This window comes from Lagenorhynchus albirostris, chromosome 13 (genome assembly GCF_949774975.1).
Source record: "Lagenorhynchus albirostris chromosome 13, mLagAlb1.1, whole genome shotgun sequence".
NCBI lineage: Eukaryota > Metazoa > Chordata > Mammalia > Artiodactyla > Delphinidae > Lagenorhynchus > Lagenorhynchus albirostris.
In genome coordinates, this window is record NC_083107.1 from 13045481 (window position 1) to 13106428 (window position 60948).

The following is a 60948-nucleotide window of genomic DNA, read 5'->3' on the forward strand; positions in this document are numbered from 1 at the left end:
GACTCCTTGATTCAGTATTTCAGACTCTAGGTAATGCTCCCTGTCAAGAGCTGGAGGGCACTTGAAATTTTTTTCTTATACCAATGGTTTCTGAATGTTCTGAAGAGGTAAAACTTCGAGTTTGTTTCATATTAGAAGGGAGGTTAAAAGCAAAACGCAGAGGCTAAAAGCATAGACCCCAGAATCAAACAAACTAGCATTTGGTTCTAAAATCCTCCAGCTGTGTGACTTTGGTGAGTTCAGTTAATTGTGGCTCTTATTGTTTTGTTTTGTTTTAATCAATTTACTTATTCATTTTTGGCTGTGTTGGGTCTTCATGGCTGCACACGGGCTTTCTCTGGTTGCATTCGTTGCGGTGCGTGGGCCTCTCATTGCTCTGGCTTCTCTCGTTGCGGAGCACGGGCCCTAGGCGCACGGGCTTCAGTAGTTGAGGTGCACGGGCTTCAGTAGTTGCGGCACGTGAGCTCTAGAGCACAGGCTCAGTAGTTGTGGTGCCTAGGCTTCGTTGCTCCGTGGCATGTGGGATCTTCCTGGACCAGGGATCAAACCCGTGTCCCCTGAGTTGGCAGGCGGATTCTTAACCATTGCACCAGCAGGGAAGCCCCGCTATTGTTGTTATGGTTATTACTATTACTGTCTGGGGAGACTATTTGAGGAGGCAGGATTGGAGAGATGGAGGAGACAGGCTGACTCCAAGAACTGGGCCTGAGCTCCTGGCTGAGCAGAGGCAGACAGTGGAAGAAGGATTAAGCTTGCTCAGCGTAGCCCTGAGGGCAGAGGACCAACCAATGGTGGAAGCTCGAAGGTGACATGTTTGGCCTCAACATAAGACTTTCTAATAATAGTCTGAAAATCTGCCAGGGTCCTTGAGTGGATAGCAAATCTCCAGTATAGGAGGTGTTTAAGCCAAAGGTGGAGAAATACTTGGTGAGCTATTGGAGAGAGGATTTAATTGGACATTAGATTCGATCGAAAGTTTAAACAAATGAAACTTCCCTTTTAGAGGAAACGTACTGTGAAACCCCAGTCAATGCTGTGATTCCCCAAAAGGCATTCTAAGCATATGCTCAGAACACCGGTGAAGTGGGAGGAGGGAGAGAGAAAAGTTCCACTTGAATAAACGCAGCTAGAATGTTTCCATCAGCAAAACTAGAAATGAGCTACTTTAATGTCAGTGATTAAAATCCAGTTGTATGTAGGCATGGAGGCATCACAATCTTCTCAGTATTCGGGGCCTTTAAAGTCTTAATCTGGTCCTGAGCTCATTATAACAAACAGATCAAAGCAGAGCTGCTTCAGAGACAGCAGAAGTAAGAGCCAGGAGCCCCTCCCCACAGACCTCCCACTGAGGCCCCTGCAGGGACTCTGAGGACCCCTAGAGAGTCATGGAGCCCAGCCTGAAAAATCCTAGAGCATCCTTCTAGTCCTGGGATTAGGGAGAGGTCCTCCCTTCTTGACACACGGGCTCAAGTCAAGCTCCACTTACAGTTTCATCTGTGATATTATTTCATTTTAATTTGCTGAGTAATTTTAACTTTTCAATCTTTTTCCCATATCTATTATCTTAGTTTACTCTCATAACATTTCTTGAGGGAGGTTGAAGGATTCCTCTTTTTGTATTATAGGTAAGGTAACACGTCTCAATCACACAACATTTTTTTTAAGTGGAGAATTTCTAACACATAGAAAGTCTGGGACTTCCCTGGTGGTCCAGTGGTTAAGACTCCCTGCTTCCACTGCAGGGGGGTTTGATCCCTGCTCATGGAACTAAGATCCTGCATGCCGTGTGGTGTTGCCAAAACAAAATAAAACAAACCAAGAACAAAAAGTGAACAGAAAGGTATGATGAACCCCCAAATATCCATTATCCAACCCCAATAACCATCAAGCCCTGGCCAGTTTGACCTTATCTATGTCCTCTTTCTGGGTTTTTTTTTTTTTTTTTTTTGCGGTACGCGGGCCTCTCACTGGTTGCGGAGCACAGGCTCCGGACATGCAGGCTCAGCGGTCATGGCTCACGGGCCCAGCCGCTCTGCGGCATGTGGGATCTTCCCAGACTGGGGCACGAACCCGTGTCCCCTGCATCGGCAGGCAGACTCTCAACCACTGCGCCACCAGGGAAGCCCAATGTCCTCTTTCTGGTTTTACTTGAAGCAAACCCCAGCCATCATACCATTTCATCCACAAATATTTCAGTGTATATCTTTATTTTTTTAAATAACTTTATTTATTTATTTATTTTTGGCTGTGTTGGGTCTTCATTGCTGCGCACGGGCTTTCTCTGGTTGCGGTGAGCAGGGGCTCCTCTTCACTGTGGTGCACGGGCTTCTCATTGCAGTGGCTTCTCGTTGTAGAGGATGGGTTCTACCTGCACAGGCTTCAGTAGTTGTGGCACATGGGCTCAATAGTTGTGGCGCACGGGAGCTTAGTTGCTCCGAGGCATGTGGAATCTTCCCGTACCAGGGTTCGAACCCGTGTCGCCTGCATTGTCAGGCAGATTCCTAACCACTGTGCCACCAGGGAAGTCCCTCAGTGTATATCTTTAAAAGCTTAGGATTCTTTTCTCTCTCTCTTTAACACATAACCACAATACCATTATAATATTTTAAAAATTAAATATAATTCTTTAGAATCATCAAAGAGCTATCAGGTTTTCACATTTCCAATTATTTGGTAAATGTCAGAATTATTTCCATTAAAAAAAATCATAACCCAAGTAAGGACCTCACTTTACAGTTTGTTAAGTTTTAAAATAATCTTTTAATCTATGCTCTCTCTCATCTTGCAATTTATTTGTTGAAGAAATTCAGGTGTTTTTTTCCTAAGGCGTTCCCCGTAGTTTGGGTTTCTTGATTACATCTCTCAGGCGTGATTTAAAGTGTTTTTCTTTCCTCCCTCTTCTGTATTCCCTGTAATCTAGTATTTGGATCTAGAGGCTGGATCGGATGTAGATCACAAAGCTATTTATGGAAAGTAGGGAGCAACAAGGTGTGCTGGAGTCCATGCTGTTGGGCTCGTGCATGACTCCCTCTCTGCCACCAGGGTCACTCTGCTCATGAGCCAGTGTGCAAACACGGGGGTGGCTGAGAACAGAAGTGGGCTGACAGCTATTGGCTGAAGTCCTAATCACACAGTTGTTTATTCCCCTCTTCCGCAGGGGATGGTGTCTGATGGGCATTAACCGGTCAATGCAAAGATTCTCACACTTGGCACACAGCCCCCAAGGTCTATCCACAGACCTCTTCTCGAAACTTTCTTGTCCTTCATCTTCCAATTTTGCTCCTTCCAGGGCCCTGACAAATCAGCCAGCCGTTGACCACAGCCCAGGAGTCTGCGTTGACTCTTTCCTCTGTCTGACAGAGGATGATCGAGAGTCCATTGGAGGTCTCCTTACCAATACCTTTCAGGGCCACCCTTGAGAGAGGTCATAGTGTATCAGCAGTCCTCTCTGGGCTCATAGCTACCACTGAGCTGACCCATCTATGATCCATACGGGGCTCTTTTTCTACTTTGTCAGCCGGTCATAGGGAGCACCTCCTCCCTGTATAAGACCACAGGTGTGAGCCGAGGGAGGTATGTTTGGAGCAGTAGTGGTAAGTGGCGTGTGTGTCCGAGCCGTCCACTTTCAGCTCACTTGCCCCCCTGGACCCGCCCAATCCCCAATGTATCACTTTCATAGATTTCTGCTGCCTCCCCCCTCAGCCTATGACTTGCTGGCTCTCACAGTATCCAGCTCATGGCCTTGCGGCCTCTTGGCCTCCCATGGTCAGAGGCTAAATTTCTACAAGATCCCAGTAACATGTCAGGAGCTGTTTTTGCAATAATGGTGCATAGTTCTCTGCCGTAAATACCTCTACCCTGTTTCTGAACCTTAAGAGCTGTGTTGTTGCTCTCTTATTGGGGTGTGCAGCAGTTCTACCTGGCACCTTTCTCTACCCTGTGTGATCTCCCAGGTCATACAAGCCAAGAAGCAGGGCTGCTTGTACTATAGTCTGGAGCTGCTGTAGAACCTGCTTTTGCCCTGGACCCCACTCAAAACTAGCAGCCTTCTGCATCACCTGATAAATGGATCATAACAGGATTCCCAAGTATGGAATATATGACATTCAAAACCCCAAGAAGTCTGCCAAGCACTGTGTTTCTTTCTCAGTAGTGGGAGTTTAAGATGCAGTAAGTTGTCCTCTGCTTTGGAGAGTTAGCCTGACCATGGCTCAAATCACTGGACCCTTAATAACTTTATCAATAGAGCAGTTCCCTGAATCTTTTATGTTTTTTCTCTAGAATGCATTTCTAGGGGGCGTGTCTTTTACCAAGTATTTGCTACTTTTTTGCACACTGGACCAAATTAGCATGATTTTACCAATTTCTTATGGGGGCTAAGGTTCAGCCTGTGTGCTGTGGGATGTCAATAGGTGTTTCACCAAAAAAAAAAGCTCAAAGCTCTAGTAGCCATATTTTTGCTCTAAAAAATGTTTAAAATATCTGCTTAAGGGCTTCCCTGGTGGCGCAGTGGTTGAGAGTCCGCCTGCCGATGCAGGGGACACGGGTTCGCGCCCCGGTCCGGGAAGATCCCACATGCCGCGGAGCAGCGCGCACGTGAGCCACGGCCGCTGAGCCTGCGCGTCCGGAGCCTGTGCTCCGCAACGGGAGAGGCCACAGCAGTGAGAGGCCCGCGTACCGCAAAATAAATAAATAAATAAAAACAAAATTAAAAAAATTAAAAAAATTAAAAATCTGCTTAAGAAAAATACTGGACACATTTATAGAGGTGCCATTGATATTATTACGTGATAATCTGCTTTTCAGAACTGATGAGCCTTATTGAAGAATGGAGGAAAGCATTACCTAATCATACACACGCGACATCCAGAACAGCCTCCATTGATGTATGGTGTCTAACAATTGACCCTTATGCTGTGCGACAGCATAACTCTTAGGGTTCAGGAACAGGGTAGAGGCATTTGCAGCAGAAAACGATGCGCCCTTATTGCAAAAACAACTCCTGACATGTGACCAGCATCAGCCTATATTGTATGTTCAGACTTAGAAGATCCAAAGGTATTCATGATGTGTTTCAATGTTTCCTGTATCCTAAACATATCTGCTGTCCCGTATCAATCCGCATGGATCTAGAAGAAGGAAGTCTTAAATAAAAAGAACTGTGCGCTTCCAAGCTGGGTTTGAATCATACAATCACAAAACTAAGCAGCCTCCAAATGAAGAGAGTTTCTAAAAAGTTGGGAGAAGAGCTCTTGAAAAGGAAGTAATTAATTGCCAGTACTACTACTAATAACTACGATAAAACACAACACAAATAGGGCAAATTGGGTTCTTGACGTTTTAGCCTTTGCTACACTGTAGTGGTAACAGAAATGGACTTGATGTTAAAACTCATAACAAAGATCCAAACCCACATCCTTGCTCCTAAGTGAAAAGGTAGCTTTTAAATAATTCAAGGGAATGCCCTGGCGGTCCAGTGGTTAAGACGCCGCGCTCTCACTGCCGGACCCAAGTTCGATCCCTGGTTGGGGAATTAGGATCCCACAAGCCGCATGGTACAGCCAAATAAATAAATAAGGATTATTTCGATTAAAAAATGTTTGTGGGGGTCATACATTATAATAAAAGTATAAAAATACATATTTAAAGGTGTGTTCTATTTAATTATTAAGAAAATTAAGTTGGTTTAATTTACAGAATTTGGAACTTCTCTTCTAAATGAAAAATACAAAACTCCTTTTCATAATTTCTTGCTACAATTAGTTAATCTGCGAGACCACGTTCTGCCTGGTGTGATCCAAGCACATTACTGCCTTTTAATCATCTTGGTGTCTCCTCAGTCCATTACGCTTTTAAAAAGTATTTCATGATGATATAAGTGGGAGAAACATGGTCACAAGGGCTGGTGGATGTGTGTAGGGCCTTGGAGTCAGAGAGACCTGAGTTTGAACCTCTTTCCCTGCCATTTCCTACCTGGGAGCCCAGGGCAATTTCCTCATCTTCTCTTAGTCTTTGTTTTCTGGCTTTAGTACAAGGGCAGAACCCCAGTATCTTGGGGGATGAGACAGCCATGTTAAATTAGTGGTAGCCATTAATATTTGCCACATATCTGCAGAGTCTGTGAGAAGAAGATTCCACCCACAAGTGCTGAGGAAGGCGCTGCAGGGCCAGCAGAGTTGGCTTCCTCAGGAAGAGCTTGTTTTGTTACCACTCTGCGTTTTCCCTTCATGTCTCCTAAAACTGCCTGCCCTGCTCCCGCAAACTGCCGGATTGTCCCATGGCTTTGCTCCTATCTGGGTGAGCTTCCGGACAGCCCAGCTGGTGTCTCTTGTGTTTGTCTTCACAGAGGCCACTGGTAAAGTTTGTCCAGGGGCAGCTGCCTTCTAACTGGTTTTAGATTTGGGCCTTGGTGAGCTCCAGCAATCCTGTCTGTCTCTTAGGACCGAAGGGCGTACAAGGGAATACGCCCCACACCCCAGCTGCTGGGAGCACTGCTACAGACAGCCCTGAGTCCTAACCCTATGTGGAAATTGTCTCAGTGGAGGGGAGTCACCTCACCAAGGGCCCCCTTCCTGGTGCCAGCCTGCTACCAATGACTAGTTGATTTGGGAGATAAACACTGTCCATGCCTGCTTCTCTCCCTTCCCTTCCTCTGAAAGGGCCACCCTAGAATAATCCTTCTCTGTTACCCACCCAGCTGCACCCCTCCCCCAGCCAAGATGGCCGCCTCTGGGCCCCTTCCTTGAGGCTGCTCCGCCAGCCAGCATCACTTTTGGAAAGGTTCTTGGACCATAATCTCCCTTCCTGACCTTCGTATGTCAAGGCTCCTGTTTTTTTGTTTTTCGTGGGGAAGAAAAAGGAGGGAGACTTCCAGAAAAGAAGAGGGAAAGAAAAATAAGAGAGAGGTAAGGATAATAGACCTGCCTGTTGTGAAGCCCAGTCCAGTTGGCCAAAGGATTTTTCATCCACATTGTCTTAGAGAAGAGGAAAAGGTACTGTTACTACCTCCAAGCAGTGACATTTCAGGTGATCTTTGCTTTTTTTTTTCACTTTTGTATATTTTCAGGATTTTTTTTTTTGCAATGAGTGAATAATCAGGGGAAAAAAACAAACAAAAAACACCCAAGAAAGCTATTTTGAAGGAGGACTGGAGGACTTAATTCTTCTCCCTCTCTATTCCCTGCTTTCTTTCCCCGAGAGCAGCGCGGTCCAGCGTGGCTTGTGGGCAGAGGAAATAAGGCCACAAAGCTCCGAGGGAGCTCAAAGCCGGGATTTCTGGCCCAGCAGATTCCCCCATTCTTTGCTTCCAGCCCCAAATCCCACGCTTACTCACTTCACAGCACCTACTTTTAACCTGCCAAATGCCACTAAATCTGCAAATTAAACCTCTGGTTACAGAATTCCTTTTGATGTAAAAAAAAAAAATGTTGGGATTTAAAAAATGTAATTATTCATACACTAAGATTTTAATTGTGCTGCTTTTCTCCCTCTCTCGCCTGTTTTTTTTTTTATTTTCGGGGCAGTGTTATTCCCCCGTGCAGGCCTGCCCAGGCAGCACCAGGGGCCGGCGCAGGAAGGAGGCTGCAGGAATTGTCTGATGCCGGCCGCTCAGGCTGCTGCATTCCGGGGAGGCTGCAAGGGGTCAGGGCGGCAGCTGGTGGCACAGGCCCCCACCTCACAACCTCCCACCTCAGCAGCAGTGTGACACCAAAGGCAAGGTCACGGTGTGCTTCCTACGTGGGGAGCCTCGGACCAAGGCTCAACATCCATGGCCCTGGGACCTGGGAAAGTCCTTGGGTGGAAATCCTAGAGCCAGCCTTACAGGGTGCAGAGCAATGGGGAAGTGGCCTGGGCTGCCCCCTTTCTTCCGGCCTCTCCCTCCCTCTGCTCTTGAGCTGCAACCAGACTGAGTTTTTTACATTTGTTTCAAAATACACAGAACAGAAAATGTGCCACTTTAACCATTGTAAAGTGTCCAGTTTAGTAGCATTAAGTACGTTTACAGTATCGGGCAACTGTCACCACCATCTACCTCCAGAGCATTTTCATATCCCAAAGTGAAACTCTGTACCCGTTAAACACTAACTTCCCATTCGCTCTCCGCCGCAACCACTGTCTCTCTGTTTCTATGAAAATGCCTATTCTAGGTACCTCATCTCTTTTCTTTCTTTTTTTTTTTTTTTTTTTTTTGCGGTACGCGGGCCTCTCACTGTTGTGGCCTCTCCCGTTGTGGAGCACAGGCTCCGGATGCGCAGGCTCAGCGGCCATGGCTCACGGGCCCAGCCGCTCCGCGGCACGTGGGATCTTCCCAGACCGGGGTACGAACCTGCGTCCCCTGCATTGGCAGGCAGACTCTCAACCACTGTGCCACCAGGGAAGCCCCCTCATCTCAGTAGAATCATATGGTACTTGTCCTTTGGTGTCTGGTTCTTTCACTCAGCATAATATCCTCAAGGTTCGTCCATGCTGTAGCAGGTGTCAAAATTTCTTTCCTTTTTAAGGCCGGATAATACTCCACTGTAGGGATATACCACTTGTTTACCCATTCATCTCTTGATGGACACTTGGGTTGTTCCCTTGTCTTGGCTACTGTGAATAATGCTGCTATGAACATGGGTGTACAAATACTTGATCAAGTCCCTGCTTTCAGTTCTTTGGGTTATATACCCAGAATTAGAATTGCTGAATCATATGGTACAGACTTTTAATTATGCAAGTTAAACCATTTTGTCCTAAGCCTCTCTTGGGCCTGAAAAGGTCTGCATGATGGGCTCCCTGCCGGGCTCAGGAGCTCATTTCATCCCATTTTCCCCTTATGGACCCTGCCACAAACACACTTACCTTCTTGGGGATTCTCAGACACCCAAGCATGCACCACCCTTAAGCCCCTGCTCTGGCTGTGACTTCCCCCTGGAATGTTCTTATGCTAGGCTACCCAGTCCCCACAGTTGGGGTGTCAACTCCTAGAGATCGTCTCCTGACCACCCACCAAAAGCTGGTCCTACCCCTCTGATGTCCATCACATCTTCACCCCTCTGTTTATTTTCCTTCACACCTTTAACACAGTCTGGAATTATCTTGCTTATTTATTTATTCCTCTATTGCCTGTCCCCCTCCCTCCCCAGAATGAAGGCTCCAGAGGAGGAGGTACTTTATCTGTTATATCCCTGCACCTAAAACCATGTCTAGCTTATAGCCGGCACGCCTTAAAAAATTATTGGATGAATGAATGAATGAATGAATGCAAGCCCATGACTTTCCAAGTGGGTAGAGTTAGGCCACAGACTAAGCATGGGTATCTTACAGGAACATAAGGACCATACATTTTATTTGAAGATGGGGGGATGCTATTTTATTTATTTTAAAAAGGTATTTTAAGGTATATATTAGTTTCCTGGGGCTGCCATAACTAAGGACCACAAACTGCGTGGCTTAAACAAGAGAAATTGATGGTCTCATAATTCTGGAGGCTAGGAGTCTGAGATCAAGGTGTTGGCAGGGTTGGTTCCTTCTGAGGGCCATAAGGGGAGGATCTGTCTCTTTGACTTGAAGATGGTTTTTCCCTGTGTCTTCCCTCTGTACGTGCTGTGTCCTAATCTCCTCTTTTTATAAAGACACCAATCATGTTGGATTAGGGCCCACTCTAGTGACCTCACTTTACCTTAATTACCTCTTTAAAAACCCCATCTTCAGATACAGTTACATTCTCAGGCACTGAGGTTTAGGACTTCAACGTATGAGCATCTGGGGGGTACAATTCAGTCCACAACAGCTGATAAGAATTCCCTTAGCCCAAACCCGAAACACACTTGACTCACTCCCTCTAGAAGCTTTTACTAACTGCCCGACACTGCACCAGTGATTTCCTCCATTCTCAGAACCACCACAGGAAATTACCCAGGGCTCCCAGCACTTCACATTTGTGTGTGTGCATGTGTATGTGTGTGTGTGTGGGTGTGGGTGGGTGTGTACAGGTCTTCTGGCAACTACTGCAGAACAGGAGCTTCCTTCTTCTTCAAGATGCTTCCTCATGCCTTGCATGGTACTGAGCACATAGTAGGGGTTTTATAAATGCTGAATGTTCAGCTGGCCACTGATACCAACATTTTATTTGACACTGAGAACAGCGGTTTAATTAGAAACATTGGAAACACATCCCCTCCCTCTGAAGGACCAAAGCAAGCAAACGATGCAGCCCAACGGAAGGTTGTCAGAGTCCAGGGCCACTGGGACAGGGAAGAGCACAGAGAATGTGGAGCCAACCCCACCATTCACAGCGCTGAGAGTGGACGAGGCACATCTGAGACCACAGCCGGACAGTGGCAGAAGCAGAAGCAGGAACCGGTTCTCCTGACTCCCAAGCCACTACCCTGTCCACCACAAGCACCACCTCTGTCCCCAAGACAGGTCTAGATGACTCTGTCCCAGCCCCTTGAGCTGATTACACACAGATCAACACACCCAAACATAGCAAGCTTTCTTTTACCTAGAAAAAAAGGCAGGGCAGGGGAGTACTCTGGCTCATTGAGAGTAACCACTTAAATCATAGAAAGATTATCAACTTTCAAAGAATTGTATAGACTAGAAGGGAAGATTCCTGGTACTAAATGGCACTGGGCAGACCTACCCTTTCTATTATTTTTTGGCCATGAGGTGCAGCTTGTGGGATCTTAGTTCCTCGACTAGGGATTGAACATGGGCCACGGCAGTGAAAGCGTGGAGCTCTTACCACTGGACCTCCAGGGAATTCCCAGACTGACCCTTTATTTGATGATGGCCCTGGTGCTGGCAGGATCTCAGGTCACCATTCTGAGCAACCTCTCAGCAGCCTGTCCTCTCTGCCATCTGTGAGATTGGATCTACTCCATGGTGGGTCCCCTGGAAGCTGAGTTCTACAGTAAATTTCAAATTTCAACATGTTTACTTTATTTCTTTTTTCCCTCAAGCTGAGAGCAGAACAAGGTCCCACCCCAGTTTGCTTGTTTACCATCTTTGCACTATTCTACCATTTTATTAACCATTTTGCACAATCCCATCCTCCACACCACCTCCAAAATATGCTTTCTAGAGCATAAATCACACCATTTCAGTCTCTCCCTCCAATCATGTAATCCTTCACCCCACCCACCCCCATCATCACCTCTGAGGATAAACCACAAACTTCTTAGAAGAGCAGGGAAGTCTTTCCTGATATGGCCCCACCTCTCTCTTCATACACATCCTTTCACTAGGATGCCTTTAGCCACAAAGTACAGAAAACTCAACTAAAATGGATTTAAATATAACCAGCCTTGTTATCTCCTCTAACTAGAAGTCCAGAGGTGGGAGGCTGCAGAGCTGCTCAGCTCAGAGGTTCGCAGCCTCCCTGAGGGCTGAGGGCCTTGCCCTGATCTCTGTTCTGTCATCCTCATGGGGGCTACATGATGTCTTCTCATCTAGTCACTCAACAAATATCTACTGAGCAACTTAGAAGCACCAGGCATGGAGGATACAGTAGTGAACAAAACCAGACACTGTTACTCTCATTTTGTCCCTATTTCTATTACAGTACTGGACATATTTATTATGTTTTGTGGAGTGTGATATTAGGATATTAGGATATTTGTGGAGTGATATTAGGCACCTCTCTGAGCCTCAGTTTCCTCATGTATAAAAGGGGATGATAATGTCCAGCTCAGTGTTATAAGATTTAGCGATAATGTACCATATAGAACCCAGGATGTGCCCAATTTATAATTGATGAACAAGAAATGGTAACTTTACAGATTTGTTTTCCCCAAATGAAGAGTACTTTTCTTGTGTGTTCCTCAGTAGCCTGGAGGAATATTTTCAAATGCACAAAATAAAATACATGGAATAAGAAAGGAAACTAATTATACTGAAAGACAGTTACCAAAATACTTTTAAATATATGTAATATAGAAATATACACTCTTTAATAATAATTAAATAACATAATATAGTGTCAGATCTAATATTATTTTAAAGTAGTGATGAGTGTTAATGCTATTTCAAGACACCTACAACTGCTACTATAACGCCATGTGAAAATGTCTGTGATTTTTATCTTCCAAAAAGTCCCAGGTGCTATTAGTGTTAATTGGTTTGTTGCCAACATTTATATTTTAAAGAGGTGCTAAATTTCAGGTATAGGCCAGGGAAAATAAAGATGCAGTTTTTTCCCATCTGGTTCTCAAACCTCCAGAATTCTATCCATGGACCTTTGGGAGTTAAAAGACCTCAAATTAAAAACCTGCCCCTGGAGTTGGGGAAGAGATAGTCTATTTTCCCCAAGCCGTAAAAGTAGTATCCAATAAGGCCTCAATATCTTAAAGGCTTAATAAGTATATATTTTGTTCTCTCCATAAACTTTCATATATATATATATATATATATATATATATATATATATACACACACACATACATATATACATGTATATATATCAGAAAATGGAGTCTGGTAGGGCTTTAGAAAAGTTCTTCCTATCTGTGGCAGTGGCTGTGTATATCTAATTTCTTTCCTGTTCCAAGCTTGGAAAGATGGCTGCTTGAAATGTGCCGGAAATTACCCAGACTGCAATGGTTAATTCCTAAGAGAATCCCTAAAACTCCTTTCCTTGGGTCAAGCCTGTAATGGGAAGTATTACTGTGTAAAATGAGAGAGTCTCAGAGTCCTCAAGCTGCCCCATCTGATTAGCTGTGTGACCTTGGCTAAGTCAACTCTCCTCTCTGAGCCTGTTCATTCATCTGTAAAAAGCAAGGGTTGGGGGAGATAATGTTTGTCAAACAGGGATCCAGACATGTATTCTTTTTCTAATTTTATTTATTTTTTTAATTGACATATAGTTGATTTACCAATATTATATTAGTTTCAGGTACACAGCATAGTGATTCAGTATTTTTACAGATTATACTCCATTAAAAATTATTATAAGATATTGACCATAATTCCCTGTGCTATACAATTTATTCTTATCGTGCATCTATTTTATACATAATAGTTTGTATCTCTTAATCCCATACCCCTAACTTCCTCCTTCCCCCCTTCCCTCTCCCCTTTGGTAACCACTAGTTTGTTCTCTAGGTCTGTGAGTTTGTTTCTGTTTTGCATATACATTAGTTTGTATTAGTTTTTAGATTCCACATATAAGTAATATCATACAGTAAGTACTCTTGCTGTTTAAGAATTCTTAATCAATGGTGTATTTGTGTGTGTGATTTCATTTGATAATTTTTTTAAGACATTTTCTGCATCATCTGCCAGCCACCTTAAAGGTAAGTCATCACGGGCTTCCCTGGTGGCGCAGTGGCTGAGAGTCCGCCTGCCGATGCAGGGGACACGGGTTCGTGCCCCGGTCCGGGAAGATCCCACATGCCGCGGAGCGGTTGGGCCCGTGAGCCATGGCCACTGAGCCTGCGCATCCGGAGCCTGTGCTCGGCAATGGGAGAGGCCACAACAGTGAGAGGCCCGCGTACCACAAAAAAAAAAAAAAAAAAAAATAAGTCATCACATAATTTCAGTGTCTGCATTTGTACCTGTATTTACAATTGCAAGCAACAATCCATCTCAATTGTCACAAGCCAGTAAGGACAGGCAGACAGATGTGGCAAATATATGATGACCTGGTGCCACGTAAAGGTTATATGACGTCACAACGTGCTGTGCTTGGGATGTTTCCCGGTGGTTAATGTACGAAAAGTGATGAAGGAGCAAAGTTATTCCACCACAAAAGGAAAGTAAATACGCTAAACAAGCCACAACAGCGAAGATCCTGTCTGAGGAGTGCAGTGCCACTGTCACAGGGCACCAGAAATTTGAGTGCAGTACACGATGGATTACACACATTAATGAGATTACTCTGAATTTTACTGATTTTGTTTGTAGATTTGTTCTCATTTAATTTGAATGTTTGTTTCTCCTTGTTTGGGAGATATCAGTATAAGGGGTTCATAGGTAGTTTCATGTTTGTACATGTCGCAGTAGCATTATTACAAAGCAAAAACTGTTTACGACAACACTGGAATTATATGTGATATATACTTTGTGAGTATATATATATACATATATATATATGTGAATATATATATACACCTTTTTTTTTTTAAGCTTTAAAGGAGGAACTTCCCAATATTAAATTTGAGAAACAATGAGCTAAGAGAAAAGAAAAATCTCTGGGGCCCACCCCCCTTTCTGACCTTCAGGGGCTCTAATTCCTAGAGAACAAGGTCAGACCTGCATGCCTGCGGGGTGCGGTCAGTCACCTTTTGGAGGGAGAGGGCCTTTGGGTGTGTTCTGCTGCTCTCTGCTGGCCACTCCGGGCTTGAAGAAGACTTTGGAGGGTGCTTTTGTCCAGGGGTTGAGGGGGGGCGGGGAGAGAGGGCGAGAACGCAGCTCGAAGGGACGTCCATTTGCAGGAGGTTACCCAGAGCTGCGCCCTGACCCTTCCAAACCCTCAAGACCTAAACTGCATCTGTTTTATAAACAAGCGCTGTCCCTGCTTGGGGATGAGGTCTGGATCAGGGATGGTGGAAGCCAGTGATTCCAGCGACTTAGGAGACCAAGGGGAGGCTGGAGAGGTGACACTCAGTAGGTCCCCCTAGCAGCTAAACCAGGGGAGGCTCCAGGGGCTTCACCCTGGCCTAAGCCATGCAGAGCTCTGCCTCAGTTCTTGGCTCTGCACCTGTTACAGGACCTTGGCCTTGGTGACTTAAGGCCTGCGCATTCATTCAGAGAAAAGAAGGTCCCCTCCCCAAGGAGCAAGTACACAGACACTTCTGCTGCAACAGGAGGTCCCTTGCCTTCTTATAATAGATCTTTGTGATGGCTAAACCTTTGAAGAGGAGAAGGGAACAGTCCTGAACCGAGGAGCATCCCCTTGGTACCTAGCAGACCCTTGGAGACCCAGCCCAGCCTTCTTCACTCCAGCCCCACCCTCTCCTGCCCAGTCACCTTTCCTCCTCTGGGCCCTGCAGTTCCTCCCGCCCGTTCTGTTCCATACTCAGTGAAGGCTAGGTGTGGACGCCAGGTCCTGGCTTATGGGGCATTTGACAGCAGCCTTTAAGGACTGTTTAAGTAGCGGGGGAGCAGGCTCTAAACCAATCGCTGCAACACTGAGGGTCAGTGCGGGAGGGGGCCGCAGGGGGACTGCCTGGGCTCCTGCCCTGGAGAACCAGTAACCAGTCCCTCACAGCCTTGGGACAGCCCCTGGGTGCTGCCACAAACTTTTATCCTTCTGCATAAGTCAACCCCAGCCCCATCTTTTCCTACTTTTTCTCTCTCCCCAGCACTTGGTAGGCAGTCAGCACAGTGGCCTTCAGCATTTGCCCAGCTAGCACCTGGGAGATGCCCAGGTTGTGGAATGGATAAACTGATGGGTTGGGCCTGAAAGGGAGTTCTGGGGAGATGCTTTTTTGGACAGAGGCAGTGAGCAGGACAGAGAAGTTGGCCCTCTCCTCTTTCCAGGAGGCTAATAGCCCAGCCCTTCCTGTGTTGCTCACCCGTTATTTATTTGGGGACACAGAAAACTCAACAAAGGCTCCCCGACTTCATCCATCTAAGTCTGAGTCTTTCCAGTGGGAACCACCAGTCTGGGCCTCCCTGCCAGCAGCTGACAATCCCACAGAATTACTCTCACCTCCCTCTTGTCCCGTAACCATACCCAATCCACTCAGCAGACACCAGCATCCCCGCGAGGAACCCAGCTTCCAGCATCCCCGAGAGGAACCCAGCTCCAAGAGGGAGCCTGAGCCAGAGGAGAGCTCCCTGCAAAGGCACTGGCTCTGTGCCCCTCTCCCCAGATGGCCCGTCTCCTAGTGATGGGTCCTCTTCTCTTTTCCTCCACCCTCAGACGCAGCCCTCTCGCCATCGAGCTCGCAGACTCTGATTGAAGAAAACTTGGAAACCATCGGGCCCAAAGTTCCTGTCCTAGTCTAGCTCTGAGGTTAACTCGGCCTCACATCCTTCCTCCAGGACTCACTGGCTGGGTGGCCTTGGGAAAATTACTTAACCTCTCTGAGCTTCATTTCCTCATCTCTAGAATGGAGCCCCTAATGGTACTTTCTCATACAGTCCTTGTGAGGACTGAAGGAGCCAATGTCTGGAACGTGCTTCACAAAGGGCTCAGCCCATCATGAGTGCTCAGGAAAGGGAATCATCCCACCATCCTAATCACTGCAAATTAATGAGGCTTGTTAACTGCCCAGCAGAGCCCCTACTGACTAATCCATGACATTCAACCCCAAATGACCCCCACAGGGCTTGTCGCTGGGTGCACTGAGCAGGCCAGGGCAACTCCAACCCTGCACCCAGAGCTGTCCCAGCACCGCAGGGCCACGAATGAACTTCATCCTTCAGGAAGAGGCAAAAGAAGACGAATCCGGGAAGCAATTAGTAAAAAACGCAAGATAGCTTAAAAGTACTAAACTGTTCACTGCAGACTAAATTATGTTAGTAAGAAGCACTTGTATGGCATTTTAGCATTTACCTAGGAATTGGAAATACATGATCTCAATCCTCAAAATAAACTAGCGAGGTAAGTGTTACAATTAGCAGATGAGGAAACTGAGGCTCACAGAGATGAAATGGCTTGTGTGTGGTCACACCGCCAGTTAGCGGACGACTCAGAAGGACAACTTCAACCTGATTCTAATTTCAATTGGTACCAGGATCCTTGCTTTTTCCATTGAGGGGGATGAGTGTGTATGTAGGTATGTATTTGTATGTGTGTGTGTGTCTGTCTGTGTTTGTGTGCCTGTGTATATGTTCACAGGGGTGGATGTTTCTTCAGACTTCATCTCACTCCTGTCCTCTCCTCCATTCAGCCCTAAGATTCCCTGTGGCCAGAATATCTTGTAGTTCATGTTTCATGTCTGTTTGTGCTGTGTCCAATGGCTTTATTCTGGGTCTCCTCTCACAGGTGCAGTGGGCTGTCAGAGTTGGATATCACTCCGAAGCCTCCAGAAGGTGAAGGGTTTTGTGACCCCCTGTAACTCCCAGCACTGCCCTGAGACCCTCAGAAATGCGGCAGCAAAGAATAAGGAACCACTGGCTCTGGCCGCATGCAGCAGGTGGGTGCCCGGGCCCGTGCAGAGACCTGGGAAGCAGGTTTGCAGCAGCCCCTGGTGGACCTCCTGGAGCATCATGGCCACGCTCCCAAATCCACCCATGAAAGGGAGGGTGGAAGAGGACCCCGCGGAAGGGCCACGGCCTGGGGCAGGATGGAGAGTGGCGGGCCACAGCAGAATGGACCAGCTCCATGCAACATGATAAGGTGAAAGTACACGTCGAACTTGAAGCCACATGCCTGGGTTCAAGTCCCAGCCCCTCTGCTCCCTTGCGGTACCACCCTGACAGGTTACCTCATCTCTAAAACACAGATGGTAGTAACACGTATTTCACAGCTTGCTTGTCACCATTAAATTAGTTGATTCTGGTGAAGTATTACCTGGCGTAGAGTGGGTCCTCTGAGGGCCGCATTATGACTTTCGTGGGCTCCAGGCACTTTTGCTTTCAAGGGGTTCTTCTACAAAAACTATTTAAAGTTCTTTTTTACTAAACTGTTGGTATAAAGATGAATATAATCCAAGCTGGATTATATTCATTGTTTCTTTTAATAGAAATAAAAATATTTTCATGGGCCTCTGAATATCTCATGACCCCGAAGTATCAGCCTGGTCTTGCCTAATAGATAAATGGGTCCTGGGGGCTCCCTCAGGTATGCTCTTGTGGATATTAAAGTGTCTCGGAAGCTGTCAGGTGCTGATGGCTGTAAGGGTCACGGTCATTCCCTTAGGAATGCTCGCCCATCCTCCTGTGCATCCAGCATTCCTGCCGTCTACGTACTGAATGCCATGCTTCGATGTCAAGTTTTCCAGTAAGAGGATGCCCTCCGGCCTCTCCTTTCAGCCCCTGGGCATCAAGCAGATGCGGGGCTAGTGGTTCCGATGTGGAGGTAGCAGGCAGAGATCAAGCTGGGTGGCCCAGAAGCTCCTTTAGACTTGGGGGGCCGGGAAAGGCAGCGTTGGAGGCCAGATGCCCACTGGCTCCTTTCACAGCGGCCCTCAGAGTGGTAGTAACAGCGCCCTCTAGTGGCCAAAAATACCTCCACGCGGTGCCTGCCTTAACTGCCTTCCAGAGGGGCCCCCAGAGACCAGAGCCTCAGGCTTGTGTTGACGTACACGTGTTTGCGTTTGTCTAACCCCCTCCCTCAATCTACATGAGATTTGAACCCAGTAATATAACTAAATCCACAACTATCTGCCGTGTGTTCATGTGTACCCAAAGCCTAGATCACTGCTGTCCGTAGAAATACAACGCGAGACAAAGGCGAACCACATATATAACTTTAAATGTCCCTGGAAAAGGAAAAGGAAAAAGACGGAATTAATTTTGATAACGTGTTTTATTTAACTCAATACATCAAAATATCATCCTTTCAACAGGTCATCTGTATAAAATTATTAATGAGATAGTTTAGATTTTTTTCATTGGAAGCCTTTGAAATCCAATATGCAGTTTACAGTTGTGACACATGTCAATCAGAACATTGAATTTTCATTGGAAATACTTATCTGTATTTTACGTACTTCATAAATTTCACAGCTCAAAAGGCAGATTCACATATCTGCATTTTTCCTATCATACCTAAAAGCTTTCCAATGACTGAATCAAGTAATAGTTTTGAAATTTAAATGTAAGTTAAACTTAAATAAAATTTAAAATTCAGTTCCTCAGTCAGACTATTGACATTGCAAGGGCTCCACAGTCACATATGGTTAGCGGCTCCTGAACTGGACAGTGCAGGCTAGATCATGAAAACAGTAGCAGGAAGAAAGCACGCCCTTGTGAAAAGGCCTATCTCCCTGTGGAAGAGAATTATTCGTACACTTAAAGCCTCTGGCCAAGGTTTCCCGAGTGAGAGGGTCGAAACTTACTTGGGGCATTTGTAAGGACTGAAGATGGCGCACGCACGCCCACAGATTTGCCTTTGAAGGTCTGGGGTAGGGGCCAGGACAGTGTATTTTGGATAAACCCAGGGACCGCACTTTGAGAGTCATCGCACAGTATCTGGCAGATGTGCAATCACAGGGGAGCTATGCCCCTGGTTCCTGCTGGTTCTGGAACGTACCAGGCACTGTGTTCAACCAGGACTGCCAAAGACAGGCCCACAGGCAATCCATTGGAGAATGGGGAGAAAAGATAAATATAGGTGTTGTTATTATTCCTTCATGTCTATTTTAGCTCACGGTTTGTGTAGTTTATACATAATTTAGTCCACATATGTTGGGAGAACATATTAAAAGATTTTTAATCAATAGGGGCAAATCCAAAAAGTTTTAGCCCTTGCGTTAAACAATTGTTCCTGTCTTCAAGGAGCTTAGAGACAGGAAGATAATGTCTCAAGTGGCTAACCATAAAACAGGGCAGAAGGGAATACACAGCTTAAGGAAGCTACAGCTGGAGTTCTGCCAGAGTTAGGAAACAGGAGTCCTTATTTCCAGCTGCGATGACGAGTAAACAAGACACGGTAAACAAGTACCAGGAACCAAGACAAATAGCCTGTGAGATGGGACTTGTGGGTTCATCAAAGAAGGACAGTCTCCCAGAGGCAAGTGTAGGGTCAAAGGCATGGAGAGGGGAGAGTGTCAGTCGTGTCTACAGTGGAAAGAACAACTTGACTTCTCTGAAGCAGCGTGATTGTGGAGGTACCTGTGGAAATGTAGGCATTTGGACTTTATTTAGTGCTTAAAGAGGGACCATTGCTTCTCGCTGCTGTGATCACGACTTGGTTTAATAAGGATGGTGAACCTGGTACATGAGCAACAGGGCAACTTGACCTAGTTTGAGGTCCCTGCTTTCCTACATGGCCTGGATCTGGTGATCCTGAACCCCAGCTCCTGTGCCACCTGCCCTGCTGGCAACCTGGGGCAACAGATGGATGAGGGACACCATGGTACCACCATCACCACCTGACAGGCACCGGGCTCTGCCCACAGGGCACGCAGAGTCACCATCGCACTGAACCTGCACTTTTATTCCAGGGATTCCCAACGTTTGACAGGGTGGAAGCCCTGTGGCCAAGACCTCTGGATCTGACCTGGGGACCAGATAAACTAAGGCTCAGAGCCAGACCTGTGGTAATGGAGGCAGCGGGCCCCACCTGCACAGGTTTTAGGATCTGGGGGTCCAAAATCTTGGAGCCAAGGTTGCCCCTGAGCCCCAGACCTTTCATTTGCAGGCCCTGAAAGTTTCACAGGAAGCAGTGATGTTCCTGCACTGTCTGGCCCTGGGGGTGCACCCCCAGCAATCCTCCACGACTCCCTCCCCGCCTCCCCGGTGACCAGGCCCAACATGGCCAGCCAGCCACGGTGAGAGCACAGAGCAGCCAGGGAACAGCGCACAGCCCGCTGGCTCCAGGCCCAGCTGGGCAGCCCCCTGAGAAACTCTTGCACCTGCATGGGGAGAAGGTGCACAAGGCAGCTCAGAGGGGACACCTCCCAGGGTCCGAAGCATGGAGAGAAGGTGCACCAGGCAGCTCAGAGGGGACACCTCCCAGGGTCCGAAGCCTAAAGGAAGCCTGGCTATGCCGGCGCGTTCCGGAAGCGCCCCTGCCGCTGCCGGCTCAGGTCCTCAATCAGGCCCCGAAGCATCTGCGTCCAGTCGTCACCCTTCCGCATCGGGGTACAGCGCGCCTCCTTGTGCTCCAGGGCGAGGATCTCCGCGGGAGTCTCCGGGGTCAGCCCGGCAGCCAGTACGGCCTCCGGGAACTTGGCTGCAGAGGCGGGAGCCAGACAACAGCGGGGAGGACTGAGGAGGCAGGGCAGGTGGGAACAGGGGGCGGAAGACAGAAGACAGAGGGACAGGTACAGAACGAAGGCCAGGAGGGAGAAGAAGGAACAGGGGAAGGGGAGAGGTAGGGTGCAGAGAAAGAGAGAGAGAAAAAGACGTGTTTGGTTCCTTGAACTTATCTCTGCAAGCAAATTGCTCCTCCTTGTTGGAGGCCCAGCTCCCCCTTCCAGGACCACAGTCTCAAGACACAGTTCCACGCAGCACCCATCATGCTCATAAAAGCCATCTGTGGGACTTCCCTGGCGGTCCAGTGGTTAAGACTCTGTGCTTCCACTGCAGGGCATGGGTTCCATCCCTGGTCAGGGAACTAAGATCCCGCGTGCAGCAAGGGGCAGCCAAAAAAAAAAAATGTCCATTTGTTCACATTCCTCTCTCCCCTGCTTGGGGAAGAGGACCCCTGAAAGCCAAGGGGTCCCCCCGACACACAGGCACCCACCACCTGTACCTGGGCTGCCTCCTGTCCACCTTCTGGTAATGGTAGCTCACAGCCACGGCCGAGTGAGGGCACAGCAAGTACTGGTTCTCTTCCCAGCAGCGGCCCATGGTCTGGGTGATGGCCTCGTCTGACACTGACTGAGAAATTACTGCCTCTGAAAGCTGACAGGTTTCAGGGTCAGAGGGGTGGGAATCAGGGCTGAGGGGAAGTGAGGAAAAGGGGAGAAAATTCCCACCACGTAACATAGCCAGATATGCACCAGAAACGCGAATGAAACGTTCAGATTGAATGGCTCAGATCCAGCTCAGAGAAAAATCTGGTTTCCCACGTTTCCCAGTTTTAAATGGATTCACTCAAGTTAGGGGAAGGATACCTCTGAGTTTCAGGTCAACACATTTAGTTAGAATTTGGCTCATGAATCAGCAAATTAGTGTATGTAGTCTTGTTCAACAACGGGACGGAACACAGGGTAAGGGCACTCAAGCCTTCCTGCTGCTTTGTTGTTGGCACGCCCCCTTCCTGTGGATGTGAGAATAGCTTCCCGTCAGTTCCCACCCAGCTCTTGTGGCACCTCCTTTAGGAAAACTCCCCACTACCTTTAGACAGGAAGACTCCCTTCTCAGTGCTCCCTTGGTGTAGATGGTTTATTTGATCATTCTCTGAAAATTCACGCATGCTTACAATGTGCCCAAAACCCTGCATATACTCAACTGCAACCAATAGAGACCAGAGGGTATTATAAATTGTTTAGATACCTTCCTCACCCATTAGGGTTCACAGAAGACAATGCATGTGTTTTATTTATCTTTGTATCTCCAGCACCAACCATAGCTCCTGACTCAGGGTCAATATGTAACATGAATGAGTGAATGAATGGATGAATGAATGCTGTTCTAGCAGTTGGAATATCTTCTACGTGTACAGCAGGGGAGAGAACGAAGAATTGGGGGATATGGTGTCTGTCTTCATGGAGCATCTCATTTACATGAGGAGAAGGATTGTGGATGTCAATACAAACCATTAAATAAGTTGAACTTTGGCTGTGTTACGGTCTGAATGTTTGTGTCCCTCCCAAGTTTATATGTTGAAGCCCTAATCCCAATATGATGGTATTTGGAGGTGGGGCCTTTGGGAGGTAATTAGGTCACGAGGGTGGGGCCCTCATGAATGGGATTAGAGTCTTTATAAGAAGAGGGCAGAGGGCTAGCTAAATCTCCTTCCACATATGAGAAGGCAGACAACTGCAACCCAGAAGAGGGCCCTCACCACAACTCAACCACGGCACCCTGACCTCAGTCCTCCAGTCTCCAGAACTGTGAGAAGTACATCTGTGTTGTTTCTAAGCCGCCAGTCTGTGGTACTTTGTTATAGCAGTCCAAACTAATTAAGGCAGGTTGCATCAAAAGAAGCATAGATTCCAGAAGACAGAAAGTCCACTCCAGTCTGTGTGGGTGTATCTAGTTCTGGAGACAACCCTTTAAGATGGACATGGACCACTGAAAATTACGTCATGTAAGGGACAGCTAAAGGAGGGCTTAGCAGGTAAACGAAGATTCTCTTCAAGTATGGGAATCAGATGGCTCACCAGTGCACAAGCTAAGAAGTAACAGGTTCTAGCTTGATATAAAGAACTTCATAATGATTAGAGCTGATGTGAGGTAGTGAGGTCCCAGGCACTGGAGATATACACAGTCTAGATGACGATTTGGTGGGAATGTGGCAGAGAAAATTAAAAGCAAATTCAACATATGAAATTCTTTTTTTATATTAAATAAGTTTTCATCGCCAGGTTACCTTAAAATAAAAGCAATCCCTCCCTAGGCTCCTACCCATCTGAGGAGATAAAATTTCTCCTTCTTTCTTTTTTTTTTTAAAAAGAAGCTAATAGAATAGTCTCTGCTCATACTGGATGGGAAAAGTGGCTTCCAGTTATTATTGGAAATCAACAATAATAAATAAAAACAACAGTTAATATATTAAGCCCTATATTGCCAGGCAGCATACAAAATTCTTCATGGGTATTATTTGACTTAAAATTCAACAATGCTATGAGGCAGGCATTCTCTTTATCCCCATTTTATAGATGAGGAAATTGAAGCACGGAATTTAAGAAACTGGTCCAAGGTCTCACAGCTGGCTTGGAGTTAAGCCCCACCTGACTCTAAACCAATAACCTCTACTGCCTCTCCTCATTCAACAAAGAAATCCACATGAAGTGACGGCAGGTGTGCCAGGCTCATAGTAGGTGCTCAAGAAACAAGCATCCCCTTTCCTCGAACAGATTTTCAAACCCCAAGTCTGGTCTTGTGGCTGCACCCTTTCCCTTCTCCATGGTGTATGGGTGGTAACTGACCTTGCTGTGCAATTCCCTGGGTAGACTCACACTTCGGGTCCTTTCAAACTGCTCCATGAGGACTCTTGTCACCTGGCTGTCAGAGCCAGAGAGCAGCCAGAAGATCCTCTCCATGTTGTACGGCACCTGGGTAGGAAGGCAGGGTCCCGAGGGTCACGCTGACCTCAGCCCTTGTCCACCTCCACCCAACCAACACCTGGGTCAGACCTGCACATCGCCTCACAGGCCCCACCTGAATGTCCATAGCTGATGCCAAGGTTGGTTTGACGGCCTCAGACAGAGAGAAGTCTCCCCGCTGGACGGCCCTGTGGATGATGTCATTGGAGTTCACTGCCACGACCAGGTGGATGGGCAGGCCCATCTTCTGAGCGATGAACCCAGCTTAAGAGAGGAGAACAATGGTCTCTTAGACACAACACCAAAAGCACAAACAACACAAGAAAAAAAAGTAGATAAATTGGACTTCATCAAAATTAAGAAGATTTTGTGCTTTTGGAAGCTTTTGTGCTTCAAAGGAGACTATCAAGAAAATGAAAAGACAACCCACAGAACAGGAAAAACTATTTGCAAATCATATACCTGACATAGGACTTGAAGCCAGAATATATAAAGATTTCTTACAACTCAACAATAAAAATAACCCAATTAAAAATTAGGCAAAGGACTTGAGTACATATTTCTCCAAAGAAGACATACAAATAGCCAATGAACACATGAAAAGATGCTCAACATCATTAGTCATCAGGAAAACACAAACCAAAACCCCAGTGACGTACCACTTCATACCCACTAGGATGGCTAAAATCAAAATGATAGATAATAACAAGTCTTGGTCAGGATGTGGAGAAACTGGAACCCCCCCCCCCCATACACTGTTGGCTGGAGTGTAAAATGGTGTAGCCACTTCAGAAAACAGTCCAGCAGTTTCTCAAAAAGTTAAGCACAGAGTTCCAATATGACCCAGAAATCCACTCCTAGTTTCTATATACTCAAGATAACTGAAAGCAGGGCCTAAGCACAAATGTTCATAGCAGCATTATTCATAACGACTAAGAAGCGGCAACAATCCAAATGTGCATTAACTGATAAATGCATAAACACAATGTGCTATAGCTATACAATAGACTAGTATTCAGCCGTAAAAAGGAATAAAGTACTGATACATGCTACAACATAGATGAGCCTGGAAAACATTACACTAAGTGAAGGAAGGTCAGATATTGGATGATTCTATATATATAAAATGTCCAGAATAGGAAAATCTATAGAGACGAAATAGATTAGTGGCTGCCTAAAGCTGGGAGGGATGAGGGGAAATGGGGAATGACTGCTAAAGGAACAGGACTTCCTTTTAGGGTGAGGAAAATGTTCTAAAACTGATTATGGTGATGGCCGCACAAATCTGTGTATACTAAAAACTATTAAGTTATATACTTGAAGTGGGTGAATTGTATGATATGTGAATCATAGAGCAATGAAGCCGTTACCAAAAAAAGAAGGAAAGAGTAGGAGAAGGTGACTGTGCCCTGACACTGTTCCCGTGCTCGCCACCATTTGCAGAAGAGAAAATGGAGGTTCTGAGAAGTTGAAATGACCCATCCAAAGCCTACTAAGTGGCAGACGAAGGATTTGAACTAGGTCTGTCTAAGTCTAGAGCACATGCTGAGTCCCCTGACTCAGTCTCCTAGAACCAGCGCCCTCAGACTGCGTCCCCTGGAAAGGGACTGAGGGGGCACAGAGCAGCCCTAATAGCGGTGTCTATTGGCATGGAACAAACAAGGAATTCCTCACCCTGAAAGATGGAAAGCCCAGAAAGGCAACGTGGTTTGGGGGAAGGTTCCTACTGCCATGGATGGCTTATCTCTGATGAGTAGGTGAAAGGAGTTAAGGATGACCGCACCACCCAACATCACTCTTAATTTTGCAAAGCACATTCACAGTCTTATTTCACGTGATCCTCGGTAAACATCATGATATCCTTGTATGACAGAGGAGCGACGGAGGCTCAAGGGATCCAGGGGCTTCAGGTCAAGCAGCTGGTTCCCGACGGAGCAGGGCTAGATCGGAGTCCCCTCTGCAAACACTGCTTTTGTGCCAGGCACTGTGGCAGATACTGGGACGTGTGCAGGTGGCATCGCTCCCTGGAGGGTGATGCAAATGGGCAGCCATGGATGGGGAAGAAGGCTGAGCCATCCTTGTCTAACAGCCAGCCTGCCGTTCTTTCCATCCCTGTGTTAGCTGAAGTCCGGAAGACTCCTGACCGCTAAGATACTTTCATGGTCTCACCTAAGCTGTCCTGGATGCCCATCAGAAGCGATGCCACTAACAGAACCATCAGGAAAAAAGTCATGCCAATCAGGAGGCATGCTTGTGAGGATTCAGGCTCTGGAGCCAGCCTGCCTGGGCTGCCATCCCGGCTCTGGGACTGACTGCTGTGTAACCAGGGGCAGGCTGACCAACTTCTCTGTGCCTCAACTTCCTTGTTATAAAATGGAAATAATAGTATCGTCCCCCTCACAGGCGCATGTGAGGATTTAAGGGGTTAATACGAGAGAAGCATTTAGAGCAGTACCTGATGCATCGTCAGTGCTTGATAAATGTTAAGTATTATTATAGGAAATGATTTGAATGCCACGTAGCTCTATAGCTCTTGACCCTCATAAAGTTCACAGACACGCATAAAGAATCTTATTTCTGCGAGAGGTGTGATAAGTGTTCCAATCTTTGATAGCTGAGGAGCTGAATCTAAGAGACAAGACGTTTAGCTAGTAAAGGACAGAACTAGCACAGAAGCCTAAGTCCAGGACTCTTTCCACATCACGCGGTCTCCAGGGAAAACACGCCGTGCCAGGCGAGCCCTTATCTTCAGAGCGGGCAGCTGGCTGGAGCTGGGAGGAAAGTCCACGTTCCTGGCAGAGGGCACTGCCAGCCAGGCCAGCGGCTGAACCTTGGCCTAGTCTCCCCACGTTCTGCTGAGCAAACACATCAGATCAGGCAGCCGGAGCACCTCGGGGTTAACCCATCCTCCTTCCCCTGTGGCAAGAGGCCAGGACGTCACCCCCAGGGAGTTGGGACAAGTTTTCTGGAAGCTTCTTGTGTGTCATTTCCCATCACTTAGGACCCAACCTTTATCCTCAACCAAAGTGCAGCTGGGAGGACGGGGACCACAGGCGTTTTTCTGGAAAGCCCATTTCCGCCCAGGGATCTCCTTACCTGCGAGGCTACCGGCAGCCCCCGATGGTACAACCACCTCCACGGGGGGCAGTGGGTGCAAGTCTAAGGTTGGTGCACACCGGAAATAAGCGAAGAAGTGGTGGGCCATTTGCACGAGGACCCGGGACCAGTTGATGGAATTCAGACTCATCAGACTGTGCTCCTTGACGAAGGCCACGTCGGCAAACACGGCCTTGATGGGCTCGTCCAGCTCATCGCTGTTCCCCTCCACTGTCAGAGGAGAGAGGAGAGGGAGTTATCATGAAGGACCCCCGGGGGCCAGCACGTGCCCATAAGGTCAGCATGTACTCCTAGAGACCATCCTGCTGGGACCTTCACTCAAACCATGTCTCATATCCTTGGGGTCACATTTCCAATGTTTCTACCATTATCTAAAATGAAAGAAAATGTCAGCTTTCTGGGATATTGGGGGAGAATTCCTCTTTGTATTCCATGCCCTCTTCCCCAGTCTCTGGGGATGGTTTATCAGATTGTGAGATGGTGAGAGGCTGGGCTTTACTTCACCGTCCTCCATCAGGGGCTGGAGGGAAAGAGTCGCTCTTCCCACGTGGGTCCCTAGTCCAAGTTGCATCCCTCAACCCAGCCCAACCAGCAATCCAGCCAATATTGTTCTCTTGTCTGAAACCTGGGTCTGTTTCTCCACTGGGTCCAAACTTGGAGGACAGTGGGGGAAGATTATCAGGGGAAATGCCAGAGTAGGCACCGAGGTTATTTTTTTTTTAAATAAATTTGTTTATTTATTTATTTATGGCAGAGTTGGGTCTTTGTTGCTGCGTGCGGGCTTTCTCTAGTTGCGGTGGGCGGGGGCTACTCTTCGTTGCCGTGCGCGGGCTTCTCACCGCGGTGGCTTCTCTTCTTGTGGAGCACGGGCTCTAGGTGCTCGGGCTTGTGGCATGCGGGCTCAGTAGTTGTGGCTCGCGGGCTCTAGAGCACAGGCTCAGTGGTTGTGGCGCACGGGCTTAGTTGCTCCACGGCATGTGGGATCTTCCGGGACCAGGGCTCGAACCCGTGTCCCCTGCACTGGCAGGCGGATTCTTAACCACTGCGCCACCAGGGAAGGCCGACACTGAGGTTACTATTCATTCCACCCTTCATCGTGTAGCAGTAATGAGGCTGCAGGACTGACTCCAGATCCATGTACAGGGGGGATATTTGCTGGGGTGCTAGGAAAAGATTCACTGTTTTTAAGAGAGAGCCACAGGAAGAGAGACTTGGTTACCTTCAGTAACCATCATATGCCACAAGAGGAATGAGGCTGAATGGAAGATGGAGCAGAGAACCTGGCTCCAGTGAACCAGCCAGTCGGGAGCCTATCCCACCTCTAGACTTCCAGGGACATGAGCTGAAAACTATCCCTGTTCAAGCCAGTCTGAGTTAGATTTTCTGTTACTTCCAACCAAAAACATCCCAAGTAATATATAACTAGCCCTTGCTGATTATCCCGTGCTTAAGAAGAACCAAGTATACAATGTATATGGAAATGCATGACTTTAGAAAACATTAGTGTCCAACACACAGCAATCCAGGTGGCCCATCTCTACTCCCTGAGCTCACCAGCCCAACAGAAAACACATGCCCACCGTTAGCTCCCGAACTAACACACGTCCTCCTGGAAACCAAATCAGAAGATTCCAGAAAGGAAGGGAAGAATTTGAACAGTCCTGTTTTAGAAACAAAAGCTAATTCCTTTAAAGGTTCCTGCCTTATTTTCTTGAAGCGCAGAACACGTATGAAACAGAAATGCCCTTTGCCTCAGGCAATAGCACATTTATAACATGCTGTGTTCATCACCATCTACGTGTCTGCCACTATTTTTCTTTTCTTTCTTTCTTTCTTCTTTTTAAAATTTTTTGGCCATGCCACACAGCACGCGGGATCTCAGTTCCACAGCCAGGGTCGAACCCACGCCACCTATGCTGGAAGCGTGGAGTCTTAACCACTGGACCACCAGGGAAGTCCCTGCCACTATTTTTCAAATGTGCCCCATTCTCCACCCCATGGTCAGGATGCTTCTACACATGCCCTTAGGTTAAAGCCTTCCAACATCTGTGGACAAGGAGAGAAGGGCGTAGGTGCAGAGTAGAGGTACGAAAAGCTCTTCTCTGCTTTGATTCTAGGTAAAGACAGTCCTAGATTCATAAAGAGCAATTTTGGTGCTTAGGGTGTAACAGGGACACTCGGGAACCTGAACCTTGTACATTAAAATCTTGTCATGACTGCAGGAAAATGCAGCCAGATATGGGTAATTCATTACTAAGGCTAATGTGTAAGATTTTTGCCAACACCCGCCTCAGCTAAACCATAAACTTTTCAGTGGAATGCGTATGTGCTTGCTAAAGAAAAGAGTAGAAGGGGCTTTTTGTTTGCTCTTGAACAAATAGACAAAGAATATTCATGCTACTCCCATGGGTAAGGTTCGTTCTCACTGTTCTTTTGGTCCCTGACAAAATTGGTGTTCTATAAAAACATCATCTATGGGATTATAACAGGAGGCCAGGCCAGTTATAGAAGGAAGGTTTTCTGCCACCACATTTGCTGTCCTGCCAGGTGAGTGACCAAACCAAGCCAGGCCACCTGGACAGCTTGCCCAAGGTCACAGTGCACAAAACCTCACCAAGACCCCTACTGCTCATATTCCAACCCCTTCCTTGGGGCTACCTGGGGTGTATAGTAGGGTGTCAGAGGTAGAAATAAAAAATAAAAAGTATGACTCCACTCAAACCCATCCCGCCTTCCTACATTCTTGAACTCCGTAATGATTAAACGCACTCAGAACAGATGGCCAGACATTAAGGAGATGGCTTTTTGCCTCTCTGCAAACACAAAACCCTACGATTCGTGATGTGGCTCAGGAAGGGGGGTCACTAGCGATGGGTTCCACTGAGTAGCTTCTTATTTTAAATACTTAGACCTGCTAACCAAGTGCATAGCTTAGTTGATTCAACACTGCAAGGGAGGGCATGAGCTGCCAACATGCAACGGCACATTCTCTTAAAAATAATTATTAAACGTGTTTTTGCCATCTGAACTTCAGTGCCCTGGGACAGAACCGAAGTCAGTTGGCTCAGGCTATGACTCTGGGTAGCTGCCTGTAGATATGGACCAGCAGGGTGCACATGCAGGGGAGTGGCATTCTTTGGGGTATGATTTTCAACCTGCACTTCCTCGGTTGTACTGTCAGTATTGGTTTAGGCACCTGTCACCTCCAGTAGTTTCTGAAACTGTGTAGCCACGAGCCTGCTCAGTGCTAAGTCAAGGCATACACCAACCTCTAAATATGACTGATGAAGGAAGGGAAGGAGAGAGAAAGGGGAGGAGGAAGGATGGTCAGCTAGTCGATTGACTAGTTTTGTTCCAGCCCATCTCCCAAAACAGACCACTCGAGGCAAAGCCATGCCGTCCCCGGAGCCTCTGTCCCAGCACTCACCTCCAAACACGTGGACATTCTCTCTCAGCACTGTCGTCATCTGGAGCTCCTGAATCTTTGTGCAGCGACCTTTGGGCAGCAGAACAATGATGTCCACGTTCTCTGCCCCCTGAACACTCTCGATAGCAGCACTCCCTGTGTCCCCAGAAGTTCCTGGATGGGAAGAAGGAGGAACCCTCCTCTTTAGGACGAGGGAGATGGAGAAGGAAAGCAATGGCCCCTAAAGCACTGTCGCCAAGTGAGGCAATATCCTGGAGGGTAGGAACCCAGGACTTAATCTGGGGTCCTTGAACCTCCAAGGGGTCCACGGATAGAAATCAGGGCATCTGTGAGCTTGGCGTCATACCTTCTGTGTATTTTATGTATTTAAAATATTATTCTAAGAAGGTTCCACAGCTCCACCAGACTCAAAAGGGTCTGTGGCACAAGAAAAGTTTAAGAACCCTGCTCTATAAATTAGGAGGTTGGGATTACCATATACACATTATTATACATAAAATAGATAACCAACAAGGACCTACTGTAGAGCACAGGGAACTGTCCTCAGTATTTTGTAATACCCTATAAGGGAAAAAAATCTGAAAAAGAATAGATAGATAGATAGATAGTTAATGTGTAACTGAATCACTGTGCTGTACACACACGTACACACACACACACACAGACACACTCACACACACAGTACTATAAATCAACCATACTTCAATTTAAGAAAAAGAACCCTGCTCTGGAAGAACCAATAACACACTCCCCGAGAGACATCAGTGGAGGGCATCCTGTGGGCGGACCCTGGCAAGCTGGGGCACGGTAGGGCTCCAGGGCGCACGGCCCTGATGCATACCTACAACCACGGTGATGTGTTTCTTCCTCTTCTCCAGGAAGTACTGCAGGAACTGTGCTGTGCAGCACAGGGACAGGTCCTTAAACGCGTAGGTGACCCCATGCCACAGCTCCAGCACGTTCAGCCCATTCCTCAGTCTGGATAGATGGACCACCTCTTTGTGTCGGAATCTGCTGAAGGCTCGGTCGATCAGATCTGCGAGGGGAGAGAGGGGACATTGGACGGTGATTAAAGGCCATTCTCTTGTCCCTCAAGTTCACTCTCAGTCTCTTTACACTTTTACATTTGAAGTTTCTTTCCCTTGTTACCAGATAAACAGACCAGAAGTTTTTATCATAAAGGATACTGTGTATGAATATAATTGTTTAATCCTAGGAAAAACGTCTGAAAAGGCATGAACTAAACTGTTCATGGATTCCTCATAGTGATGGCTCCAGAGACCAGAATTGGTGCTGTAAGACTTTCATTTTTCACTTTATAAATTTCTTCATCATTTGGATTTCTTGTGTGCATGTATTCCAATGAGATTCAATTAAACCATTGCATAAGAAACAAAGCAAATGTCTCATCTCTTCTAATTTTCCTTCCTAAAGACAGAGACTTATTTGTTTGTTTTTGCATTACTTAATCTCACACCTGTGATGCCAGCACCTTGAGATGGTTTAACTTAGAATCCTACCTAAGGCTAAGGTCATCTAGAGTAGTGTTTCTGAAACTTTAATTAGTGAACCAATCACCTGGGATCTTAAAATGCAGGTTTGGGGTCTGTAGGTCAGAGAAGTCTGAGAATTCTAATATGTACCCAGGCAACACCATCAGTGCGGGTCATCGAACTACATTTTGAGTCCTCTTCTTCTCAGCCCCAAACTCTCACCATTACATTTGGTCCAGAGACCAGCAGCACTATTATCATCTGGACATTTGATAGGAATGTAGAATTCTCAGGCCCACCCTAGACCTACTGAATCAGAATCTGCATTTTAAAGATATTCCCACAGAGTATCTGTAGGCACATAACAGTCTGAAATGAGCTGGACCAAAACACTCTCAAAGTCCCTTCTGGAATTACCATTAAAGGAGATAAAACAGCAATCTGAGGGTCTGGGTGTTTTATAGGCAGGAAGGAAATACCCCACATTCAAGCATCTCAGGACAACAGCGAAATCCCTTGAAAGAGTTTTTAAAAAATAAGCAAAAAAAAAAATCTCCGCAGATCACTTTGGCATTCATCTCACTGGAGGTGGGAGCTGGAATGAATTAACACTTTGGGGATATCTCCAATTCTGGGATTCCAGAGTCTGGAAAAAACTCCAAAGTTTCGGAAATGTGGCTAGGGACCTCCTAGGGGTTAAATGCTGGATTTGCAACTCCATGGTGGGCTGGGCTGGCAGAAGAGTGAGATGGGAGAGTAGAAAGGCAGGGTCTGCTCACCATTTAAGTCATCTCTTGGAATGAGCTCGGGGCCAATGAAGAGGCTACACAGCTCCTTCACCAGGCTGGGGTAGGAGGCCACACTCCACTGACGCAGGGTGTCTCTGTCCAGCTGAGGCAGCTTCTCGGGCATGTAGAGGCCCCCATCCGGAGCATAGCCAGAGAAAAGGGCCCCTTCAAAGTCAACGCGTGGGGCCATCCCCCGAGTACTGACGTACCACATGATCCTGGAGGCCTGCAGAGAGAACAGTCCCAGAGACACTTGATCTCCAAGCTCAGTACCCCATGGGACAATGCTGAAGTACACCCAGCCCCTTCGGCTAGCCCCTGGGCCATGATCCATGGGAGGCTGGGGCTCTGTGAAATCTCAGGCCAGCTTCACCTGAGACTGCGCAAATCCTGACCTCTCCAATCAAAATGAGGTCATTCTACTGACCTACTGCCACGGGAGAGGGGGTACGGGAGCATTCTGGGAAAGGAGAACACTTGGTCCTCACTGATGAGGAAGAAGTCCTTGGGGTGGGGAGAAGGAATAACAATAATAAGGCACGTGTCATTTTGATACCCCCCTCGATAAGGAGAGGATGACACACTTGATTACACTCCCTTTTGAGAGATGTATCTACTTCTGCTAAAAAAATAATCATCACCTTCAATGGCTTTTTAGCAATGCTGCCTATAACCTAATGGTTCTCCACTCTGGTAGTTTGTTGCAATCGGCCTGGGAGTGTTTAAAAAAAATACCCCTACTCTACCTGGATCAATTAAATTGAAATCTCTACATGAGGCTCCTTGGGTGGGTCTAATATGAAGCAAGGATGAAGAACAGGGTGGCCAACCCATCCCAGTTTGCCCGGGACTTTCCTAGTTTTACAACTGAAAGCCCCAAGTCCCAGGAAACCCCTCAGTCCCAGGAAAACTAGTACGGTTAGTCATCCCAGGTGAAAAGCAGTGCCCTACCTCTCAGCCCGATCCTAAAATAGTTAGAAGTGCTGATATGCTACTCTTACTATCATCTGGCCCGGCTAACTGGTCCTGTCCTGGCAGAACTCTGATTAGCATGGAAGGGGATAGGGTCCAAGGGCACCCCAGGCCTAACTCTGGTCACACTTCACATCAGTTAGGTTCCCAGGAGCCAAGAACCATGTTAAGCAGCTAGGCTTGAGCTCGGAACACCTTTCTCTGGATCATGGCTGTGAATTCTGATTATAAATCCCCACAACACCTCTGGGGATGAATTTGACTCTCAGTACCAGCTTGGACTTACTTCTGTGCCAGGGCCAGAGGGGAACCCCTGCCCTCTGGGGACAAAGCCACCTGAAGCCTTCCACCTATGAGAAAGGGAATGAGCTAGCATTGACCTGGAGGAATTCTGGTTCCCTAGACTGTGACTCTGACACAGAGAAGCCGTGGCAAGCATGAGGGCAGTCAGAGCTACAGAGAAGCGCGAAAGAAAATCTCTGCGGAATGCACTTTCCCGGGGCGCTGGTGTCCGTTCCCGCCTCCACCTGGCCCAGGAACAAAGGAGAGGGCCTGAGGCCGGGCTCTGCACATGTCAGTGGGAAGAAGTGGACTGATAAGCACACGGGCGGCTGTCTGCACCAGGAAGGGCCGCCGCCGCCGTTCTATCCAAAGACCCCAAGGGGCAGCCTTCTGAGGCCAACACGGCAAAGCTACATGCGCTATACACCACTGGGTTCAGTGTAAGGCAAACTGGAGAGAGAAGCCCTGACGTAGAAGCCGCTGTCACAGGACGTGGAGAAGCTGACGAAAAAAATCAGGCAGTCTGGTTGGACTGCTGTATGGGGGCTGCATGGGGGCTCCAAGCATCCGACGGGGACTGAACTAAGTGGCCTCTGGCGCACGATTTTATAATTTGCCCCTGTGACTCCGCTGGGCCGTATTCCAGAGTGGAGACAGGTCAGAAAAACGCTGACCAATAATCTGGATGAAAAGCAAGGGAAACAAGAGAGCGCCGCAAGACAAGGAAACGTTTCAAGAAGGGTTCCTCCAGGAGGCGAAGAGATTTCTGAGCAGGGGTGAGGCCATGGGGAAGACTTAAACCTCTGCGGCCGAACCCCTGGCAGCCGATCGCTGACCTCGTACTGCGGTCCCTGGGGTGGAGGCCCCGATACGCCCACGGCAGGCGCCGGCCTCTCCAAGGTCACTGGGCACCAGTCCTCCGGCTGGCCTGGTCTTGGGCCAGGACGGTTTTGATAAGGTCTTAGGGATAAGGCTCCACTCCCAGCCTCTGAAAACCCCGCAGACTTCTCAGTGTCGGGGCTCTCTGAGAATTGCAGAAATCCTGCCAGAAGTGCAAAGCATCGGGAACCCTCAACCCTCCCAGGTTCCTCCAAGTCGCAGCGCCCGAACTAGAAACTGAAGAAAGGGGTTAGGGAGGCCGATCCAGCCACGCTGAAATCCGGGTTGAGCGAAAGTTCCAGAGCTCAAAAGTCTCGCTACCGATTACCCCGGAGAGGGTGCCGCGACCGCCGGAAGAGGACCCGGAAAGGGGACCGGGGGCCGGCGCGCTCGTGCTGGAGGCTCGGCAGCTGGGGCGCCCGCTCGCGGGGGGGCGGAACCCCAATCCCCGCCCCGGAATCGGCTGGTTGGAAGGGAGAGTGGGAGGGCTGCGGGGTCCGGGCCAGGCGCGTTTACCTGGTGCCAGGCTCTGGGAGTGGCGGGGCGCGGCCCGGGAGGCGGATCGGGCGCGGCGAGAGTGCCTGGTTCCGGACGTGCGCGCGGACGCGGGGGCAGCGGCCAGGCTTCCGGTCGGAGGATGAGCCGGGCCACCTGGCAGGGAGGCTAAAGGCGGAAGAAAGCGGCGTGAGAAGAGGTGGAGGAGGGAGCGACAGGGAATGCTAACAAGAGGGAAACCATTTATTCTTCACTTAGTTTGCTTTTCTGACACTTTGCTAAGCGCTTTATTCACAGTCTCTTTAAATCTTCCTTGCAAGCCCCGGAAGCACCACATCGTCGCACGTTGCAGGGTAGAAAACTGAGCGCAAGATGCAAAGAAGAAAGGCCCTTATCGTCTCTGGGCTTCATGCTTCCCACCTACGAAAACTGGAAGGCTGACAAACTGTTTCTCAAACTAGGGTTAGTGAGTCAGGAATTCAGAATCCACAGGGATACGTGACATCGTATTGTAGGAAAACACTTTTTATTAAGCACAGATATATTCTAGGGTAAAATGCCTCCCCAATTTATTTTAAAGAAAAAAAGCAAGACGTGAAAAAATGCCTTCCAGATATAGCCAAATGCCCTTGGATTCACGTCCCTGCTCCTGGCCCCCGACCCACTTAGATGGCAAAATTTGTGGAACTGGATGTGACAGATGCCGGATAAGGTTTAGACTTGCCTCTAGGCCGGGCTTGGTCACTGTAGGTGGTCCCACTGGGCGTCATGGGGATGGAGGGAATGGCCGCCCTCTGGTGTTGCCGTTACTTCTGCTATCTTCCTTCTATTTATGACATTCTCCTAAACCTGTGGTCTCTGCTTACTCAAGTTACCTGCCCTCCAAACTTTGGCCCACACATGGTGTCCACATCCATATAGGTCCACGCACCTGCCGTCGACTGACTCCAGTCTGAGTGGGTCTCAAATTCCTGAAAGAGAAAGTCTGACTGGTCACTGCTCAGCTTATAGATTGTTGTCATGGAATTCACACAGCGGCCAGAGGGGCCATTCCCAGAGAGGAATATAGGTCAGGCAGGGACCTGCAAAGAGTTTCCATCCCCTGCATCAAGTGTACTTAATAACTCAAAGGCCAGGGAAACTGAGACCCATGGCAAAAATGCCATAAGATGCCGCAGAGTTTGTTACAATATTCATAACCAGCCAAGCATCTTCTATTGCTGGACCCTTCTTATATGTATGGTTCTTTTTTTTTTTTTTGGCCATGCGGGGCATGTGGGATCTTAGCTCCCCGACCAGGGATCAAACCCACCTCCCCAGCACTGGAAGGGCAAAGCCTTATCCACTGGACCACCAGGGAAGTCCCTGTATGGTTCTTACATGTATTAGTTATGCACCCTTTTCTATCATACTAAATAACTTCCTCCATTTCTGAATTTATTTGGAATAGCAGTAATTGTGCCTAATTAATAAGAATCAGATGCCTTTTAATGTTCTGATAACTGGTTTTACTCAATAACTTTTGATAAACTTGTAGAATACATTTGAGAAGGGTACAAACAGTTCTGCAGTTAATATTACTTCGTGTTGCTCTTTTTTCTATTTTCTTCATAGCATTTATTGCTCTCAGACTCATGTGCTTGTTGGCTGTCTTTCTCTCCTCTCTATTCTAATGGAAGCTCTGTGAGAGCATGGACCTTATTTGTTGTATCCACCACTCTCTCCCCTAGAACAGTTACTGGCCACACTCAGTACATGCTTATTGAATGAATGAATAAAATGCATAGAAAACAAAATTGACTTGTTTAAAATATTAGCCATCTGGATGTCGCTGGTAACTCATTTAGCAAAGGCCAGCCTACAAAAGTTGATTGGATACTAGTGTGAAATTCCATTACACTAGTGGTGGCCGTGTTAAACATCCCTGGAAAACAATGGTCAGCAAGAAAGTTTCAAGCTTCAGCATGAGAACGCACTTTTGCAGTTCCATACATTGAGAATTAGACAATCCGCATAGACTGAAGTGATCTTAAATGCAGAAAGGGAATCTGCAGGCTGTGAAACTTTCTTATTCCTCTGGGTGAGCCAAGCAACCATTTCCCGTGGCCCAAACCCGAATGTAGACCCTATTCTAAGAACCTTTTGATGGCGTTAGGTCAGTGGTTCTCACACTCCCAGGCGTATAAACATCATTTAGGCCTATGCTTCTCAAACTTTAATATACCAAAGCTTCACCTGAAGATTTTGTTAAATATGGATTTTAATTCAGTAGATCCCGGGTGGGGCGTGAGATTCTGCATTTTTAGCAAGTTTCCAGGCGAGACCAATATTGCTGGTCTGAGAACCCCACTTTGAGTAGCAAGTACCTAAAAAGTTTGTTTTAAATGCAGATTCCCGGGTGCCATCTCTAAGATTCTGATTCAGAAAGTCAGTGGCAGGGACCCAGGAATCTTTATTTTTAACTAGTGCCCCAGGTGACTCTGATTCAAGTGATCCGTTGGCATATTTAGAGAAGTTTTGCATTTGACCATTGTAATAAAAAAAAACCCTCAAGAAGAACAAGGAGGGCTTTCCTGGTGGCGCAGTGGTTAAGAATCCGCCTGCCAGTGCAGGGGACACGGGTTCGATCCCTGGTCCGGGAAGATCCCACATGCCGCGGAGCAACTAAGTCCGTGCGCCACAACTACTGAGCCTGCACTCTAGCGCCTGCGAGCCACAACTACTGAGCCCAAGTGCTGCAGCTACTGAAGCCTGTGTGCCTAGAGCCCATGCTCCTCAAGAGAAGCCACTGCAATGAGAAGCCCGCGCACCGCAACGAAGAGTAGCCCCCGCTCACCACAACTAGAGAAAAACCCGCGCGCAGCAACGAAGAGACAACACAGCCAAAAATAAATAAATAAATAAATAATAAAAGAAGAATAATGAGCTAACAAGCTGCCTTGAATAAAGGCAAAAATGGCAACTAGGGAAATAGGAAAAGGTTTGGGGGGGATAGAGAGGAAGCTTTTTATGGGGACCCTCTCACGGGTGGTGAGGAAGATTGACTCAGGGTAATGCTCACATTACAGTGCTTCCAAATGGCCTTTGGACACCTAAAAATGTCCAACACAGAAGTTCATGAAGGGGTTAGTGACGTCATGAGCTCTTAGTATAGAGCATGACGTCCTTCATGACAATGAGCCTGGATTCATATTTCAGGAAATAATTGGAGCAACAGCTCCTTTTTAGAGGCAATTAGAAATATAAGAGCGTTAACATTTAACTTCATCCCCTATACTCTCCTCCTCGCTCTGTCTGCTCGGGCCACAATGGTGCCCACCTCTTCCTCCACGTGACAAACATCGTGCCACTTCAGGCCTTTGCAACTGCTCTGTCCTCTTCCCAGAACGCTCTTCCTCTCGGTGCAGTCAGGTTTTTGCTCCAAGGTCTCCTAATGCGAAAGGGCTTCCAAAACCACTTGGTCTAAAACAGTACTTAGTTATCCTTCTACGCTGCTTTACTCTTCTCCATAAATATCACCACCAGACACTCTAGAGGGTCACTGGTTTCTCCTCACCATAATGGAAGCTCCCAGGAAAACAGGGAATTGTTCTGTTCCATTCTCTGATGTATCCCCTGTGCTCAGACAGTGCCTGTCATATAGTAAATGCCCCGTAAAGTATTTGCTTAAGGAAGACATTACTACAGCAACGGAGATGCTTTTCCCTCTCTCTACCCTGACACCTTCCCTTCCTCCTGGTCCCAAGGTTCTTACCAGCACCCTGACCGGGAATGAGAACAATCAGTTAACTCTTTTTAATAACTAATGCTGCAGGCTTCCCTGGTGGCGCAGTGGTCACGTGCCGCAGAGCGGCTGGGCCCGTGAGCCATGGCCACTGAGCCTGCGCGTCCGGAGCCTGTGCTCCGCAACAGGAGAGGCCACAGCAGTGAGAGGCCCGCGTACCGCAAAAAAATGCTGCTCTGAGTGTGGTTACTCTATTTTGTCTTTCTCAACAAATTATAGAAAGACAAAAGAGTAAGGTCAACATATAATAATTTATTACTTCAGGTGAGTTACAAAACGATAAGTGACCATCATGTTGACACAGGTATTATCCACGGCATGTGGATGACACAGGTCAGGGTCACAGAGAACAAGCCTGAGACAACATGGGACACGAGTCAGGCAGGTCAATCATAGATCAAGCCGAGGCTGGGAGGAGATGTTGACTGCCTAGGACAGGGGTCAGCAAACTATAGCCCACGGGCTAAATCTGGCCCACGGCCTGTTCTTCTGGATACAGTTTTACTGGAACCCAGCTGTGCCCGTTCATCTGAGTACCGCCTGTGGCTGCTTTTGCACTAAGACAACAGAGTGGAGAATCTGCACCATAGACCCTATGGCCCGTGTCAACTGAAAAACAAAATGCACAGAAGTTGAGAATTGTGTTTTATTCGGTGGACTGGCTGAAGACTTAAGCCCGGGAGGCAGCCTCTCAGATAGCTCTGAGGGACTGCTCTGAAGAGGTAAGGGAGAAGCCAGGATATATAGGAGTTTTTGCAACAAAGACCAGGTAGTCGGAACATTAAGAGATTACTATTAATTAAAGGAAACCAGACATCTCAAGTTAATGAATTGAGCGCTTTTCTATGTATGGGAAGATGGAAGAGTCTGGGCTCATTGAAATCATTCCCTCGATGTGCACCGCAGCTGTCTAGGGACACTATCTTGCTTTTCTCCATCCTGAGTCCCCTCAGGGTGCACAGTGGGTGGAGGCTGCAGTGGCCAATGGCTTGATGGCCCCAACATCTTTTGTTTACTGATACGACAGGTGACATTTTTCACCCACACCCGCAAAGCCTAATATGTTTACTATCTGGCCCTTTACAGAAAACGTTTGTCCACCCTGGTCTAGCAGCTTCTTCCTAAGTAGAATGACAGGCAGAGAGTGAAGGTGGGAAGTATTTGTCTGAATACTCTGTGGGAGACTCGGAACTTGTTGACCATCTATCTCACAACACGACTCCACAAGCAGAGTCAGGAAAACACCTGCCAAGGGAAGGAGGGAAAGCACCAGGGCCAGGAAACAATGCGAGTCACACAGGGGCACAGAGGGAAGGGGAACAGTTTAAAACACAGGAAACATTTTAAAAACCTATGATGCTCAGCTGAGCTACCTGAAAGGAAGGAGCAAAAATGCTGGAGGTGTATCCCAAGCTGTAGGAGGTTTCCCCTGGTGCAGAAATGGAGCAAGTTAGCCAGGGCTTGGGGACGGAGGCACACTAGGTCCCTGGGGGCAGATCTTAGAGACATCACAGTGTCTTCAGGAATCAGATATGATTCTATAAATCACTCCTGCATTGGTCAGTCATTGGACACGGCTACCCCGTGGGGGAGGTATGACCTTGGACGAGGCTGATACAATCGCTGTCTACAATTGTACCGTCAGCTGATACAACCTCCAAAGAAGGCTGTGGTTCGAAGGTCTTCTCCCAGCAGTTCCCAGCCGCTGGGGAAGAAGCTTTTTCTTCCTGAAGGAGTATGTGAGCAGAACATCACAGTATCCTCCACATTTAGAAAATGATTTAAGAGGAGTAGAGCTCTCATTCTCTGGAACTGACATTATTAAAGTGATGAACACTTACTCTGCCATTCACTCATTTTTATTCCATAATATATATATATATGATGTATGATTAAAGATATTTTATATATATTGGACACCTAAAAAAGTACCAGGCACTGGGCCAGGCTCCAGGCTCTGCCCATCAGGATCCCATAGTCTGCAGAGCAGCGGCGTAGGGACAGACAGAAAGACACACACAGCCCAACCGAGAAGTGCTGCAGGGGAAGCAAGCACAGGCCTGGCTCAGCACACAGAGTTGGGGCTCAGGAGATGCAGCCACGGCTTCACAGAGGAGGAGGCCCCTGGTCTAGCCTGAGCGACTCGGATTTACAGCTTTAGGTGGAACAGAAGTGGGCTTCTTTCTACCCATTCACGCCATGCAGAAAGTTGAGTGATACAGAGCGTGTGGCTCCCTTCTCTCGCGCCTGGTACTGCCAACCTGTGTTCCAACTCTCTGGTTCCTGATTCCAGCATAAACCAGGGTGTTTACATTCATTGCCACTAGATGGCAGTATTCGGTCAAGAGGACCGGCTACCGTGGCTTACTGCTGTCAGCCCCAGTTCCGATTTTGGTTGATGAGGGGAAGGGGGGCACGGGGAGGGGTCCTGGGAATAGGGTTTTCCATTTTTTTTTACTTTAATTCATAAAATTGTATATGACATATATATCCATGCGCCTAAAGGATTGAAAAATCAAGCAAATACTGGAATATTGGTGTCCATGGTAGACTGGAAATTACTGCCTGATGTTTTCCTAGAAAATTGGCAAAACTAGAATTTTGCCATGAGAATTATTTTTTTCTTACTGTGTCCCCCCTACCTCCTGGCCAGGTACCTGGTGTACAGATTGGTGATGTTATACTTAAATTCTTTTCATGATCTCCAGCTGGGACCACCTTCTATCACTTTTGAGTGTCCCGCCCACGCTCCACTCAGTGAGGAGAAAAAAAATTTCTAAATGCGGAGGATACTGTGATGTTCTGCTCACATACTCCTTCAGGAAGAAAAAGGTTCTTCCCCAGCGGCTGGACTTTCTGTGGCAGTTGATATGGGGCACGTCTGGGGCATTCCCTGACAGCAAGATGACACAGGTGTGCCCAGCTGCGTACCTGAAAACCACCACATAAGCCTCATGATCCTAATCGTCCATGATAATGAGTCATTGATAATATCTAAAGCTAAAAAAGGAATGAGAGGGGGACCTTCAAGGTGGCGGAAGAGTAAGACGCGGAGATCACCTTCCTCCCCACAAATACATCAAAAATACATCTACATGTGGAACAACTCCTACAGAACACCTACTGAATGTTGGCAGAAGACCTCAGACTTCCCAAAAGGCAAGAAATTCCCCGCGTACATGGCCGTGTGGCTGACAGGGTCCTGGTGCTCCGGCTGGGTGTCAGGACTGAGCCTCTGAGATGGGAGAGCCAAGTTCAGGACATTGGTCCATTGGAGACCTCCCGGTCCCATGTAGTATCAATCGGCGAGAGCTCTACCAGAGATCTCCATCTCAGTGCTAAGACCCAGCTCCACTCAACAACCAGCAAGCTCCAGTGCTGGACACCCCATGCCAAACAACTAGCAAGACAGGAACACAGCCCCACCCGTTAGCAGAGAGGCTGCCTAAAATCATAATAAGTTCACAGACACCCCAAAACACACCACTGGACATGGTCCTGCCCACCAGAAAGACAAGATCCAGCCTCATCCACCAAAACACAGGCACAAGTCCCCTCCACCAGGAAGCCTACACAACCCACTGAACCAACCTTACCCACTGGGGGCAGACACCAAAAACAACGGGAACTACAAACCTGCAGCCTGCATAAAGGAGACCCCAAACACAAAATGAGAAGACAAAGAAATACACAGCAGATGAAGGAGCAAGCAAAAACCCACCAGACCAAATAAATATAGAGGAGATAGTCATTCTACCTGAAAAAGAATTCAGAGTAATGATAGTAAAGATGATCCAAAATCTTGGAAATAGAATGGAGAAAATAAAAGAAACGTTTAACAAGGACCTAGAAGAACTAAAGAGCAAACAAACAATGATGAACAACACAATAAATGAAATTTAAAGTTCTCTAGAAGGAATCAATAGCAGGATAACTGAGACAGAAGAATGGATAAGTGACCTGGAAGATAAAATAGTGGAAATAACTACTGCAGAGCAGAATAAAGAAAAAAGAATGAAAAGAATTGAGGACAGTATCAGAGATCTCTGGAACATTAAACATACCAACATTCTAATTATAGGGGTCCGAGAAGAAGAAGAGAAGAAGAAAGGGATTGAGAAAATATTTGAAGAGATTATAGTTGAAAACTTCCCTAATATGGGAAAGGAAATATTTAATCAAGTCCAGGAAGCACAGAGAGTCCCATACAGGATAAATCCAAGGAGAAACATGCCAAGACACATAATAATCAAACTATCAAAAAATATATTAAAAGCAGCAAGGGAAAAGCAACAAATAACATACAACGGAATCCTCGTAAAGTTAACAGCTTTCAGCAGAAACTCTGCAAGCCAGAAGGGAGTGGCAGGACATATTAAAGTGATGAAAGGGAAAAACCTACAACCAAGATTACTCTACCCAGCAAGGATCTCATTCAGATTCGACAGAGAAATTAAAACATTTACAGATAAGCAAAAGCTAAGAGAATTCAGCACCACCAAACCATCTGTACAACAAATGCTAAAGGAACTTCTCTAGGAAGGAAACACAAGAGAAGGGGAAGACCTACAATAACAAAGCCAAAACAATTAAGAAAATGGTAATAGGAACATACATATCGATAATTACCTTAAATGTAAATGGATTAAATGCTCCCACCAAAAGACATAGACTAGCTGAATGGATACAAAAACAAGACCTGTACATATGCTGTCTACAAGAGACTCACTTCAGACCTAGGGACACATACAGACTGAAAGTGAGGGGATGGAAAAATATGTTCCATGCAAACAGAAATCAAAAGAAAGCTGGGGTAGCAATTCTCATATCAGACAAAATAGACTTAAAATAAAGACTATTACAAGACACAAAGAAGGACACTACATAATGATCAAGGAATCAATCCAAGAAGAAGATATAACAACTGTAAATATTTATGCACCCAACATAGGAGCACCTCAATACATAAGGCAAATGCTAACAGCTATAAAAGGGGAAATTGACAGTAACACAATCATAATAGGGGACTTTAACACCCCACTTTCACCAGTGGACCGATCATCCAAAATGAAAATAAATAAGGAAACAAGCTTTAAATGATACATTACACAAGATGGACTTAATTGATATTTATAGGACATTCCATCCAAAAACAACAGAATACACTTTCTTCTCATGTGCTCATGGAACACTCTCCAGGATACATCATATCTTGGGTCACAAATCAAGTCTTGGTAAATTTAAGAAAATTGAAATCGTATCAGGTATCTTTTCTGACTACAATGCTATGAGACTAGATATCAATTACAGGACAAAGTCTATAAAAAATACAAACAAATGGAGGCTAAACAATACACTACAAAATAACCAAGTGATCACTGAAGATATCAAAGAGGATATCAAAAAATACCTAGAGACAATTGACAATGAAAACAAAATGACCCAAAACCTATAGGATGCAGCAAAAGCAGTTCTAAGAGGGAAGTTTATAGCAATCCCACCTCAAGAAACAAGAAAAATCTCACATAAACAACCTAAACTTACACCTAATGCAATTAAAGAAAGAAGAACAAAAAAACCCCCAAAGTTGGCAGAAGGAAAGAAATCATAAAGATCAGATGAGAAATAAATGAAAAAGAAATAAAGGAAACAATAGCAAAAATCTATAAAACTAAAATCTGGTCCTTTGAGAAGATAAACAAAATTGATAAACCATTAGCCAGACTCATCAAGAAAAAAAGGGAGAAGACTCTAATCAATAAAATTAGAAATGAAAAAGAAGTAACAACTGACACTGCAGAAATACAGAGGATCATGAGAGATTATTACAAGCAACTATGCCAATAACATGGACAACCTGGAAGAAATGGACAAATTCTTAGAAAAGCACAACCTTCCAAGACTGAACCACAAAGAAATAGAAAATATAAATAGACCAATCACAAGCACTGAAATTGAAACTGTGATTAAAAATCTTCCAGCAAACAAAAGCCAAGGACCAGATGGCTTCACAGGCGAATTCTATCAAACATTTAGGGAAGAGCTAACACCTATCCTTCTCAAACTCTTCCAAAATATAGCAGAGGGAGGAACACTCCCAAACTCATTCTACGAGGCCACTGTCACTCTGATACCAAAACCAGACAACGATGTCACAAAAAAAGAAAACAACAGGCCAGTATCACTGATGAACATAGATGCAAAAATCCTCAACAAAATACTAGCACACAGAATCCAACAGCACATTAAAAGGATCATACACCATGATCAAGTGGGATTTATCCAGGGAATGCAAGGATTCTTCAATACATGCAAATCAATCAATGTGATACACCATATTAACAAATTGAAGGAGAAAAACCATATGATCATCTCAGAAGATGGAAAAAATTTTTTTGACAAAATTCAACACCCATTTATGTTAAAAATCCTCCAGAAAGTAGGCATAGAGGGAACTTACCTCAACATAATAAAGACCATATATGGCAAACCCACAGCCAACATCTTTCTCAATGGTGAAAAACTGAAACCATTTCCACTAAGATCAGGAACAAGACAAGGTTGCCCACTCTCACCACTATTATTCAACATAGTTTTGGAAGTTTTAGCCACAACAATCAGAGAAGAAAAAGAAATAAAAGGAATCCAAATAGAAAAAGAAGAAGTAAAGCTGTCATTGTTTGCAGATGACATGATACTATACATAGAGAATCCCAAAGATGCTACCAGAAAACTACTAGAGTTAATCAGTGAATTTGGTGAAGTAGCAGGATACAAAATTAATGCACAGAAATCTCCTGCATTCCTATACACTAACGATGAAAAATCCGAAAGAGAAATTAAGGAAACACTCCCATTTACCACTGCAACAAAAAGAATAAAATACCTAGGAATAAACCTACCTAAGGAGACAAAAAACCTGTATGCAGAAAACTATAAGACACTGATGAAAGAAATTCAAGATGATACAAACAGATGGAGAGATATACCATGTTCTTGGATTGGAAGAATCAACACTGTGAAAATGACTCTACTACCCAAAGCACTCTACAGATTCAGTGAAATCCCTATCAAACTGTCAATGGCGTTTTTCACAGAACTGGAACAAAAAATCGCAAAATTTGTATGGAAACACAGAAGACCTCAAATAGCCAAAGCAATCTTTTTTTTTTTTTTTTTTTTTTTTGCGGTACGCGGGCCTCTCACTGTTGCGGCCTCTGCCGTTGCTCCTGTTGCGGAGCACAGGCTGCGGACGCGCAGGCTCAGCGGCCATGGCTCACGGGCCCAGCCGCTCCGCGGCACGTGGGATCTTCCCAGACCGGGGCGTGAACCCGTGTTCCCTGCATCGGCAGGCGGACTCTCAACCACTGCGCCACCAGCAAAGCCCAGCCAAAGCAATCTTGAGAAAGAAAAACGGAGCTGGAGGAATCAGGCTCCTCGACTTCAGACTGTACTACAGAGCTACAGTAATCAAGACAGTATGGTACTGACACAAAAACAGAAACATAGATCAATGGAACAGCATAGAAAGCCCAGAGATAAACCCATGTATATATGGTCACGTTATCTTTGATAAAGGAGACAAGAATATATAATGGAGAAAAGACAGCCTCTTCAGTAAGTGGTGCTGGGAAAGTTGGACAGCTACATGTAAAAGAATGTAATTAGAACACTCCCTAACACCATACACAAAAATAAACTCAAAATGGATGAAAGACCTAAATGTAAGGCCAGACACTATCAAACTCTTAGAGGAAAACATAGGCAGAACACTCTATGACATAAATCACAGCAAGATTCTTTTTGACCCACCTCCTAGAGAAATGGAAATAAAAACAAAAATAAACAAATGGGATCGAATGAAACTTGAAAGCTTTTGCACAGCAAAGGAAACCATAACAAGACTAAAAGACAACCCTCAGAATGGGAGAAAATATTTGCAAATGAAGCAACTGACAAAGGATTAATCTCCAAAATTTACAAGCAGCTCATGCAGCTCAATAACAAAAAAAACAAACAACCCAATTCAAAAATGGACAGAAGACCTAAATAGACATTTCTCCAAAGAAGATAGACAGACTGCCAACAAACACATGAAAGAATGCTCAACATCATTAATCATTAGAGAAATGCAAATCAAAACTACAATGAGATATCATCTCACACCAGTCAGAATGGCCATCATCAAAAAATCTAGAAACAATAAATGCTGGAGAGGGTGTGGAGAAAAGGGAACACTCTTGCACTGCTGGTGGGAATGTGAATTGGTACAGCCACTATGGAGAACAGTATGGAGGTTCCTTAAAAAACTAAAAATAGAACTACCATACGACCCAGCAATCCCACTACTGGGCATATACCCTGAGAAAACCATAATTCAAAAAGAGTCATGTACCAAAATGTTCATTGCAGCTCTATTTACAACAGCCTGGGCATGAAAGCAACCTAAGTGTTCATCATTGGATGAATGGATAAAGAAGATGTGGCACATATATACAATGGACTATTACTCAGCCATAAAAAGAAATGAAATTGAGCTATTTGTAATGAGGTGGATAGACCTAGAGTCTGTCATACAAAGTGAAGTAAGTCAGAAAGAGAAAGACAAATACAGTATGCTAACACATATATATGGAATCTCAGGGGAAAAAATGTCATGAAGAACCTAGGGATAAGACAGGAATAAAGACACAGACCTACTAGAGAATGGACTTGAGGATATGGGGAGGGGGAAGGGTAAGCTGTGACAAAGCTAGAGAAAGGCATGGACATATATACACTACCAAATGTAAGGTAGATAGCTAGTGGGAAGCAGCCGCATAGCACAGGGAGATCAGCTCAGTGCTTTGTGACCGCCTGGAGGGGTGGGATAGGGAGGGTGGGAGGAAGGGAGACGCAAGAGGGAAGAGATATGGGAACATATGTATATGTGTAGCTGATTCACTTTGTTATAGAGCAGAAACTAACACACCATTGTGGAGCAATTATACTCCAATAAAGATGTAAAAAAAAAAAACAACATAGGAAAGGTTGTAAGATAGAGTGGTACAAACAGTAAAGAGAGGCATAGTGACTAGAGTTCAGAGTGAGGAGGAAATACTTCCAGCTAGGAGGAGGGGAAAGGGAAGGGGCAAGGATGACTGTCTTCTCCCTACATCTCCCACCTGTGTGGATGGCGTTAACATCGCCATGGTAACCCAAACTGGGGCTTCCAGGAGCATCTTCAACTCCTCCCATTCCCTCTCACCCACCTTTAACGGATCCCCAAATGTTCTCAGTTACAATCACAGAATAGCTCTCCAATTCATACACTCTCACCTCCTCCCAAGTTCAGCTCCTCTCCTCTCCTGCCAGAAGTTTTGCAGGAGTTTCCTAACCAATTTCTCCACCTCCAGCTCTCTCTCCATCCAGCCCGTCTTTCACGCTACCTAGAGAGTAATATTCCAAAATCACAATCTGATTAGCATTCCTCTGCTTAAGAACTTTGGTTGACTTTCCATCCCCTAGCATAGCAATATCTAAAATTTTGTCACTAGCATATCAGCTTCCCTACTTTATTGCTGTCACATCTCCTTATGTCCTGTGCCCAGATTTTTTTTTTTTTTTTTTGCCTGTGTCTCTTGGCCCCTTCCCCCCACTTCACCACTCGGCTCTGTGTTTTGGGGGCTGGAGTCTACAGATAATATTTTCTGAACTCCTTTGCCAGCTGCTCTTCTGTTAGGACATAGGGCATGGCAATCACCCAACCAGAGGGCAACTGGAAATCAGCAGGAGGAGACCCTCTTCCTTCCGCAGCAGTTACTTGAAGTTCTCATGGTTGCTGCTGTGACAGCAGGAGTGCAGTGGCTCTAGATTCCAGCAGCCTGGTCAAGGTGGATCCAGAACTGAAGGTACCAGCAACCTCCAACCTTGTAGAACCAGGTGTAGACCCCTGGGTTCCAGCCCAGAGGCATCAGCGGCTTCGAATTCCCTTTTGCTCTTCCAGCTCTTCCATCACCTTGGTAACCAATCTCCCATATTCAATTCCTGCATTTGAAATACCTAGGGTAACATCTGTTCTCCACCCTGGACTCCTGTACCGCTAGTTATGTACTATTTTTCTCTAAATGACTCCTTAATAAAAACAACCTGACCTTATCCAAGGCAATAATATTCATGAGGTCATACGTTGATGTATATTTTTCTAATACATGTTCGACTAAGTGCAAAACTATTAATATGTAAATTGTCCATCTATATGCCATCTAAAATCATCTCTTGTACTGATATATATCCCATTTGGGGAAACTATAGGCTAGGGAATACAGTCCAGCCTCCCCATCACCATCTGGTTGTGGCCTCCCTCTCCAGCTCCCATCTCCGGTTCCCCTACACAGACTCTTCCATCCTCCTCTCTATCCTTCCTCCCCAAATGACACGCCTTTCTTCAACAACAGTATATTTTTTTGTTCTCTGTTCATGAAACTATCCTGATTCTTTCCCTGACCGGAAAATCTCTTCTTGGGACTCCTCTGCTGACGTAGTGGTTAAGACTCCGTGCTCCCAATACAGGGGGCCTGGGTTTGATCCCTGGTCAGGGAACACAATCCCCCCATGCATGTCACAACTAAGGAGCCCGCCTGCCATAACTAGGACCCAGTGCAACCAAATAAAAATAAAATAAATAAATAAATAAATTTTTAAAATTACTTCTTACTCTTAATTCAATCATCCCCTACATTTTGAAGTATTATTTAAACTTCATGCTATTCAAAGGGCAGCTTTGACTCTCTTCATGCTCCTTACTAGACAGGGAGTTCCTTTGTAGATTCAAAATATGACCCCTGCAGGAACTTCACACAGAAGGTCAGAGTATTGCTTGTTGAGTGAATAGTTAAGAAGAAGATGAATTATCCGATGCCTGTGGCTTCGGTGGGATCCGAGGCTGGGAAAAGTCTACCCTGGAGGAGGGAACAGAATTATGCATGCAGTCACCATGAAGCTCCAGGTGAGTGCTTCCAGAGCGGCCCAAATTGGATATTCCAGCAAATCCAATACAGGAAGAACAGCAGATACTAGCTCAACGAGTTAGAATTCAATAAACTATGCTTTGCACGGCGCCTCTACTGGACAAGGGCTCAGCAGCCACTTCAGGACGTTTCGTTTCTTCGAGATCAGTCTTCATGCACATGGACTGTCCAGTCATTTGACCTAGAGTAACAGGACATTTCTAAACCAACAGTAACCCAACCATCAATGACTCAAGAGGTCAACAGCACCTGGACTATTGTCTTGTCAACATTTTCTAGACCCGTGCTCCATGGAGAGGGTAATGTTAAGCTCTGGTTTAGAAGAATTTTTATCAGAATAACCAAGATATACCTTTAAAAATTATAATGTGGAAAAAACAAAAGTCAAAACCATAAGCTTTGGGCTTCCCTGGTGGCGCAGTGGTTGAGAGTCCACCTGCCGATGCAGGGGACGCGGGTTCGTGCCCCGGTCCGGGAGGATCCCACATGCCGCGGAGCGGCTGAGCCCGTGAACCGTGGCCGCTGAGCCTGCGCGTCCGGAGCCTGTGCTCCGCAACGGGAGAGGCCACAGCGGTGAGAGGCCCGCGTACCGCAAAAACAAAACAAAACAAAAAAAACCCCATAAGCTTTGTGTCCAGCAGATGGGGTTCAAGCTCCTATTTGGCAACTTCCTATTTGGGTAGCCAGGTAGCCATTACTAACCTCTTCTTACCTTACTTTTCTCTCCTGAAAAATGGGGATAATAATGCTTACCTTAGAGTATTGCTTTGAGAATTCAGGAAGAATTTTCAGAGAAAGCACCTACTTAGTAGTCAATTAGTGGAAGCCGCATTTTATCACTCTTAACGTGATAGAATTCATGGAATCAAATAGAAGTGACGACTGGGGATGTCAATCTAGAGGAACAGAACCCCCAGGAGGGCTATATGGAGAGGGACTGTGGAGCTGAGCCTGGAGGGGTGTCAGTGGAGTGACCATTCTGGCTCTAAGGGGCTGATGATTCTAAGGCAGAGAGAATGCAGGGCTGCAGGGTCGGGGTGGCTAGTTGACCAAGGGCTGCTGGAGAGAGATTTCACTTTGAAGTGTCAGGCTGACTTTGAAGCCAACTGGAAGCCTCCAACCCTCAGAGGGCAAGGGACATAAGGACACAGGGACACAGGACAAGCAAACATGATTAGCTTTTACAGCCAACACGGAGACTTAGGAACCAGCCTTGCAGATAAGTTTTGAGTTCTTCCTTGATTACATCAGCCCTCAAGTTAGTGCCACTCCCTGCCCCGTAATTCACAGGATTTTCTACTCTACCGTGTCACGGGAAAGGCGAACTCACTGGGGGGCCCAAAGGAAATCACAGGAAAGTCTCACTTTACACAATAGGGATATTCCTAAAAGTTCTGGCGTAAAGGGAAATTTTGCTGAATGCGTTTTTCAGTATAGTCTGTGTAAGTGTGATTCCCTTTACAGGGCAAACCACAACCCACAATTCTTGTTTGGCATATTTGTCCTTTTGTCCCACTGTGGCCTCTTCAAGGAGGCAGACCTCTAAAAGGCCAAGGACATGGAGTGGTTTCAAGGCAGATCCCATTCTAGGTACCGGACAGTTTTTATAGGGGGGATTCTTGAAGGAATTTACAATGATTGAAGAGACAGAATAAGCATATGAAAAGCAAGGCTTAAGAATGTCTTTTAAAAGTTTTCGTCAAAGGATGTACATCCTGAAATTCCAACGAAAAGATTGTTTTTAATATTTATTTATTTATTTGGTTGCACCAGGTCTTAGTTGCAGCAAGTGGGCTCCTTGGTTACAGCTCACAGGCTCCTTCGTTGCGGCTCCAGGGCTCCTTTAGTTGCAGCATGTGGGCTCCTTAGTTGTGGCATGCGAACTCTTAGTTGCAGCATACATGTGGGATCTAGTTCCCTGTCCAGGGATTGAACCCAGGCTCCCTGCATTGGGAGCACGGAGTGTTATCCACTGTGCCACTAGAGAAGTCCCCCCACCAAAAAGATTTGAAATAGCACATGATAAAAACAGAGGACTTGCAGGACTGATGACATGGCCCGCGAAGCTGATACAAATTCTTCCCTCAGGACGCATCAAATGTACAGCTGGGACCATACTGCCTTTTCCGATGTACAGCTGAGGTCTCAGGAAAGAAAGGAAAACCCCCAGATGCCAGGAGCACCGTAGGAACTGTAAGTCAGAGAAGTAAGCAGTGAGCTGAGGCTGGGGCACCTGGAGACATTACCACTGGCCCAGGGAGACGGGAAGGAAGCTAGTCCCCAAGTCAGGAGATAAACATAAAAGTCGGCCCTGGGCTGGAGATACCTCTGGACACCTGGCACAAGCAGACGCCAAGTGCTCTGATCCCCTCTGACTTCACTTTCCTGAAGGACTTGGGTTGACACAGGGCTTTCACAAGGCAGAGAATGTCAGGACCATTTACTAGATAAGGAAGTGGAGGCCCAGTGAGGTTGAATGATTTGTCCAGGGTCACACGTCTGTTAGCCAGAAGAGCTGGACCCAAACTCAAGTCCTTCCCCTCTTGCAGCCCTGCCTCTAGTGAAGTACATGGCATCTCCTGAAACACCCAGGAAGTGGGGAAACGGGCACTGCAGACATCCTGGGATCAGATCCAAGTGCAGAGGTGCCTGGCCTCAAGTAAATGGCAGTCATATCCTGGCTACCAAGAGGCTGTCACCCCTCCCACGCCTCCACGTTGCTCATCTGAGTAGGGAAAGTGAGGAGAGGGGATATCTGGTGGGGCTTGGAGGGGGCTGGAGTCTGCGAGTGGACAAAAATCAGAAGCTGGGCCCGTGAAGTGGGATTCTTTCTTTCTTGAAAGCCACTTGAACTTTGTCATTGCAATTAGGCTTATCTCTTCTTGTGTTTACTTAGCTTGTGGGCGGGAGATGTCATTACCCTTTTTTAATTTTATGGAAAAATACTTACAAGTGGTAAATTTTGAAATGGCCACTAATTTCTGTGACTTCAAGACTCTTTCTCTCTCTCCTCTCTCTCTCTCTCTCACACACACACACACACACACACACACACACACACACACTAATCTCCTGGCTGCCCAGCCCTGCCCAATCTGACTACTCTGTATCTCTCGTTTTTGTTTAACGAGAAACACCGTGGACTCATTATCTGCTGACAGTTTTTATTTGCTGACTCGTCATTAACTGGACATTTACTACGTGCCAGTATTGGGAATACCAAGGAAGAAGTACAGTGGAAAAAAGGCAGAGAGAAATAATCCCAGTAGGAATGACAATATAGGTACTTGCAAAGTGTTCTCTGAGCCCAGAGGATTCATAGAGGAGGCTACCAGGGGGAGAAGGACAGAAGGGCAGGGGGAGCCCTGTGAAAGCCAACATAGAGGCATGAGCACCCCGACAGGTTCAGGGGGTCCAACAGGTCCTACCTTCTTCCTTCCCCTATCTTGTCCCTGCCTAATTAAATGCATCTCAATCTCCACACACCTGGTGTAAAGGTACCCTTTCACACTTCCAAAAGGAGATTTTTTTTTTTGGCTGTGTTGGGTCTTCCTTGCTGCACACGGGCTTTCTCTAGTTGCAGCGAGCGGGCTTCTCATTGCAGTGGTTTCTCTTGTATCGGAACACAGGCTCTAGACACGCAGACTTCAGTAGTGTGGCTCGCAGGCTCAGTAGTTGTGGCTCACGGGCCCTAGAGCGCAGGTTCAGTAGTTGTGGCGCCCGGGTTTAGTTGCTCCGCGGCATATGGGATCTTCCCGGACCAGGGCTCGAACCCGTGTCCCCTGCATTGGCAGGTGGATTCTTAACCCCTGCCAAAGTGGTTAGTGGAAAGTCGCCAAAAGGAGATTGATTTGGATTGTGGAGGAGCCTGTGAGGAATTCCCAGAATACAAAGCAGCTCTAGGGACTGATGACAACTTGGTAAAAATTAACTTAGTGTGATGATAAAGATGAGAAGAGATCATAAGGTAACTAAGGTGAGGTTTTGAGATTAAAGGGATTCTTTGGTATTTTTCTGAGTGTCTAAATCTAGATCCACACGTACACATACACATCTCCACGTATATACGTATACACACATATACACATGCACACACACACACATATGCGTGTGTAGGTATGTATGCATACACGTACACGCACACACACATTTCATGGGATAGCAGCACCTTAAGGTCTGCAGAGCCATAGGGCTTTGTACCTGATTGGCTCTCATCAAGGTTTGCTGAATTGGAGCAAATCACTGCTGCGCCCAGCCTGGTTTTTTTTAATCGTTGACCATTGCTCTCAGGAGTTAATGTTTGAACCTGGCCATAAAGGAGTCGACAGCGGCTGACCTATGACCTACATTTGAAGGGGAAGGAGCCCCCTATAAATCAGCCCACGCTGGCAGCCCTGCCAGCAGAGCTGTTGACTCAGCTGTGAAGGGAGCTTCGTCGCCACCATGAACTTCTCCGGCAAGTACCAAGTGCAGAGCCAGGAAAACTTCGAGACCTTCATGAAGGCAGTCGGTGAGTGCTGGGCCAAGGCTGGGGGCCATGGCCATGACGGTCTGGTCCTACACGTGGTGGCCCTTTGGGGTCCTGAGGTCTGGATGCGAGGAGCGGTCCAAGCTTTACACAGACCAGGGGTCCTGCTCTGTTACTTTCGTAGCACATGCTAGTCCTCCCTGCACAAGGCCACGCCTTAGGCAAGTGGAAATAGCACTGAACTAGGGTCTGATCTGGATTGAAGCCACCTCTACTGGTACCTCATGGTGTGACCCTGTTCATTCACTCGTTCATTCATTTATTCATTCTTTTTTTTTTTAATATTTATTTATTTATTTATGGCTGTGTTGGGTCTTCGTTTCTGTGCGAGGGCTTTCTCCAGTTGCGGCAAGCGGGGGCCACTCTTCATCGCAGTGCGCGGGCCTCTCACTATCACGGCCTCTCCCGTTGCGGAGCACAGGCTCCAGACGCGCAGGCTCAGTAGTTGTGGCTCACGGGCCTAGTTGCTCTGCAGCATGTGGGATCCTCCCAGACCAGGGCTCGAACCCGTGTCCCCTGCACTGGCAGGCAGATTCTTAACCGCTCTGCCACCAGGGAAGCCCCATTTATTCATTCTTCTAACAAACTTTGATTCAAGGCCAACCACACGCTGAGATGGGTGCCGTGCTGGGCAGATACCATGGAGACAGATTACAATGAGCCACGTTTCCAAGGTCACAATTTAGAGAAAAAGAGAAGAAATAAATGCAATCAAGCATGCGCTACCGTGTCCTGAGCGCTGACCCAGCATCAGGCCCATGCTAAGCCCTGAACAGCCAACATCCCGTGAATGCCTCACCAGAAGACTCTGAGTTGGATACTATTATTTTTCCCATTTTATAATTGAGGCAATTGAGGCCTTGAAAGGTGAAGTAATCCCAACCGGGGTCACACAGGCAGTAATCCCAAACTGAGCTGGGATTTGAAGCCGGCTCTAGTTCCCGGAGACACATTTAAAATCCCTTCGCCCCACCCCACCGGGTCACTTACAGGAGGATGTGGTGGTCCTGGGAGGGCATCGAGGGAAGCCTTGGGAGGAGCGAAGGCGAGCCTTGGGAGATGAGCGGGTGTCCCCTGTGGGGCTGGGGGAGGGGAGTGTCCTCCAGGGGGAGGGAGCAAAGGGGCGGGGGGACAAGGAAGGATGCTGAGAGGAGAGGGTGGGGAAGACAGCAGAGGCAAAGAGAGGAGGAGATTCGGGGAAGCTGAGAGCTAGGACTTTCTCCTGTAGGGCACGTCGTAACACCTCTCTGTGTCCTGCATCCCCCACTTGGGCAACAGGACCCTGCCCACCGCTGTCCATGCACCTGGTTTTCATGAAGCTCAATTCATGTAACAACATAGACATGCTCTGAAATTCGTAAAGCTCTGTCCCCGGGCAAGGGACACCTTGTCCATCTTCCTCAGGAGCCTCAGTGGCAGAGGTGGAGGTAAGGATGGGGGACATAGGTTTGCCAGGCACAGTCTGGCTGTGTGCCTGCCGTTCCGGCATAATTATTCACAGCTCCCCTTCCACTCTCGGGGGGGACCTGGCTTGGGAGACAAGCTGGATGGTCCCCTGAATGTGGAAGACAAAATCCTTTACACTCAAAAGAGCAAAGTCTGAAGGCTTTAAAGTAGGAGGAACGAAGAGGGAGAGCAAGTAAGAAGCAGGTGCTCAGCGGAGAAAAGCTTCCCCGGGCAGAGGGGTGTGTATTTTTTATAAACCAACTGGCAAGATAGTAGGTGCATGAGATCAGGCCAGGTCAGGCCACTGACCTTCCCTTTCAGAGGTCAAAACCCACACTGCTCACAGGACTCCAGAAAGTGCTGGGGCCTCCGGGAAAACACGGCATCTCCCCTCCCCCTCCGCATCACGGGGTTTCTCTTGTGACCTTGCAGCTCCCACCTCTGCCCACCTCTGAACTTCCAGTGCTTTCCACCAGGTATGCCTGATGACCTCATCCAGAAGGGGAAGGACATCAAGGGGGTGTCAGAAGTCGTGCATAACGGAAACCACTTCAAGTTCACCATCATCACTGGCTCCAAAGTGATCCAGAACGAGTTCACCTTGGGGGAGGAGTGTGAGATGGAATTCCTGACTGGGGAGAAGGTCAAGGTAGGAGGTGCCCCCTCGAGCCACCCTCTGCTTCCAGAACTTTCCCTGGAGCCTGGCCCCAGGCTTCCTCCCTCAAGGCTCCCACCTCACAATTCCCACTGCTGATACCCTATCTCTGAACCCACTGCCGGGGTGAGAGGCAGAGAGACAAAGACAGCTCTTAAGGAAGAAGCTCTTAGGGAAGCTGCCAGTTTCCTGAGACCCTCTGGAGGAGTTCTGGCCCAAGGGTCCGAGCTCTCCCATATAGAGGGTATGGGGAACCTGGCCCAGAGCGGGAGTCTTAGACTCAGAATCTCCCAGGCCCAGCAACGGGCAAGTGGCAGTCTGTGCAAAACCCCTAACAGAGCCCTGAGGTCATCCGTGAGCCAAAGGAAATGGCTTTGCTCAGCCTAGAGCTGGTGGTCGTGGGGAGAGACTTCCTGAAGGAGGTGCCTGTGACACCAAAGAACCAAAGCAGGCCTTCAGACCAAGCCTTGTGGGTTGGTCAATGAGCCCCTAGACTTTGCTACCTCATCTGTGAAATGGGCACAGTCACCCTTCCCAGAACAAAGGCAGTGGGCGGGGCGGTGTCACCTCCGCTGGGCTGTGGCTGAGGTGTGCGATGAGAGCTGGGTGTGGGATGTGTGATGGTGGGCAGGCGGTGGCAGGGAGATCCAGGCAGGGGAGCGCCCCCCACAAAGGGCCTCTGTTCCTCCGTCCAAAACCCCACACACCCCAGCACCACCAGTACCACAGAGTGGCCATGTTCACTCCTCTCCCCCAACATCCCCCGACCCCAGACAACTTTGTGCATCTGTCTCCGCACAACTGTTGGTCTTTTTTTTACCTCTTCTGCTGGCTCTTGATTTCTGCTTCTCTAGATATAACATTACAGGTCAGGAAATGTGCGATAAATTTTAGGAGGGAACTTCTCTTATACGGCCCACGGTAAGGGGCAGGCTGTCATGGGTTTTACCACAGGCCTTTTACAATTGTCCGTTTTGGAGGCAAATTTTAACGTTGGCCTGTGTCTTCTGCTCCGTGCTGGGTTTCTGTTACCTCTTCCCGGATGCATGAAAAGGAGACCGCAAGAGGAAAGATAAAGGTGCTAGAAGGAATAATATAAAATAATACAAAGCAAAAATATGTGTTCTTCCAACTGGCCAGGATTTTGAATTTTGCTACTCCCTCCCTCCATTGGCTTGGAGAATCGCAACTTGAATCAATTTTATTTGTGTTTGATTTGAGACAGCTTAGGGGTCTTATGCTGACTCCTAGATCACATCCCATAGATGAAAAGTCTGGCAAAAGAAGCCCTGCCGTTTTCTTCAGTTCTTAGACGCACCTCACTTCTGTTCAGAGCCAGAGAACAGGGTTTGGTTGCTGCAAGCAGAGACCTATGCAGGGGAGCCAACCTCATGAGCGAGAGGTTTACTCCCTCGCAGACCCTTCCTCCCAGGCCGTTCCTTCTGTCCTATGCAGGCGGTGGTTCAGCTGGAAGGTGAGAATAAACTGGTGACAACTCTCAAAGGCATCAAGTCCGTGACTGAATTCAACGGTGACACAGCCATCAGCGTAAGTTGACGCTCTGACTTGTGGTTCCTCGTGCTTGCAGCCAGGGGTCAATCTCTGCTACCACTTACTGAGCACCCGCTGCGCCCAGGAAGCTTTCACACATTATCTCGAATCTTCCCACCAACACTGAACTTTCTTAATGGGGAAACTGAGGCAATCATACCGCCAGGAAATGGCAGAGCTAGGGTTCCTCTGAGCTGGATCTGTCTTACAGGGCAGCAGTCCACGGCGATACACTGCACCACCCTAGGAGAAGCCAGCTCCTATTGGAGACGGGGGAGCTTTGTACATTTCTTACTGGCTTGCAATGCATGCTAGTAAGTCATCTTGTTCTAATAAAACCAGTACAGTGTGTTAGGGCAGTTTTCCAGTAGAGAAGTCTGGTGTCTTAAGGAAGGGGCACACTTTTCTAATTCACCAAAAGCCCCCCATGTGCCGGTGCTGGCTCCAGCTGGTGCTTCCCTGCCTCTCCCAGTTCCTTCAGGCTGTCCTTCCACCACCACTTTCCTGGTCAGGGTCGACCACTCCTACCTCCCCCACTTCCTTCCTTCCTCACTGCCATCCCCTGCCTCCTCTCCCCTTCCTCCCCCAACACCCAAATAGGATGGGATAGGAGAGGATCTTGGTAGGAGACACAGGGTCGTGCAAAGCCACCAGCACAGGTCACACTTCTTAGACTCTGCTGGGATGTGGACACAAGTCTCGCTCACGGGCTGGAGGACAGAAATCCATTCATTCCCACCTGTGGTCCTCTGATTCATGGAGCAACCTTCCCATGGACGCAGAACCCACGCTCAAGGAAGGCTTGGTTTGGCAGAAAGTTGGGCTGTTTCATTGCTTTTTCTATTTTATGACGTTGCAGTAATTGTTAGCCATAACCCTTCCCTTCTGCGTCACTAACCAATGAACGCAGAGGCCTCCATCTGCCTTGCAAGCCCAGGGAACTCAGTAAATGCCTTTGCCCTTTGGGCATTTATAAGGAGAATCGTATTCTCGGCAATTTCATGGCAGCTTATGGACCTGACACTCCGGTTTGTGTGTGCCACTTCACCCTTGGTGTCTGGCTGTCGGCCACGTCCTCTCCCCCATATGGGAGTGAATAGTACAGTGTTTCTCCTGCAGTTATAGTACAGTGTCCCCCCGGCTCTTCCTTGCCCCCAGGTTGTATTTTGGAGAGTAACAGAGGCAGATCACTGCTCAAGGGGAGAAATCCCTCAACGAGGGAGAGAGTGAGGGTCAACCATGAAATTTGCGGTCCCCAGCACATTCACAGCAGAGAGAGGCACCTGCAGGGCAGTGGTAGATAAGCTGTCCTGGACTCAGTCCTGGCCAATGGCTTTGATATGTTCCATTGCCCCTATTCCTCTCATGTCCTGTGAGGGAAGCAGGATGGGGGACTTAATAGACAGGTTGACCTGTCCAGGGTCATCCAGCTAATGAGTTGTAGAACTAGGGTTCAAACCTAGATCTTTCTGTTCATTTCATTGCTGTTGAAACTAAAGGGCTGCCTTTTCACCCTGATGACATCACCCCACATCATTGCCATAGTCTTGTTCAAGAGAATCAGCAGGAGGGAAGGGCTGGGGGAGAAAGGAGCAACCCTCAAAAACTCAAACACTTACGGATCCAATGAATCTAATGTTTTTATAGGCTCCACAGCTTTGGGAGGGAAATTATGCACTACCTACTAAGTCCCAGGCTGGATGCCCAGGTGTTTCCCCATACACTTGTCCTCAGTGCTCAACACATGTTTGGTCCGTAGTAGGTGCTCAATGAAACTTTGAGAAATTGGATCAGATTGGACTGGTTTGGATGGTCTTGCTGTAACAGTCATTGATGTAGAAAGGAATTCAGTAAAAGGCAGGACAACTCTGCACGTGAGGAAGTAAAGTGACCAATGGGATTTTAGAAAAGATTGCCAACCCTTCCTCCGGTCCTATAGAAAACAGAGGAGTCTTTGAATTACTACATATGTTAGCATACTGGGGGCTTAACTATCATTTACAATTCAACATCAGATGAGTGTTTCATGATGTCTTTTCTGGCTTTCAGACCATGACACTGGGGGACATTGTCTTCAAGAGAATCAGCAAGAAAATTTAGACAAGTCTGCATTTCACATCCTTTTAGTATATACAATTAATGTAATAAAGTGAACTTTGTTTTTAAAAAGTGTGTTTTCCTCTTTTCATTGATGTGGTTATTGAACGCCGATCACCTCTATTTTTGTAAATTTTGATCATCTGCACATTCCATCCTACAGAGTCAGGTCTGATTCTCAGCCTGAAAGTAGACCCCAGGCTGCCCGCTCAGGTGACCCTTTAAGGGACACATGATGTGGCTGGATCTGTAGAGCAGCCCTGGAATGAGCTGTCCCAGTCAGCCACATGGCAAGGAGCTGGAACGAGAGGGGCTGTGTGCTGGGTCATCCCCATGGGGACAGACACAGCAGAAACACTGGGCAGGCGAAGGGACGCTATGCTCACAGCAGCCCCACCCACCAGGGGACATGAACAAAAAGATCGGGCACTGGCCCACCCGGGGACAATTCTCCCTCCTAGAGGAGGGCTGAGTGAGAAGCTTCCAGAAGCAGACAGAGGAATCTCAGGTAGAAATTCCCTCCATGCTGCTGGCAGAAGCAGAATATGGGAGAAGAGGGATTTCTCCAAACGGCACCTTGTACCAGGCTCTGGTAGCTGTGATGGGTTGAGTTGCATCTCTCCAAAACTCACATGTCGAAGTCCTAGCCCTCACTACCTCAGACTGTGA

General features: G+C 47.1%; 2 protein-coding genes across 4 annotated transcripts; one reads left to right on the forward strand and one right to left on the reverse strand.

Annotated features, from left to right (window-relative positions):
• Positions 1-18406: 18406 nt before the first annotated feature.
• THNSL2 (threonine synthase like 2) lies at positions 18407-35336 on the reverse strand. Of its 3 annotated transcripts, none has more exons than XM_060168729.1 (9): positions 35231-35336; positions 32573-32807; positions 31142-31336; positions 30301-30453; positions 26853-27083; positions 23872-24020; positions 23640-23765; positions 21296-21447; positions 18407-20808 (listed from the first exon to the last, which is right to left on the reverse strand). In XM_060168729.1, exons 2-9 carry the CDS (start codon positions 32793-32795, stop codon positions 20583-20585), a joined length of 1455 nt encoding a protein of 484 aa, XP_060024712.1. In that variant the 5' UTR covers positions 32796-32807; positions 35231-35336; the 3' UTR covers positions 18407-20582. The 3 variants fall into 3 exon arrangements, with proteins under 3 accessions (XP_060024712.1, XP_060024713.1, XP_060024714.1); XM_060168730.1 differs by lacking the exon at positions 35231-35336 and adding an exon at positions 35043-35120; XM_060168731.1 differs by lacking the exon at positions 35231-35336 and adding an exon at positions 33840-33875.
• A 19080-nt stretch (positions 35337-54416) lies between these two features.
• FABP1 (fatty acid binding protein 1) lies at positions 54417-60282 on the forward strand. The gene is made up of 4 exons (XM_060169019.1): positions 54417-54512; positions 56453-56625; positions 58087-58179; positions 60232-60282. The coding sequence occupies exons 1-4, from the start codon at positions 54446-54448 to the stop codon at positions 60280-60282; spliced, it is 384 nt and encodes a 127-aa protein (XP_060025002.1). The 5' UTR covers positions 54417-54445.
• Positions 60283-60948: the final 666 nt, after the last annotated feature.

Excerpts from the sequence above, each read along its gene's own strand:
- THNSL2 (XM_060168729.1), bottom strand. The coding sequence starts at position 32,795 with ATGTGGTACGTCAGTACTCGGGGGATGGCCCCACGCGTTGACTTTGAA. Across the intron at positions 31,337-32,572 it reads TCCAAGAGATGACTTAAATG|ATCTGATCGACCGAGCCTTC; the intron begins GTGAGCAGACCC and ends CTCCCCTCGCAG. Across the intron at positions 21,448-23,639 it reads CCAGGGAATTGCACAGCAAG|CTTTCAGAGGCAGTAATTTC; the intron begins GTCAGTTACCAC and ends GAAACCTGTCAG.
- FABP1 (XM_060169019.1), top strand. The coding sequence starts at position 54,446 with ATGAACTTCTCCGGCAAGTACCAAGTGCAGAGCCAGGAAAACTTCGAG. Across the intron at positions 56,626-58,086 it reads TGACTGGGGAGAAGGTCAAG|GCGGTGGTTCAGCTGGAAGG; the intron begins GTAGGAGGTGCC and ends TGTCCTATGCAG. Across the intron at positions 58,180-60,231 it reads ACGGTGACACAGCCATCAGC|ACCATGACACTGGGGGACAT; the intron begins GTAAGTTGACGC and ends TCTGGCTTTCAG.